The 60,917-nt window shown below is 38.5% G+C and overlaps 8 protein-coding genes and 1 long non-coding RNA gene across 13 annotated transcripts; 3 read left to right on the top strand and 6 right to left on the bottom strand.

Moving 5' to 3' along the window:
• Positions 1-2,174: 2,174 nt before the first annotated feature.
• On the bottom strand, positions 2,175-4,898 carry LOC130512348 (extensin-2-like). The gene has a single exon (XM_057010229.1). The coding sequence runs from the start codon at positions 4,851-4,853 to the stop codon at positions 2,463-2,465; it is 2,391 nt and encodes a 796-aa protein (XP_056866209.1). The 5' UTR covers positions 4,854-4,898; the 3' UTR covers positions 2,175-2,462.
• Positions 4,899-6,929: 2,031 nt separating this feature from the next.
• LOC130495179 (uncharacterized) lies at positions 6,930-10,039 on the top strand. Its single transcript, XR_008934454.1, has 3 exons — positions 6,930-7,506; positions 9,295-9,388; positions 9,507-10,039. It is a non-coding gene; the product is annotated as an uncharacterized LOC130495179 (long non-coding RNA).
• Positions 10,040-10,179: 140 nt separating this feature from the next.
• On the bottom strand, positions 10,180-12,460 carry LOC108805210 (basic leucine zipper 25). Of its 2 annotated transcripts, none has more exons than XM_018577191.2 (6): positions 11,939-12,458; positions 11,755-11,839; positions 11,204-11,411; positions 10,890-10,965; positions 10,677-10,802; positions 10,180-10,564 (listed from the first exon to the last, which is right to left on the bottom strand). In XM_018577191.2, exons 1-6 carry the CDS (start codon positions 12,356-12,358, stop codon positions 10,355-10,357), a joined length of 1,125 nt encoding a protein of 374 aa, XP_018432693.1. In that variant the 5' UTR covers positions 12,359-12,458; the 3' UTR covers positions 10,180-10,354. The 2 variants fall into 2 exon arrangements, 1 of the variants encoding a protein (XP_018432693.1); XR_008934453.1 differs by having other exon boundaries at positions 10,425-10,564; positions 10,677-10,818; positions 11,939-12,460.
• Positions 12,461-13,352: 892 nt separating this feature from the next.
• Positions 13,353-15,325, bottom strand: LOC108862361 (kinetochore protein NDC80 homolog). Its single transcript, XM_057010602.1, has one exon. The coding sequence runs from the start codon at positions 15,323-15,325 to the stop codon at positions 13,490-13,492; it is 1,836 nt and encodes a 611-aa protein (XP_056866582.1). The 3' UTR covers positions 13,353-13,489.
• Positions 15,326-15,363: 38 nt separating this feature from the next.
• Positions 15,364-17,286, bottom strand: LOC108862362 (tryptophan synthase alpha chain, chloroplastic). Its single transcript, XM_018636464.2, has 8 exons — positions 17,018-17,286; positions 16,794-16,940; positions 16,644-16,709; positions 16,356-16,541; positions 16,034-16,111; positions 15,871-15,948; positions 15,730-15,789; positions 15,364-15,634 (listed from the first exon to the last, which is right to left on the bottom strand). The coding sequence occupies exons 1-8, from the start codon at positions 17,201-17,203 to the stop codon at positions 15,500-15,502; spliced, it is 936 nt and encodes a 311-aa protein (XP_018491966.1). The 5' UTR covers positions 17,204-17,286; the 3' UTR covers positions 15,364-15,499.
• A 336-nt stretch (positions 17,287-17,622) lies between these two features.
• LOC108862360 (F-box/LRR-repeat protein 17) lies at positions 17,623-21,367 on the bottom strand. Its single transcript, XM_018636461.2, has 10 exons — positions 20,611-21,367; positions 20,346-20,447; positions 19,749-19,893; positions 19,464-19,648; positions 19,221-19,325; positions 19,007-19,104; positions 18,732-18,916; positions 18,501-18,653; positions 18,018-18,116; positions 17,623-17,932 (listed from the first exon to the last, which is right to left on the bottom strand). Exons 1-10 carry the CDS (start codon positions 21,198-21,200, stop codon positions 17,855-17,857), a joined length of 1,740 nt encoding a protein of 579 aa, XP_018491963.1. The 5' UTR covers positions 21,201-21,367; the 3' UTR covers positions 17,623-17,854.
• Positions 21,368-22,198: 831 nt separating this feature from the next.
• On the bottom strand, positions 22,199-25,619 carry LOC108863218 (glutathione reductase, chloroplastic). Its single transcript, XM_018637569.2, has 11 exons — positions 25,155-25,619; positions 24,628-24,853; positions 24,259-24,537; positions 24,006-24,182; positions 23,775-23,828; positions 23,523-23,671; positions 23,310-23,373; positions 23,042-23,212; positions 22,810-22,944; positions 22,624-22,710; positions 22,199-22,495 (listed from the first exon to the last, which is right to left on the bottom strand). The coding sequence occupies exons 1-10, from the start codon at positions 25,547-25,549 to the stop codon at positions 22,675-22,677; spliced, it is 1,686 nt and encodes a 561-aa protein (XP_018493071.2). The 5' UTR covers positions 25,550-25,619; the 3' UTR covers positions 22,199-22,495; positions 22,624-22,674.
• A 6,492-nt stretch (positions 25,620-32,111) lies between these two features.
• Positions 32,112-39,935, top strand: LOC108862302 (structural maintenance of chromosomes protein 1). The gene is made up of 19 exons (XM_018636391.2): positions 32,112-32,766; positions 32,843-33,079; positions 33,173-33,406; positions 33,488-33,726; positions 34,201-34,467; positions 34,712-34,982; positions 35,401-35,525; positions 35,732-35,841; positions 35,938-36,045; positions 36,121-36,260; positions 36,351-36,440; positions 36,522-36,730; positions 37,174-37,343; positions 37,973-38,082; positions 38,165-38,541; positions 38,787-39,038; positions 39,217-39,444; positions 39,537-39,628; positions 39,712-39,935. The coding sequence occupies exons 1-18, from the start codon at positions 32,326-32,328 to the stop codon at positions 39,583-39,585; spliced, it is 3,657 nt and encodes a 1,218-aa protein (XP_018491893.2). The 5' UTR covers positions 32,112-32,325; the 3' UTR covers positions 39,586-39,628; positions 39,712-39,935.
• Positions 39,936-43,323: 3,388 nt separating this feature from the next.
• Positions 43,324-44,981, top strand: LOC108849184 (uncharacterized). Of its 4 annotated transcripts, none has more exons than XR_001949147.2 (7): positions 43,324-43,738; positions 43,869-43,960; positions 44,012-44,125; positions 44,206-44,247; positions 44,339-44,392; positions 44,476-44,709; positions 44,833-44,981. XR_001949147.2 is itself a non-coding variant. In XM_018622703.2 (5 exons), exons 2-5 carry the CDS (start codon positions 44,064-44,066, stop codon positions 44,690-44,692), a joined length of 375 nt encoding a protein of 124 aa, XP_018478205.1. In that variant the 5' UTR covers positions 43,324-43,738; positions 43,869-44,063; the 3' UTR covers positions 44,693-44,826. The 4 variants fall into 4 exon arrangements, 1 of the variants encoding a protein (XP_018478205.1); XR_001949146.2 differs by having other exon boundaries at positions 43,326-43,738; positions 44,027-44,125; XR_001949145.2 differs by having other exon boundaries at positions 43,869-44,125.
• Positions 44,982-60,917: the final 15,936 nt, after the last annotated feature.

Below are 60,917 nucleotides of genomic sequence, written 5' to 3' on the forward strand. Positions count from 1 at the left end.
AAAACAATCTCATATTTTATAGGTGTAAGTATTTTTTTTATAGGTTTGTAGTTAAAATAAAAAATCACAGATTTTTAACAGTGTATAAGAATTTATTATTTTTTACTTTATCATTGTTTCGTTAAAAAAAATATTTTTAAAAACTGCTATAGGTTTTGATAATAGTTATCACTATAAAAACTTATTTTTATACTCCACCGATACCAACATAATGCTCGATTACATAATTGTATTAAGAAACTACTAAATCAAACTTACAAAGAAGAAAAAGATGAATATTTTGAAACATAAGAAATCACGTAAACATTTTCAAGACATTGGTTCTACTCATGTATATAAATTATATAATTTGAAGAACCATCATGATATAGATGATTCAATTATTTTGTGGCTACAAGTTAAGATGCTAATGAAGATGAAAGTTTTTCTAAACTTTAATACTTTCATCGCAAAGAAAAAATGCTTAATCAAATATATTGCTTGATGAAAAAGTGTTTGCTCTTGCAAGCCTTATTGGTAATTGTAATAATAGTTTTGTTTTTTGTAAACTGATGTTTTATGTTATTATATTATTAATAAAATTATATTAGATTATTACGATGATGGTGATCTTTTCCTACATATGTGATTATTTTGAAAATTTTATATGATTTGGTGAAAGAATTAGAAAATTTTGTAAGTACCAAGCTATTATTTATGTTGTGTTTCCACAAAGGAAAAATTAAGCTATTTCTTATTAAAATACCACTTACTTTACTATTATATCTTTTTACAACAAAAGTGAACATCATAAAATAAATTCTTAAATTATTTGAGAGATATCTAACATCTAACTTTTTCTAACATTATCTAAATAAAAATAACTCTAGAACCACTGAACTAAATTCAAAACAATAAAAATTAGATAAACATCATCGTTCTTCGATAAAAAATCGGTAAGAGAAATCTGTTAACTTACTAAACGAAAAATTATACATAAAAAAGAATTTAACATAGACAGTAAAATAAAATAAAACACTTAGCAAATAATTGGAATTTGGTTAAAGTAAAACAAATAAAAAGTCCAACAAAAATTTATAAATAATTTTGGTCTGAATACAAAAATTTACATAAAAAACAAAATTTGTTGGATATATAGTAGTCCCCACCTTGTGCAGACTCTTACCTAGTTAACCCTTTAATATCCACATATTGAATAGAATCAATAAAACGTGAATTAACTTTATAGAGTGTATATTCAATCCAGAATTTAAAAGTTTAAATTGATTTATTTTCAGTGACTTTTTAAATGATTTTAGTTGAATTTGAAAATTTTCTGTGATTTTAGTTAATTATACAATTTCAAAATCTTGTAAGACACCACAATTATCACTTTTTAACTGAAAACTACATTAAAACACTGTAATATCAAATAGACACTAATTCACAATTTAAAATATTTCACTAACATTAGATTTACATAATTTATCAAATAAAAACTTATAATAATTGTTTTTTTTTTGAAAATATGTGAATAACAACATAATGTCATTTTAATAATAATAACTTGAAAGTGCTGATTGATTTGAAACAATTAATTAAGTACATCTCCTACATATAGTCTGAAACAAATAGGTCTCATCAGCCTTTTGATAATTATGAAGTGGAACTCAAGGTACCTGTTTGGTTTTGCACATTATACCATGTTTCTTTCCAAAGCTCTGAAAAGTTCACTATGTAGATAAAGAACACTCACAGCTTGTCAGCATCCTTAGCACAAAAGGGACCTTGATGGTTCTTCTTTCCTTCCCATTTATCTGCTTCTTAATAATGTAGTGTATATAAATACATCCGTCATTGTCTAATTACTGTATATATGGAGTCAACAACCTCTTACCACAAGCTTACGTTTCCCATTTACATTTGTCATTATTGTATCTCAAAACATAATGGTGGATCATTTAAAGATCCACCGTATCTCTGCATTCACAACTTCGGGAGCTTGAAGCCAAGAAGCAATGTATTGTTAGTTTTCTGGCGCTAGGCTTTGTCGCATAATCATAATCATGTTTCCGAACAAGACTACAATAGATTTTAAACAATCTTTGCAATTTAGGTATGCAATTGCAAATTTTCAATTTAGGTATGTAGACTACAACAAATTTCAAACAATTTTTTCAATTTAGGTATGTAGATAAAAAAAATCATGTTACGAAAATTACATAGTTGTTTAAAAATACCATGTCAAGAATAAGCAATACATAACCGCAGTTTGCAAAGGACTGCAAATAGACCACACACAATCTTTGCAGAAATTTAATATGAGAAAACACACAAAACCATATGAAGGACTTGTATCCAAATTATTAAGACATTCCCAAGAAAATCGAAATTGATTGCATACATGTTATAACAAGAAAGGAAATGAAATATAAAATCAAATAACATTCAGTTGCTCATTTAAAGGTCACATTTACTGGTTTTCAGTAATATGTAGCCGGTGGTGGTGGAGATTTGTATTCAACTTTTGGAGAAGGAGAATAATAAGGTGGTGGTGGAGAATTGTAAACATATGGAGGTGGAGGAGACTTGTAGTCTACTTTAGGGGATGGAGAATAGTAAGGTGGTGGGGGTGGAGAGTTGTAGACATATGGTGGTGGAGGAGATTTGTAGTAAACCTTAGGGGAAGGTGAGTAGTATGGTGGTGGTGGAGAGTTGTAGACATATGGTGGTGGAGGAGACTTGTAATACACTTCAGGGGAAGGTGAGTAGTATGGTGGTGGTGGAGAGCTGTAAACATATGGAGGTGGAGGAGATTTGTAGTCTACTTTAGGGGATGGAGAGTAGTATGGTGGTGGAGGTGGAGAGTTGTAGACATATGGTGGTGGAGGAGACTTGTAATACACCTTAGGGGAAGGTGAGTAGTATGGTGGTGGTGGAGAGTTGTAGACATATGGTGGTGGAGGAGACTTGTAGTACACCTTAGGGGAAGGTGAGTAGTATGGTGGTGGTGGAGAGCTGTAAACATATGGAGGTGGAGGAGACTTGTAGTCTACTTTAGAGGATGGAGAGTAGTATGGTGGTGGAGGTGGAGAGTTGTAAACATATGGTGGTGGAGGAGACTTGTAGTACACTTTAGGGGAAGGTGAGTAATATGGTGGTGGTGGAGAGTTGTAGACATATGGTGGTGGAGGAGACTTGTATATTACTTTTGGTGAAGGAGCATAACATGGAGGAGGTGGTGGGCAGACACATACATGCGGGTGTGGTGGAGATTTGTAAAGAACTTTAGGGGATGGTGAATAGTATGGTGGCGGTGGAGAACTGTAAACATACGGTGGGGGAGGATACTTGTAGTGTACCTTAGGTGAAGGTGAATAATATGGTGGTGGTGGTGAGCTGTAAACATATGGTGGAGGGGGAGACTTGTATACAACCTTAGGAGATGGGGAATAGTATGGTGGTGGTGGCGAGCTGTAGACATATGGTGGAGGAGGAGACTTGTAGTAAACTTTAGGGGAAGGTGAGTAGTATGGTGGGGGTGGAGAGTTGTACACATATGGTGGTGGAGGAGACTTGTAGTACACCTTAGGGGAAGGTGAGTAGTATGGTGGTGGTGGAGAGCTGTAAACATATGGAGGTGGAGGAGACTTGTAGTCTACTTTAGGGGATGGAGAGTAGTATGGTGGTGGAGGTGGAGAGTTGTAAACATATGGTGGTGGAGGAGACTTGTAGTACACTTTAGGGGAAGGTGAGTAGTATGGTGGTGGTGGAGAGTTGTAGACATATGGTGGTGGAGGAGACTTGTAATACACCTTAGGAGAAGGTGAGTAGTATGGTGGTGGTGGAGAGTTGTAGACATATGGTGGTGGAGGAGACTTGTAGTACACCTTAGGGGAAGGTGAGTAGTATGGTGGTGGTGGAGAGCTGTAAACATATGGTGGTGGAGGAGACTTGTACTCAACTTTAGGAGATGGTGAGTAGTATGGTGGTGGTGGTGGGGAGCTGTAAACATATGGTGATGGAGGAGACTTGTATTCAACCTTAGGAGATGGTGAGTAGTATGGTGGTGGTGGAGAGCTGTAAACATATGGTGGTGGAGGAGACTTGTACTCGACTTTAGGAGATGGTGAGTAGTATGGTGGTGGTGGTGGGGAGCTGTAAACATATGGTGGTGGAGGAGACTTGTATTCAACCTTAGGAGATGGTGAGTAGTATGGTGGTGGTGGGGAACTGTATACATATGGTGGTGGTGGAGACTTGTACTCTACCTTTGGCGATGGAGAGTAGTATGGAGGTGGTGGTGGAGAACTGTATACATATGGTGGTGGGGGAGACTTGTATTCGACTTTAGGAGATGGTGAATAATATGGAGGTGGTGGTGGAGAACTGTAGACATATGGTGGTGGTGGAGAACTGTACTCTACCTTTGGCGATGGAGAGTAGTATGGAGGTGGTGGTGGAGAACTGTATACATATGGTGGTGGGGGAGACTTGTACTCGACTTTGGGAGATGGTGAGTAATATGGTGGTGGTGGTGGAGAACTGTAAACATATGGTGGTGGGGAAGATTTGTAGTCAATTTTAGGTGATGGGGAATAGTATGGCGGTGGTGGGGAACTGTATACATACGGTGGAGGAGGTGATTTGTAATCGACCTTTGGTGATGGAGAATAGTATACTGATGGAGGTGGTGAAGAACTGTGGATATATGGTAGCGGAGGAGTGTTGTATTCTACTTTCGGAGATGGCGAATATGAAGGGAGTGGTGGCAAGCTGTATGGTTCATATGCAGCAACCATTGTTGCCATGATGATAACGCCTAGAGCGAAAGTGAGATGGGCTGAAGGCCCCATCCTGGAGGAAGATCTCATTGCGATTTTCTTTTTTCTCTACCAACGCTTAGGTTGGTAATTGTTTTTCTTGTTTTGGTTTGTGTTGCAAGGATGGGCTAATGAGTTTATATAGCAAAGTGTTTGTCTAAATCCAGCTCTGAAATTTGTTTAATTTGGACTCCATCCAACTAAATCGTGGAGGCATGTCTACACGTTGCTAGTATGAGACGTGCAAGAACGTTTGGAGAATGTCAACTAGCCGCTTTCCATATTTTTAATGACAAGTCCACGAAGAGCTTTGTACAGCAACATGGATGCATGATTTAATTAGTTCATTGTTTTAGGTCCATCGTATGAACTCCCTCGTACCTTTTGGATATCAACCAAGATGTTTATGCTCAGCATTTTATCCACTAACATTATTTTACGTAACTCGAAGTCTTCTTTTTTTTTTTTTTGAAAAAAACTCGAAGTCTTCTTAATCCGAAATTAAAACTGATCGGCTTCATAGAACTTCGAGTTTTCATACGACGCAAGCTATTTAAAGATGATCAAACACATTCATGTGCATATCGAATGAGATACGAACCTGGGATGCAAGCGGGTACTTATCATCAATCACACAAAACCAATGATAAATTGATAATTCTTAATAAAGTGCGCTGAATCTCTCAAAAGTAAGCTAAAGTATAGAATAAATGAGTTGTAAAAAGCATAAAATAAACATACTGGCTCAATAAACAAAATGATGCATCCATATGATATACAAAATTATTTTTGAACTTATGATTTATGAATGGAAAGTGGATCGTTGACGTTCTCTTAACGTTCATGCACGTCTCATAGTAGCATCATTTAGACATGCATACACGATTTTGTTGGATGTAGAACAAAATAAACAGGAAAAAAAAAGTGTAAAGCTGGATCTAGAGGAAAGGTTTTCTATTTAAACCCATAACCCCATTTCTTACAACACACACGAAAACAAGAAAAACAAACTAACGTAATTAAAGATTGGGAGAGAGAAGGAAAATCACAATGAGAGATTTTATCTAGGATGGGGCCTTCGGCCCATTTCATTTACGGTCTGGGCACTTATGGCAACATGATTTGCTGCTGCGTATGAACCATACACGCATGGCGTACCACTAGGAATACATTCTTTGGAAAATAACACTCCCATTGCCAAAAATTGAGTTCTAAATTTGGAGGTAGCAGTTTTTGAAAAAAAAATATTGGAAAAAAATGCATACATCAGAAAACAGCTAACATGTTGATCAAATCTGCTACAACTAAAAAATTAAAGCATTGTTTGGATTGACTCCATGACGTTGCCCTTGCCCAATTCTATAAAGCAAAGGATGTTCCTCAGAAAAATAGATGAGATGAAGAATTTTCAAGAGATTTTTTGTTAAAGTAGCATTTGTTGATACTGGAAATGAATTAAATTTTAGTGTGTAAAGAATACATTAGTTGGACCTAACAGAAAAATATATAAGAAAGTTTTCGTAAATGGAAAACATTTTCAGTATATAATTTTTTCTATAAATCAAATTTTATTGCTTTTGTACTAATACGGATAAATTTTATGTATTATAAATTATGTATTCACACAATCAATATAAAAAAATTTAAACATTATTTACCTTAACCGAGTTTTGCTCTCAATTTTTTTTTGTTGGAATGTTTATTCACTTCTGTTCTAAATAAAGTCTCTAGAGCATTCTTAACGGTGTGTATACCACCGGTACTATAATTTTATTACAACTTAATTAATAAATAAAATTTAAAGCACCAGAAAATCTAAGTCAATTATAGAACAACAGCCATGCAGAGAGTATGTATGTCTTTTTTGTGGTTGAGGTCCTAGGCAGAGGACCATTCCTTTCCTTCTCTCCACCTTTTTCTGACACATTCATTTTTTACTGTTTAGAAAGTCTAGATATTCATCTAAGAAACTGATACGTTGTGCATACCATGATGATGAGCTGGTAAGTGAAGACGTTGTTAGTGCTGAGCTGGCAAACTGAACAGAGAGAAAGGAAGTGAGATGGCAGTTAGAGAGCAAAAGATCGATTGGAAGTATAAATAGGAGGCTTTACCTTTCTTGTTGCTTATCGATTGTTTAGAATCTGATCAATAGGCTTGTTGAGTTCATCTCTTCAAGAGGCAGTTTCAAGAGCTTGTTCTTGATTCTGAAGGATCGTTTTCACCAGTTTGGTGGATTCAATATTGTTCTTCCTTGTTAATCAATCATATATAGTTGATTGCTTATCAGAAACCTGCGTTCAGGTTGAGGATGCCGTTACACCACTATATCATGTTTACAATACGATTCACTATATGTAAAAGTTGAGTATAAATCTCTTCCTCCTATATGTTCACATTTCACCACCACCATTCATCATACTACTCAGTATCTCCTACATCATAGTACACATCTCTGCCTATCACCATATCTTTACAATTCTCCACCATTAACCTTTGATATCCGAATATTCGAATTGGATCTCGCTTCAATGGACTCTCACCTCAACGGCGCCAATCGTTCTCGCAGCTCTCGGACTCCCTCTTCGACGGCGGAAATGATGCTAGACCACCTGTAATCACCACCTCCATCTCCAAGGATGAATCTGCTGCTAAGCTAGTAACGACAGACAATTCGCCAGAGTAGCGGGGCCGCGTAGTTTAGGTAATGTTTTCTTGAGCCTTCAAAGTTCTACAGATTATGAAGCTTTTGTTTCACTTTCTATATGCTCGCTATTCAGCTCTGACGTTATTTAGCTCTAACGTTATGGATAATTCTGCTAAGACTAAAGAACAGAAGCAAAACAAACATCAGGGCTCGATTCAGTTTATGCTATCTTTTTTTTTTTTTTGCAACTGATTTTAAGTTATGCTATCTTAGTCAATGGAGATTTCTATACACAGCGTAAAAACACCACTAAAGAGTAAGTAGTTACATTCATCGCTATCTTAAATTGGTGTTGAAATAATTGCAAAGGTTTCAACCTGTAATACTTTTTCTTCACGCTAAGTAATTATAGTTCAACAATTGCTAATACATGAGTTATGTAAAACTATAACAGGGCACGCAGGTGGTAATAGATTCGGGTTTGTTATGGACTTCCAACTTAAAACCAATTGGTGATTAGTGGATTGGTCCTAACCTTTTATATATTAGTTAATGTTCCTTAGAATTCCCGATGTGGAATATAATATCCCTAATACCCTTTCTCGAGATGATGGCTCTTATCGGCCAGAAATCTCGGAACTTTAATATAGTTATACTCGTCGAGCGAGTTAATTACGACCTATAAACCCGATCGGGTAGAGTTAATATTAATTAGGGGTTTAGGGTATTTTAGGATCTGGGCTCTGATACCATGACAGATTCGGGTTTGTTATGGGTTTCCAACTTAAAACCAATTGGTGATTAGTGGATTGGCCCTAACCCTTTATATATTAGTTAATGTCCCTTAGAATTCCCGATGTGAGATATAATATCGCTAATAGGTTGTACCCCGGATCAGTGGGGGCACACTCACTCGTTACAAATTATTCAATGGTTCTATTGATAGTGTGACAGAGCAAAAGCAATTGAACGCACTTATTTGCGTGCTTTTAAAGGTTACTAGGTATTTTCCTGCACCATGTGCAGTAAAAAAAATTTAAAATATTTTTTAACAGATAATGTTTTATTAATATTATAAATTTTTTTTCTTATCAATATTTTAATATAAATTTGATTTAACTGAACATTAAAATTAAGATAAAAATAATTTTTTTTTATTTTGAATTATATTTAAGAATGTGCATGTATATATTTAAAATTATAATCTTAGGTAGATTTTTCTATATGTTTATTTTTAATTAAATATATTAAATAAATATGTAAAATTTCATAATTTTCAAAAAAATAAAATTAAACAATATTTATAAAATATGTAGATATATATAAGAAACTAATGATTTTACGATTTAATTTGATTTTATGATTTAGTTTGATTTTATGATTTAATTTTTATAATTTTCTAAAAATATGTATATATTTTTGAAATATTTTTAATTTAAATGATATTTCGAAATTTGAAATGCCATAATTGAATATATTTATTTTAATGATGATTTATGAGTTATTACCATATTTTAAAAATGTCCAAAAATATAAATCGACAATAAATGTAATATATGAGTTATTACCATATTTTAAAAAGTTTACCAAAAATATAAATCAACATTAAATATTATTTTTCATGTCATATTAATTTATAAGACATGTCATCAATTTTAGTAGCCATGTCATATTATTTTGTGAAAATAATTGTCGAAAAGACATGTGGCAAAATCACTTCTCAAATATAGTGTAGGGGATGATTAAATTTTCTTCGCTTATAATGCTTTCGTCACTGCATCATATTATATGTTATGGCAGTGACTCTGTGACATTTTGTTTGACAAGCTGAAGTAATTGCAACAGACAATGCAAGACCATGCTGATGCTTGGCCTTTCAAAGAGCCAGTTGATGCTATCGATGTCCCTGATTGCTATGACATCATTAAAGATCCCGTTGGTAAAGAGTACACTAAATTATCATGTCACTTCATTCGTTTTGTTTTGTGCTTTTACTATCCCTTGAAGCATTATACTCTGTATTATGTTAACTTGGGTTTAACCAACATGGTGTGAAGACAGATACGAAGACAATTACGAAGAGAGTAGAATCAGAATTCAGAAGAGTACTACGTCACGCTTGATATGTTTGTCGCTGATGCGAGACAGATGTTCAACAACTGTAGAACTTACAACCCTCCGGACACCATTTATTATTACAAATGTGCAACCAGGTAACAAGGCTTCCTTTATTTTCTTACCTTTCTTTTCTGCTCTTACGCGTTTAATTACCAGCAGCTCTCCAGTCTGGTGCTAAATCTCAACAGAAGGATGATAAAAAAGATGTTGATACTCGTTGGAACTGAGATATTTACCCCAAGTACAAAGTATATTCTACCTATTAGCATTGTTTGATCGTTTATGATGTAGACTTTTGCATATGAATATTTTTAGGGGTATATTGATATAATTTAGAAGACCCTTTTGAGTATGGTTGAATAAGTCTTAGATAGACCAACGCCAAGTTTTTTTATATTTTCTCGTTCGGTGCATCCATTCACTTTCTCGCTCTCTCTGTGATGTCACACTTATCCTGGTTAGGTAACCTGTCGCCCTCTGCCACTGCCATTTTTGTTTTGTTTTGGTTTGGTTTACGCTGATGTAAATGTGTACAACTCTGTTTTTGTGTTAAGACATTTTCAACGTCGGTTGCGTTAGAAACTTACAGCTTATTATTACCCAAGCAGGTAGTTAAAGTTAACATTCTTCCAATTATTTCCAAATATATATATAAATGGGTACAGTGTTACCCTTACACTTATACATAGCATAATCGTGGAGTCGCACAGTAAATAACACAGAAACAAAGAAGCAAGATAAAGAGTTACCTCAAAAATCACAAAACCAAATTACTCGAATCTTGTAGTTAATGCTTGTGGTTCCAATGGGGCATGGGTTCATACAGATTCGGCGTGCCTTCACGGTTCACCTCTACTCTCTGGTTTGGTGCTAAACCGGCACCAGTAGTACTTGGGATTCTCGGTGTGTTGTTCACTGGCATGCCCATGTTTGGTCCTGCCCACTGCAGAGGGTTCACTCCTGTCACTCTTTTCACTGTTTCTTCTGCCATCTTAACCTGCACAAGATTGCAACAATGCAATAAACTTAGTTAAAACATTAGAGACAGAATCATATTCTTGGGTGTTGTAAGATTTTTTGAAACACTCATGGCTCGTAACAGTATGTACCTTTGTTCTCAGAGTTTCGATGTCAGCTCTGAGAATTCTGTTGTCGACAGCAGCTGCATCATACTTCTGATTCATGTCAGTAAGACGACCAAGCAAAGTTGAATGCTCAGTCCTTAATTGGTTCACCTACAAAACATGGAAACTTTTTCCTAAAATCAATGGAAGCCTGTTGAATAGGGAATATGAGCAAACAATCACAAGACAAAGAGCAACCTGTGTATCAAATTCATTCATTTGTTCTTGCTTTCTTCTCCTGGAGCGCCTAGCAGATTCTCGGTTTGAGAGCATCCTAACCAGTTACCAAATACCGATTTAGAAAACCCCCCCAACATGAAAGATATAAACAGAGTCGGAATTGGTCTGAGTGACCATTTCTTCACTTTCAGATGTAGAAAAAGATGTTACTAAGAACAAGATAAAACATTCCCCTTCTAAACTCAAACCATTTCCCCATAAGGTTTCCAAGTGTAAAGTATTATCTAAATATATTAACCTCGAAATTCAGAAGGATTCTAGATAGAACTGACCTCCTAGCACGCTTAACGTCAGTAGGATCTCCATTATCAGCAGTTTCTGTGTCTCCATCAAGATCATCGTCATCAGAATCATCTCGTGAAGAAATACTGGTGGTTTGCCTTGCTGGAACAACAACATCAGGTTTCTTTTTAACGCTTGTTGAGGGAACAGATCTAACAGATGAAGCACCAGGTGAGGTTTGTGCCACAACAACAGAACCTAGAATAGTAAAAAAAAAAACCCCATTATCCACACTATCTAATAATTAAAAAACATTTCACCCAGAGAGTATACACCATAAGCAAAGGAACGTAAGTAGATACTGCAAAAAGGATGATTCTCATCTAAACTGCTTAAATTGGAAACTTATAATAGCCAAAACATGCGTATAGTAAATGCTTAGATCATCACATTCTCTCAAAGTATTGAGTTATATACCATGTTCTAACTTCTAAACAAAACTCATGAAATGTTTTTAACTTACTAATTTATCTTAAACATGGGCGTCAAATAAACATATATAGAGAAGGCCAAGCAAGAACCAAAAAACAATAATGATAACCTTGAGCTTGAGATCCCACTGGAGGAGGAGATAGCTTTTGATTCACACCTGAGGCACTCGAATCTTCCGGCTTCACAGCTCCCACCTGCGTTAGATAAAAAAAAAACAAATCTATCAATCAAAATCAAACATCAAATCAATCAATCAAAACAAATCAAAGAGACGGATCTAAAGACAGACGTACACGACGCGCAACAGCAGCGCAGGCGATCTCGAGCTTGCTCTGGAGAATCGCACGGAACTGATTAGGATCAACGCAATCAGAAACCAACGGATCAGAAGAAGATCGCGCACGGTTCCGATCATCAACCGCCGGATTCCGAGGCGGCGGAGGCTTCTGTATTTCGACGACGTCGGCGGTTTCGTCGACGGTGGAAAGAGACTGCTCGGAGTGAACAGGCGGAGGAGGCGACCTGACGCTGATCGTGGTGGGGCTTTCGTCGGAGGCTGACATCTCCCGGAGAAGTCTCTGGAACGCCCACTCCGATTGACTTCGAGTCATCCCGTCGGGCGGCATGTTCTGCTGCTGCGACGGTGAGGGTTCGGGAGGGGGAGGTGGCCAGAAGGAGTCGGTCAAATCATCGACAGAGAAGACGATGTGCATCGCTTACCCAATCGCCTTCTTCAGATTGCTTTCTCTCTCTCTTTTTTTATTTTGTTTTTTTTTTGTCTTTTTCTCTCTCTTTGGTGTGTTGTCTTACGTGGAGACGCCATTTTAGATTAGAGGATGGTTTAACGCGTCACTGCGTCTAATTGGACGCTTTTCAACTTTTTTTTATTCTTCTTTGTAAAATCCTCAAATGGGGATGCTTCATGTGAACAATCATTCCGCTGCTTCCTCCTTTTTATTAAAAACAACAATGATACGGCTGCTTCATCTTTTAGCTTAAAAGTATCCTTTAAACCAACGTTGTTTGCATTTACTAAAATCGAATGGTTCTTGTTTAAGTTTTTGATTTTTGATTTTTTGGTTCCAAAGATACATGAACCATCAGTTATTTATGAAATTTATTTTGGTTTGGTTATTTCAGTTCTCTGTTCAGTTTAGATAATAATATTAAAAAATGGATAACATCTGATAAAATTCATTTTCATTTCTGGTTTTTCAGATAATTTTGGTTAAAAATCACATATTAGTTTTTATATTATATATCATATATATTCGAATAAATTTTAATATTTTGGATTTATATACTTCAATTCTTTTGTTTTTAGGTAGTTTGATTTATAAATATTATTTAGAAAATATTTGATAATCTTAAAACTTAATTATTATTTATAAGTATATAAATTGTATTTTAGATATTTAAATACCTATTCAGTTTTCCATCTGGTTTTGGTTTGTTTTCTAATTCTGAAAAGTGAAAACATAGGAACATGCAGGTTTTGCTGAACATCAGTTTTTTTAAATTTGGTTCGGATCCAGCTTTCGGATTATATGGCCAGGGCCTATCCCACACTGACCAAAAAAGATAAAAGTTTCTTGTAGGGCTGACAAAAATACTTGAATCCGAATACAAATCTGACCAGAAACATGATCTCTATCTGATTCACTTTTACTCAAATAGGATATGAGTTCAGATGTTTCGGGTGTCGGATGATAAATCATAAATTTATAATACATAATCTGAAGATTTCTGAACATCACGAGGATTATAACAAATACATACCATTGTAAACGCTAATACTCAAAGCAACCACGTTTTCCATGTGTCTCATTTAATCTCTAGCTAAGCTACTTAACCACCAAGGTGGTTTTAAGGCTCCCTTTATATATCTCTGAAACAGCACTGGCGGTATCAGCAACACCAGCTTTCACCTCTAAGATCTTCGAATCCATATACTCTTTATGTTTCGATATCGAATCGATAAGCGCAAAGAGTTGACCGGCAACAGCTTGGACCTCCTCTTCACTCTGCTTAACTGCTTCTTCCACTCTAACCTCCGAACCTTTCAACATCTCCGCAGCTTCTTTCTCCACAGCCTCCAGATTCGTCTCCTCCGTTTTCACACTCCCCGCCATTGTTTTCGCCTCCAAGTCGCAGTTTGAAGCCAAGTCCTGAGTTTCCTTCTTCGCTAGCTTCATCTTTTCTTCAGCTTCGTTGATCTGCAACTGATTCGACCTCAAAAGACTCTTTCTTGACTCGATCTTCGACTCCATTTCAGACACCTGTTGCTGTAAGTAAACAAGCTCCTCCGCCTTCTTCGTCGACCCTTCTTTGATACCATCATACAACGAACACAGAGCTGGCTTCACCAGAACTTTATACTCCACACCCATCACCTCTTCAGGTACCTTCCCACTCTCGCTCACAGCGAACTGAACATCAACCTTCAACCTCCTCAGAGCTTGGTTACAATCAACAGCAAGCCTCTGAATCTGATGAAACTGATTCCCAATCCTCGAATTAACCTCCCAAACTCTCTGCTCCCAACCATCTCTCCCAACCTCACCTCCCTCAACATCTCTCTCCACAGCTCGCAACTCTCTCTTCATCCTCTCAACGTCCCTCACATTAAAACACTGAACCTCAACTCTCTTCTTCACCTCCTCATTCTCCTCCAAAATCCTTCCCCTCTCTTCTTCCTTAGCCGCCACCACCTTCTCCTTCTCCTCCACCACCTTCTCCATCCCTCGATTCCTCTCGCCGCGCTCCACAACCATCGTCCGAAACTTGTTCACGTCTTTCTCCAAATCAGCCTTAGCTTTCTCCAACGCCTCTTTCCTCGAGGGACCTCTCCTCATCGCATCGAGCCTCGCCTCCAATTCGCCAGCGATCTTCTCAGAGCCAGAGATCGTCTCGGCGATGCTAGCCTTCTCCGCTTCGAGCTTCCCCAAGAACTCCGAATCGAGATCGTTAACCAGATCGTCTTCCCCGCGGATGAAGTAACAGTAGCTTCTGATCCCGAACGTGGACATGGAGTTAGCATCCAGGTCCGATGTTGGATGATCCGACGACAAGTGGTGACGGAAACGAGCGTACTGAACCAGCCACTCGATCGCGGCGAGGACGTTAGGCCAGTTGTGAGGCGAGTTCGGAGCGCGGAGGGTGGATTTGGTGAGCTTGAAGGGGCAGTTGAGCGATCTGAGGAAGAAGACGAGGTCCTCGTCCCACCTGCGCGCGTCGTCGCAGTGGAAATCGACGGTGGAGAGGGTGAAGACTAGGGTTTCGGAGATGTCTTTGGCGGGAGGGACGGGGTGGGCGCGGAGCGAGATCGGTGAGCCGTGAGATGCGAGGAAGGCGTTGATGGAGCGGATCGTATCGGATTGGTGAGATCTGTTATTGGTGCTTATACCGATGGATGACTGATGGCTGCTGGCGAAACTGGCGTCGGAGTCTCTTGACTTGAAGAGTTGACGCTGGTAATCTAGAGAAGGTGATGGTGCTCCAGCGAAACCTCCTGTCGGTTTTCTCTTCCCGGCGGCTCCTCCTCTCATCTCTCTCTCTCTCTCTCTCTCTCTCTCTCTCTCTCTCTCTCTCTCTCTCTCTCTCTCTGTGTATTTTGAATTTTTGAATTTAGGGAAGTTAAACCTAGGAAACTGTTTTTTATCGTTCACATTCAAAAACATTTGTATGTTGGTCCCTATATTTTGACATTATTTTGAAATCAAACCGAAAGTTTTTAATTATCATTATACTTGAAATGTCTCAACAGTTTGGAACATCATTTTCATACATTACTGAAGTAAAATAAAACACAATCAATGAAGCGGTCTGCAAATGTTATTTTTTTCTTTGTGTTTTCAAAGAAGAGCAGATTTGAGAGACTTTGTGAGACGCTCAAGCTCCTTGAGCCCTTCAGTTGGTGACTTGGCATCTCCCAAAAGCCTCACCATTGCACTTCCTACGATCACTCCATCAGCTCCCCAACCAGCTATCTGTTACACACAATTAAACAAACCAGTTTGTCAAAACAACAAACATGAATGCCAACTTAAGAGACCTTAGGAATCTTTTTTTTAAGGTGTAGGACCTGTTTCACATGCTCAGGCTTTGATATTCCAAAACCAACCGCCACTGGCTTGTCTGTTGCCTGCATTGAATTACAAACGGCCAAACACTTTAACATCATTTCAATATAATGAAGAAACAGTTAACAAATGTGTTATTGTACCTCTTTGATATCCTTCAAGAGCGACTCAACCTTTCCGCTGACAGATGAACGTGCACCGGTCACTCCTATTGAGCTCACCTGTCAAACCCAATACATTTTCAGTTACAAAGAAACACATTTCAATATCCTGGAGAAAGAGAGATACACCTAGAGGGATTCTTACAAGGTAAATAAACCCTTCTGATGCTTCAACAATTCGCTTCATCCTCTCTGTTGGTGTGGTTGGTGTCGTGAGTAGGACCTTGATTACAAAAACATGAATGAACATTACGTTACTAACCAGCCAAAAAAAACATGTACAGTTTCAGTGCCTCTGCTAAGAACAATGCTTCTACTATTTCTATCAGCTTAGCTAAGAAAATAAATTAGATTTATATAGACATAAATCGGAATTTTCACTGATATCTTGTGACATGCTGCTATTGGCAAGACTGACAATCTTGAAATTTCAAAACATGAATAGATCAAAGCATATGATTGATTACCAGTTCAATGCCGTTGCTAAGTGCTCCTTCTCTCAGCAACTCAGTTTCCTCAAGAGGAACATCAGGAACCACAAGCCCCTGTACACCAACATCTCTTATACTGGACATGAACTTCCCCAACCCACGTTTGAGAATCGGGTTGTAATAAGTAAACAGCGAAACTGGACACGATAACTCTGGAAGAACCTGCACAACCAGGTCCAACAAACAAGAACACACACATACACAATCAGAAACACATACAAAGAACTTCGGATGAATCTTTGCTTCAGAAACTAAAAACTTCACCTTATCCAACATGTCAAGTATGTTATCAAGGTTGGTTCCTTTCTCCAAAGACCTTGTCGCCGCAGCCTAAAATTGAATAGAGCCAAACGATCAAATACAGTAACAGCATAAAGGTTGCATTTTTATTTGATGGGTTTTTGTTGTAGTAACCTGAATAACAGGTCCATCGGCTAAAGGGTCGGAGTAAGGAACACCCAGTTCGATAATGTCGGAACCACAAGCGTCAAGAACTTTCAATGCTTCAGCAGTAGTAGCGAGATCTGGGTCACCAGCTGTGATGTACGGTATGAATGCTACCTTCACACACATTTATATATTACAGACGGTTATACAATATGCTAATCAATTTCAGACAGGAAAAAAAAGTGTCTTACTTTGCCCTGTTTTTTGAGCTGGGTGAACGTATCGGCGAGACCGAGGGTGGGAGAAGAGGTGGAGAGGGCGGCGATGGGAGTTAATCTCTTGAAAGAGAGGGAGGAGTCGGGAGAAGAGTGGCGGATTCCGATTTGGGGTTTTGGGGAGTTGAGGAAGCAGACGCCGGATTTGAAAGCAATCGCCATATTGTTTTTTAGAAAAGATAAATGGATACGACTGATTGGGCTTTGAGGAAGGAAGGGAGGAAAGAAGAGAGTGTTGTTATTATATAAAAACGCAGTCGCAGCGATTACACGTTGGGATTTATGGAAAGAGGTTGGTGAAATCTACCTGCCACGAGTTGTTGTTCACTTCCTCACCCGCCGTCACGTTACATTCTGAATTAAGAATACTAAGACTCGTATTAGTCTATTTTAGATCAAGAGAAAAGTATAATTATACTCTAGTTATTGGTAGACGAATTCTAGTCCTAAAGAGTAGACTATAATAGTGCAGAATAGGAATAGACTAGTTTATGCAAATGATTACAATGTAACACAAAATGCAGAATAAAAAACTTGAAAATGAAAGAATTTCTCCGCAGACGAAAGATGCACAAAAACAATAGAACAGAGAAAATTCTCTTTAACATAGTATTAAATAACAAAATCCAATACAAAATGTTACTTGTACAATTTATTCAAAGCTAATTGGAAGACCAAAAATAAAAACATGTAACCTTCATAGGTGAGAAACAACAACAGACGTAATCCAACATAATCACAGTAACATATAGCTGGTAGAAGAAAAAATGCGACGAGTCCAAGAGAGTATTATTAATACATAGTATTATTAATTTAATGTATAATGGCACACACTTCCCTCTCAATCTTCCTTTTCTTCTTCGCTGGATAATACTCATCATCTTCTCTTGTCTGCAAACAACAAACTCTCTCAGCTTACATATGTTATTTCATACTTCCTTTATCAAATTCTTTATAAAAAAAAAAAAATAGTCACCTCTTGATATAACGAAGGTAGAGCCTGAATCCTTTTCGACCCATCAGCCAAGCGTTTCCGAAGCATATGGTTTTCACCAGCTGCGGAGTTCTCAGAAACCTATCCAACAAGTACAAGAAGACGCTTTAATTAAGAGGCCTTAGTTTGAATGTGAAATTCATTCTATGACAACAGAACACATCTAGGTGTGGACATTAAATTAAATCGAACCAAACCAAATATAATCCTAGCCAAAATGTTTTAAACCGAAGTCTGAAACACAATTCTACTACTTTTATGATTCAAAAATCCAAAAATTTGAAACAAAAAAAGGCTAAATTTGATCAAGTGCAGCCAATCAAATAATTATTTATACACATACTGTTTAAATGTTTCTAACCTAAAACTGCATCAGAGTGAACTGCAAATTGTTCTATTCAATTTTAATTTGTCTGAAACCGAGACCAAACCCTATCAAAGTTGTAACTTTGTTCAAGGGATTACCTGTTTTCGGATAGCTACTGTTAATAGGTTTTGACACTCTGATGCATACACAAATTCTAACTTTGGACACTGGATCACCAAACTCTCAGGTTGCAAATTGCTGCATGAGTTCAAATTCAAGTCTTTGAGCTCTGGGCAGTTTAGGAACAAAGCCTGCATCAAAAGATCAAAACCATGAGAAGATGGATTTGACAGAGAACTTTTATCGAGGGCATTAATAAGGAATCTCACATCCAAACTGGAGCATCCCCACAAACTGAGTTTCTTCAACCGTTTATGTTTAATAAACATCTTCTGATTGTAGCCTGATGTCTTTTGTGGAGTCGACGGATTATCTGAATTGGGATCAGATACAGTCATGCCACAGTCCATCAGCTCAAGAAGTGGCAGTTGAGCAGTAGCAAACTGAATGCCACCTGCAAGAATATTCATCGTAGAAGAAATGAGAAACCAAAGAATAAACACACTAATTAAGATATATAGCAAACCAAAGATCAAGAATTTACTTGATGTAATGTTGGGACAAAGAGCAACAAGTAATTTTGAGAGTGTATCAGGTAAAACATCGCAGATCATCCCGAGGCCAGTATCAGTAATGCTGGAACTAAAAACCAACAAACAAAACAAAAACATGCCTTAAACATACACTCTTCCTGTGAGCAAGCACAAAGAAACCACTAGAGATATAGATATGATATATTGAGCAAGAACAAAACATACCCACTCAAATCAAGCAGCTCAAGGTTTGTGTAACTAGAGGAAATGGCATCTACAGACGCATCGGTGATATCTATTCCAAGAACTAGCGACAGCATTCTCAAACACCTGTACGAATACGGAAACTGACATTAATCTTAAGAAACAACTGTTATCTCAATGGAACACTGGACTAAGAGTCCCCGAGAGCGAAAACATGATTTTTACAAACAAAACCAAGACTGGAGACAGAGAAATTAGACAAACCTGAAATTCACAGCAGTAAGAGCAAGTACAACAGTATGTGAAAGCTTCATAGAGGCAATGTGAATGTTCTGCAATCTAGTGCAAGTCCTTCCCAAACCATCAACCATTGTTACGAGATCAGTTGAATCGTCTTCTTGGAGAGAAAACGCAAGTGATATTTCTATCAGATTTGGACAGTTGAAGATCTGACAAAACATAGAACAGAGAATTTTTGCGGTTTAGAGATATACGAATCATCTTCCCAATACTTTGGACGAGTGGTAAAAAAAAGGAAATTCAAATTACCATCTTCGAGAGAGAATGAAGATCTGCAAGCCAGAGAGTAGAGAGGCTTGTTGAAGTAAGGGAAAATCCTCCCAAGTTGGAACACCCTTCCATCTTAAGGCTTGTAAGTCCACGTTTATTAGAAACAAAGCGACCCAGCTCATCCCTATAAACACAACAACAACAACAAAAAAAGAACAATTAAAAACATATCCAGAGAAGAGCAAACAACTACTATAAATAAATCAAAACAATAAATTTTCTAAGAAGCAAGTCTATGATGCATCACATGCGAAATGACTGCTTAATACAAATGAAATTATATCAAACACCACCAAAATCTCATGAATACGGTTTCCATTTTCTGAACGCAGCATAAAGATTAAGTAGCCCAGTCCTAGTGTAGCATAACAAATAAGAAATAAGACAACTAAAGACAGATTCATAGAAGAGCAAACAACTGTCTTTATCGATTAAAACATGTGAATATCAAATGGCCTAAACAGTTTCACATAGCGAAAAAAAAAACATTTAAAGACTCGATTGTCATTGTTTTCTTATTGAAATTACTCAGATTTGTCACTTTCATGTCGTCACTACTTAGTGTGAAGATCTTACCCAGAAATCCTATTGACAGCTGCACCACAAGTTAAAATCTCCAAAACCTCCAGATTGGGACAAGAGAAAGCAATGCATGCCAGAGTTGTCGCGTCAAAATCACTGCAGACAACAATAAGAAACTCATGTCTTAAAAACTTTTTTGTGTCTCGATCATTAATGATTTTATCAAGAGCTTCTTAACTATTCATTATATTAACAAATTAATAATCAAATTATCAAATTAGCAAAACCATATGTCAGATCTAAAGTTAGATCCAATCACCTCTCGAGTCTAAGAGTCAGCGTAACAAGTCCAGGACACTTCTGCAGCAACGATCCAACGTAACCAATCTGAGCCCTCTTCGGAACCCTAATCCTCAGCTCCTCCGCCGCTCTCCACATCTTCCTCGCGGTCTCTCTCCACCCTCTACAAACCCTAGCCGCCATCATCAGCCCAGACGGAGGCAGCCTCTTGAGCACCTCCCACAGCCCCGCCGCGTGAAACCTCCCCGGCTGGACGATCTCCGCGTCCAGATCGTCCAGATCCGTCGGATCGGGCGCGTCCGCAGCGTCATCGTCGAAAGACAGCGCGCGGCGGAGGTTGGGGAAGGACTGGCGCAGCGGCGCGGAGGACAGGGAGACGACGGTGGATCGGGTGGAGGAAGCCGCGGCGGCGACGGAGGTCACCGGCTCTGGAGCCGCCGGGGTGCTGGGGACGTCGAGAGGGGGGAGATTGCAGACGTGGCCTTTCTTCGGTTGGCCGCATCGCCCGCAGCTGTAACTCCCGCGGTTTTTTCTCGCTCGTTGGGATTTGAGCGCGGCTGAGATCGCTGCGTTGGCGGTTGCGGGAGGGATGTGCGGCTGAGGCTGCATCTTTGTGTGTGTGAGAGAGAGGAAGAGAGATTGAGATCTTGGAGTGTGATTTAGATGAGTGAGATAAAATAAGGAGGGAAGGGTGCGGCGGGAGATGAAATGGTGTTTTCGCGCGAGTACACAGTAGCAAAAGAAAATGCTAAAACTTATAAAAAACTTTTTAACTTAGCCGCTCAGCTAGAGAGGGAAGGGAGCGTGAAGGCTATGGTTGTTAAGTGACGGATTTGCCCCCTTCGGGTTAAGGCACGTGACGCGATGTCCTTTTGTAGACGTTGGGTTGGATCCACTGTGTACAAATAGTTGACTATTTATTTGTTTTTGTTATAAGGAGAAGATTCTGTCTGTAAAAACGAATTAATTACTAGTTCTAGTGAAAGTAAAGACAAGATTTGTTGTATCAGTCGTGTCGTGATATGCTAATAAATATGTTTAGATTGCATTAGTTCAATGTTATTTGGACAATTTTCTATTACGGTAAGAAATCGGATTCCTAGTTGATTTTTGACTATTTTTAATTGTGATTTTTAACTATTTTTAGTTACGAATACATATAGCAACATGTTAATCTTATAAGGTTTGTATTTTGTCTAGATATTTAACTTCAAATTTGTAAACAAGATATTTATCTGTAGATAACTGTAATTGTTTATTTGTATTACAATTAATTAAAAAGAAAAGGTTTTATACATTTTTTATTAAAAATATGATGAAACGAGACCCCACAAGTTTAGAGACGGCTTGAAATCGTATATTTTATTCAGATAGGATTAGTTAGCTGTTAGGAGGAATCCCTCATTACAATGCACAAGAACTCCAAGTCATCGGTTTTAGAGCTTACCAAAATCACCTTTCAAAATAGTTATAAACTACTCTCCTAGGGGCACTGATCGTGTGAGCTAAACGATGAAACAGTGTTGCATGACGCGATTAAAAGATCTCCAATATTTGTAAGAAAAAAACGTTGGCTAAGAACTCAAATTTTTAATCATCACTCGACATACGAAACTGTTTCACTTATTCAAGCACGAACATGCGATACTGGAAGCGTATACAGCAAACACTACAACGAAAAAAAAAGGGAAGAAGAATTGAAAACCTTCAGTTTTGGAACTCTCGTAAAATTCACTGCCCAAATATAGTTAAAAACCTTTCATCAGAATTTGGTCATGTGGGTTAAAAGATTAAACAGTATGAACGATGGTTATGACATCTCCACGCGACATAAATAATTAAAAGCGTTGGCTAGAGAACTCGATGACCAAAAAAGCTTCTTCTTCTTCACGAATAATGTTCTCCTGCAGACATGGAAGGGTATTAGCTGGACAAGCACTGCTCAACCAAGTTGGTCTAAATACGGTATGAGCTAATGCACTGCATGTCTTTACTAGGTTCAGAAAGAATACAGAGAGGAAACTGTGTATACCTTGACAAGGAGCTCCAATGTCGTAAAATCCAAATTACTTTGCAACCTTCTCTAGACAGCTGTTTTAGCTTCAAGACTTGCCTTTCCCTGAAATGAAATTGGGAATATGCATCTTTCATCCATGTTGCAAAACAGTGAAACTAGATGGAAAAGATTTTTTTTTTATTTTTTAGTTCAAAAACAAACCTCAGAGGAGTCTCTGCGGATTTTCCTGGTTGGAGTCCTCATAGTAACAAACTCCTCAGCTGCTGTGGGGTGAACACCCACTGTAGCGTCAAAATCAGCCTTAGTTAACCCAGCCTTTACTGCAACTCCAAATCCCTGCCAAATTGAAATAAAAAAGAAAATCATCTTAAATCATATATATGTTTCCGTGTTTATTTATCGGAAAATGATGAACAATGTTTGATAGTGAAACCTGGATGATTTCGGGTGAATCATCTCCACACATGTGAACGCCTACAACTTTATTGGTATTTGCACAGACGATGAGCTTCATAAACACACGGTCTGGAAGTCCTGAAAGCGTCGCCTTTAACGGCTTAAAGTTTGATGTGAAAACATCGATGTCTCCATACTGTTCTATGGCCTGGCAATGCAAACACGTCTCTTTAACATTTTATGAGCAGTGACGTATATATAATACCACCATAGACCATGTTTTACACAAAAGTATTCTGCTTTACCTGCTCTTCGGTTAGACCAACTGTTCCAATAGGTGGCTGGGAGAAAACGGCGCAGGGGACAGCTCTAGTTGAAATAGAGAGAACACATAAAAGATTAAAAAGCCATCAGAGACCACAACAGACTACAGAAGAGAACAGTTGTTTAGTGTTCTCACTGATCACCAGAAACTAAAAAAGTTTTTAACACTGGTCAAGATTGTAATATGTTGTTACCTATAATCAGGCTTTGTTGGATCATTTTGGAACAAGGTTTTCGCCAATGCCATTCCCTCCATCAAGGCGACTGGAGTCAGATTGATACGGTCAGTGACGTCCCCAACAGCATAGATGGAAGGAACAGATGTCCTTGAATATTCATCAACCTTACCAAAACAAAGTTGGCAAACAAGGAGCACAAAATACACATTAATATAACCAGACATAAAATTGAGAACTTTGCACAATATGTAACCATTAGAGCTATACCTCTATTGCTCCATTTTTCGCCAGTTTTACGCCAACATTCTCCAAACCTAAGTTCTGTTGTAGCAACCAACATTATACTCTATGATCAATGTAGTAGCTTACAATTTAAATCATAAAGAACGGGCTGAAGTATTTAGTTTTGTCTTTAAAGTTTATAAAAAGTAATGAACTTTTGCTAACAGTTTTTCATTTTATAAACATCCATCAAATTAAAAAAAAATCATGTTATACCTTTGTATTAGGCTTGCGACCAGTTGCAAACATAACATGCGAAAACCCATCGACAGTTCCCTTGGTGGTCTTCAGAGAAAACGAGCCATCACCAGCTTTGATGATGGCTTCAGGGGATTCCTCTGTGTGGAACTCAATGCCTCTTAAAGACATCTGCTCTCCAACAAAATCCCTAACCTATGAAAAAACAAAAAAACAAATATAATTAGAAGATAAACGAACAAGCAGACAGAGTTATTCTGAAGCTACTCACGTCTTCATCAAACCCCCTCAGAACCTTCTTTTGCCTTATAAACACATGAACTTCACTGTTCAGCCCATTAAAGATGCCTGCAAACTCCAGGGCAATGTAGCCACCACCAACGATTGCAATCTTCTCGGGCTTGGAAGGCAGATCAAGAGCTGCATCCGAATCAATAGCAAACTCTCTTCCCGGAATGTCGGGAATGAAGGGACGCCCACCAACTGCAATCAGAATATTCCTCGAAGTGTAGATTTTCCCATCTACATCAACAGTGTGTGGGTCTATAACCTACACACACAACAAAAAGACACAAAATCAAAGCTCAGAAGTATGCTGACGTTTTGATTCGCTTTGAGTTGAGCCTCTCTCTCTCTCTACCTTTCCACGACCTTCGATCAACTTGACATTAGCATTGTTGAGTATATTCTGGTAAATACCAGTCAGACGCTGCAGCTCGGCGTTCTTGTTGGCAATCAATGTGCTCCAATCATGAGAAGGCTCGGTGTCGTACTTCCAACCAAAGCCGTGACTGTCTTCGAACTCGTGAGTGTATTTGGATGCGTACACTAGTAACTTCTTTGGTACACATCCTCTAAGCACACATCTGTAGAATATAAACCAAACAGATAAAAAAAGGAGATGACTTTATGATCTAACAGCTTAGAATGAGATCTCTCCACAAAGCCACTGCCTAAAGCTTGAGCTTTGAAGGTTTAATAAGGCTTGTAAGTAAGTAGCTCTGCCGAGACAAGATGATAGTGCTGTGTCTCAGAAACATTATTAAGTTACTATTTAAAAAAAAAACAATTTTTTAATAGAGTTCCGACACATCTATCACACTGGTGCGTTTCGCACTGAAGTTGTGTTATTAAAACAATCCAAGGGGGGAGAGACAGTAGACTTACGTTCCTCCGACGCCTCCGGCAGTATCGGAAGAGATGGTGGAGAAAGGAAGCTCGCAGACGGCGGCGGAAGCTCCGTAGCTCGTGGCGAAGCGGGAGGCGCGGACGCCGCCGCTTCCGGCGCCGATAGTGAAGAGATCGAAGTCGTAGTGGCGGTCCGAGTCTGCTCCGTTGTCGTTCTGGGAACGGACGGAGAACCGGCGGGAAGGTGAATACCGGTGGTTTGAGACTAAGGCGAGACGGGGACGGAGAGAGGAGAGATAGGATAAGGTTTTAGGGAGGGAACGAGAGGTTGAAGATGGTGGTAGGTTGCTGATTGAGATCGGGAGTTTTCTGCAGAGAATTTGAAGGGATGGGGAAGATGAGATTGTAGTAGTCAGCTTCGGAGTCGAAGCCATCTTCGCGGCGTCTCTGCCTCTCTTTGTTTTTTTTTTCTTTCTTTTTGAGTTTTTGTGCGTATGATTTTTTCGACAAGTCTACTTTGTGGTCTAATTGATTATAGAACATGTGTTTTTTTTTTTTTTTTTGTCAACTATAGAACATGTGTTTTGTGGTCGTAAGTGTCTACCAAACTGCGAATCAATTTTCCGGTATTTTATTCTCTGGTTACTAGTCACATACCCACCACCAGGCTTTTAATTCGATTTCATTTTTTTTTTCGGAATTTTAATTCGATTTCATGATAGACCACTAAAACTTGTAGGCTATTTTAGAGTTCATTTGGTAAATGATTATGGAACACTAGGATTGGCCCGCCCTACGGGCGGGATGTAAATTAGAAAATAATTTAAATAGTTAGATATAATATTTAATCTTATCTATTATTATTCTAAAATATAGATTTGTTGTTAAATTTTGTCGACATTATTGTTTGTAAAGACTAAATAAACCATACTATCTAGAAGATTAGATGATTTTCCTTTAGGTAATTGATGCGCTAATTATAGTTGAGAGTTGGTTGTGGTATTACATTGTTTTGTAATTTTTTAGAATTGGATGAATATAAATAAAATTGCGAGGAAAGAAAGAATTTGTAAATATAGATTAGTAAAATACAGAGGTGGAAAAATTCTTATTAGGACAGTTAATTATTAGTCATGTAAACCGAAAATAATAACATTAAAATATTGTATATCGACATGTTGGATAGCTTAAATTTGATATAAACTGATTAACGATGCACTTTTGGTGAAAAAGATGTATCATGGCAATGAGTTGATAATTTTAATGTAAGAGTAAAATGTCAGAAATAATCTTAGGGGTTTTAATTTTTTTTCCGTATATTTTATATTTGGAACTTTAAAACTGATTATAAACTGATAACTGATATATTTCTGATTAAAATTTAGTAGTTGAAATATAAATATTGATAACATAATCAAAATGACTACAAAAACATATGGAAAATATAGTTTTATTGAATGTTTTAGAAAAAAAAAATATATCATTTACAATAATTATTTGCGTTACTAATAATGTTAGAATAATTTATGCTGACTGGATTATAGATTTTATGAGGTTATGTCATGCAGCGGTTGCGTTGATTTATTTGGAATATATTTATTTTGTTTTATGGGTGAATAAAGTAGTACGATATATTCCATGGAAATATTTAACCACTGAAACATAGTAAATACATATTAGAGGCTCTGTATTTGTAACCAATAATTGGGCTTATGTGTAAGTTTTACTATGATGGTTCCATCAGAACCGGAAATGCAAAACTCTAAGATAAGACAGTTGTCTGTTAACTAAATTTAAAATCAAAACAGAGTCAAGAGTCTCAAAAAATCAGAATTTGTATTTTTAGAAAACGATGTCTTCGTCGAAGCATAAAAGATTAAAAGTGTTCAATAACACATTGGCTGCTGTTCCTGCAATGAAACTGATGAGATCAGTAAGTTAAAATCGGTTCAGAGGTAGCAGAAGAATAACGCTAGAAGAAAAACCACTCTAGTTGACCCAAGCATCTTTCCTATCAATCCCAAGTTAAAGAGCTAACATATATACTGGATTTCTATGTTTAATGGATGACTTTATTCATTCATAAAACGACCATCTGCAGTGACTTTTCACATTGGACATTTATTTTGGATTGAACGCTAGAAGAGTAACCACTCTAGTTGACCCAAGCATCTTTCCGTGAAGCGTCCAAGCATAAAAGTGTTAATCACTGATTACTACAAACTTACGTACACATTAAAAAAGTGTCAACGGAGTCATCAATCTCTTTCGATGATATCGCTGTCTTGGCACGTCGTCCAGCCAATATGGTAGCCTCATTCAACAGATTAGCAAGATCTGCTCCACTAAATCCAGGTGTTCTCATCGCTATCACTTCAAGTGAGACATCATTTTCAAACTTCTTAATACCAGCATGAACCTTGAGAATATCTGTTATCCCCTTGATGTCTGGAACATCAACACTTACCTGCATCACAAACTCATAGCTTAGCACCAGCTTTTACTAAAAGATAATATAATATCAATGTTGCATGAATCAGATAGTACTGGTCGGTCAAACCGTCCCGGCCTCAGCAAAAGCAGAGTCAAGATGTCTGCTCTATTGGTTGCAGCACCAATGATAATACCAGTGTTACCTTCAAACCCATCCATCTCAGTTAGCAGCTGATTCAAAGTCTGCTCTCTTTCATCATTACCTCCACCAATTCCTGTTCCTCTTTGCCTACCAACAACATCAATCTCATCTACAAAGACAATGCAAGACGCGTTCTCCTTGGCCTTCTGAAAAAAAAAAGATCACGGACCCTCGAGGCACCAACACCTACAAACATCTCAATAAACTCAGATCCGGAGACGGAGAAGAAAGGCACACCAGCTTCCCCGGCAATAGCTTTCGCCGAGAGCGTCTTCCCAGCACCAGCCAAGAGTAAAATAAACTAATCAACAACACAGTAAGAATACAACTACCACGCATGGAACTGAATCCACCTTTTAAAGATTTATCTTCTGCTAAAACACTACACAAAGAGTAAAAACATCTGAAAAATCTATTATAAAAAAGAAACGAATTACACAAAAGTACAACATTTTCAGAGTTCAAAAAAAAAGGAAACGAATAGAAGATCTGTTCGAGGAGAAGAATTTTAACATATATTTATACTGAACTCTCAGATCCAAAAAGCTTTGAAAACAGATCGTGGAAGAGGAATCAATGGGAGTTAAGACGATAACGTTTTAGGCTGTGGGAAGAAGCAGCGTAAACGTCACCGCCTCGCCACCGTGAGAAGGGGAATGACGAATCTCGTTTCTTCTCTTCCGACGTTCTAGGGTTAGAGGGTATCCGGGCCGAATAACACGCCCAACCGCACAAAGCCCAATCGCAGGACACGCAGACGAAGCCCATGATAACATGGAGTAATTGATACGGTGCGTCTAGAGAATTGGACACGTGTCAGATGCTGGGTAACCAAATTTCTGACGTGGACGCTGATGTGTCAGCAGATGGGATACATCTTTTCTTTATAGATATAGATGTGTTTGTCTGAAAAAACATGTCCCAAACACACAACTTTTTCACAGACTGTTTATCAGCATGAAATCTAGAGCATTTTAAACCCAAATGGACATTCACCCTCGAAACGTAATTCATTCGATGCTTTTGTAACAAAACATTCCAATAATTAACAAGCTAACCAGTAATCTATAATCATAAGATCAAACTAGAATCACTGACCCAATATTTTAAATTTTGTAGAATACTTCATGTTTACAATATATCTCCTACAACCTTAGCACCAACAAATGAACCGGACTTCTTTTTTTTTGTTACATAATTTCATACAAAAATATTTTCTCTTTACCTAAAAATGGTTGTGAACCAAAACAATCATCTGCTCAATTTAGGGATGATAAATCATTATTTGGATTCGACCCTGTTTAACAGGAAAAAAAAATTCTAGCTACACATGGTTTACAATAATATGGTGAAAACCATCCCGATGTATTAGAATGTGTCAACAACAACATGAAATTTATATTAATACGTGCCACATGTACGAAGTAAATGATTATATGGTGGTAATATCACAGTCGGTGGAGTTTAATTGATTAAAATATACGTTAATGGAGTCAATTTGTAATTTATTAAACTTAATAAATTTGATATTTTTCAGAAAACTTATCTATTAAAATTAATAAAACTAATTGATTTTATTAATAAACTTAATTTAATTCAATATAATTAATTAAAATTAATAATTTACTAAACTTAACAAATTTAATAAATCTGTCAATGTTACTAACATTATTTAACTTATTACACCTATTAATAAAATTAATAAACTTAATAATCAATTAAAATTAAATAAAATTAATAAACTTAATTATTTATAAAATTTAGTAAATTATTAAATTTAATAAATTCAATAAATTATTGAGTTTATTATGTTTATTAAGTTTATTAATAAAATCAATTAGGTTTATTAATCTTAAAAAAATCATTTTAAAAAAATCATTAAATTTATTAAGTTTATTAAGTTTACTAAATTACGGATTGACTCTATTAACTTAGATTAAATCAATTAAACTCGGTCTTGATGTTGCCACCATATAATCATTTACTTCGTACATATGACATGTATTAATATAAACTTCGTGTAGTTATTGACATATTTTTATACATCAGATGGATTCCATCATATCAGTGTAAACTTCGTTTAGCTAGGAAATTTTTTTCTTGTTTAATACTACAAGATTAGTCTTTTGAACTCTGACCAACTTTAGCTATCTAACTCAGAAAAAATAATTAAACCAGGTTAATCCATCCATGTAATATTTTTCAAACAAGCAAATCAACGAATTAAATCGTGGTTTAGAAAGAAAAAAACCGTGTTTTATATTAATCTTTTTAATTTACGCAAACATGAATCTTCTTATATAATAAAGTTGAGTTTTTTTCTCCTTGGGGGGAAAAATGCCATGTGGCATTCTCCTTTTAATAATTAATTTTTTTTCTCAACTTTATTTAATGTGTTTTGGTGTTAATTATTATCAGGTGTGAGTTTATTTTTGTTATTGACAATTTATTACAATGATGTTTTAGTTTTGGATTAAAAGTTTAATTTATTATTAATTTTATGTCTTGATTTTCTTTAGATTTCATAACTCTTATTTTACATATTTTTAAAAATACTTTTAAACTATTTCTTAATATTTTGTATGTCAGATAAAAATACAAAAATAAAAACTAAAGTGAAGTATTTCAAAAAAAATTAAACATAAAATAGATACATATCCAAACTATTACTTTATGTTTGAAACCCTTTAAAATATTTACTTTAGTTTTTATATATTTATTTTCATAGCTGCTAATATATTATCTTATAATAAAACTAATTCATTTACTAAACCGCGGTTCACCCACGGTTGATCCAGAGACCCGGTAAATCGTACAGTTCAGTGTCCGGGTCGGGTGAATTTCTTTATATTTGATGTTGACGATGGAAAATGGAGCCTCTACGATTCTCCTTCTTTAAAGCAATCGACGTAACCGTCATATAATCAATCTAAAAATTCCACTCATCCCACTCTAATAATGTTTAGTAATTGATGGCGATTCAAGTCCAAAAGACTAACATTTGATCTATTGGTATTGGCACATAAACTCTATGGTATCTTTCCATGTTACACTGTGCAAGGAAACCAATAACTTCTGTGTTGCATGCTATCCGTGTTTACATTTTAAAAACCGTGAACATGATTAATATACTCTTAAAACTTAACTAAACAAAAAAAAGAAACATTACTTCCAATTTGAGAGAAATTTTTAAACGTTGCGTGGTTGCTAAAGTTATTTAAAATTGATGTAAACCACACACCACCCTCACCATTAATCCTTTGCACCACACTAACCATCTATTGTCAAAACCATTACTAAATGCAGCAAGTCAGCAAGCCCGAATGTCACAGATAGTTAGAAATTGTCTTTCTCATGATCATTATAGATGCTAACATTTCATTTACTAATTAACAAATTGATTTTTTACTAGGAAGATTTGGTGAAATTGTTCCATTCCGGTTAAAATAGAAGTTGTCCATTAAATAGAGGAGTTTAGGAACCATTTATAGTTTTTAGCTAAAAAACATATTTAGATTCATATTAAAATTTGTTGATATTTTTAAATAAGGGTGGACAAACAAGAATTTTGTTATGAACACACACAAAATCTTCCATTATAACAAAACTAATATAGAAAATAATTTTATGTTTCTTATTTTAAGATACATATTTTTGAGAGACCTTAAAACTAAAGTAACACATACAACTCGCACTCTATATTTTAAAAGTCAACATGGTAATTAAAAAAATATATATTAGATACTCACCAATTATTTTATCAAAAATTGACACTTCACCCTTATTTTTTATAAAATTTATAAAATTTGAAACGTATTCCATCTTTCTATTATTTGAACTAAATATATTAGTAAAAGTTTTATAGTTCATATATAGTTATTTTAATAATTAATAATATAAGTATGTTCTCTATATAAAACACCAACTTTGTTTTATTTTTAAATTCCAACTAAATTAATTTTGTTATGACTATCAGCTTTTTATTCTATTTTTATTAAATTGATTAGTAACAACCACTTATGCTATTCCACTTTGAACTAAACAACTTCAAACAAATAATGCACTACACTAACCACTATAAAAAAAATCAGAAAATATCATTTTTAATATATTTTGATTTTATATTTAACATATTTTATTTGTTAAAACTATATAATAATTTATAAATTTATGTAAAAATATAACATATGAATCCGGCGCCACGCGCCGGAATATCCCTAGTTTTGTAATATCAAATGGTCGCATCCGCTTGAGAATTGGGAAAAAATGTACATTATCCATTAAACCCGCGCGTGGCTTACACCTTACAGAGGAGAACATCTTAGAACGACGCCGTATTACTCGACTCACTGTCTCTCATCTCCTCTCGGCTCTTCGACTTCCGGATTTAGGGGAAAATCGATTTCTGAAATCCATCGAGAGAGAGATTTCGCGTCTAAAATATTTTCGATTCCCGCCATTTTCCCTTGCTCTTTCTTTTTTTTTACCTCTCCAAGAATAACCCCATCCTTCCAGAAACCCTAACTCGACTAAACTCCATTTCTCTCCGAAACAAACGAGATCTCCAAAAAAACCATGCCGGCCATCCAATCCCCACCGGGGAGGATCCTGCAGCTCGAGATGGAGAATTTCAAGTCCTACAAGGGCCACCAGCTAGTAGGTCCGTTCAAGGACTTCACGGCGATCATCGGTCCCAACGGCGCCGGCAAATCAAACCTGATGGACGCGATTAGCTTCGTCCTCGGAGTTCGCACCGGTCAGCTCCGTGGATCTCAGCTCAAGGATCTGATCTACGCCTTCGACGACCGAGAGAAGGAGCAGAGAGGGAGGAGAGCGTTCGTCCGCCTCGTCTATCTCCTCGACGACGGAGTGGAGCTTCGTTTCACTCGTACGATTACCAGCTCTGGTGGGAGCGAGTATCGTATTGATAATAGGGTTGTGAATTTGGAAGAGTATAATGGGAAGCTGAAGTCTATAGGGATACTTGTTAAGGCTCGTAACTTCTTAGTGTTTCAGGTGCTTTGATTCATAACTTGATTCGTTTTTGGTTTTGTTTCTATGAATGGTCGTTTATGATGTTGATTTCGTGTAGGGTGATGTTGAGTCTGTTGCTTCCAAGAATTCAAAAGAACTCACTGGACTTATCGAGCAGATTTCTGGCTCTGATGAGCTTAAGAAAGAGTACGAGGAGTTGGAAGAGAAGAAGGCCAGCGCTGAAGAGAAAGCAGCTCTTATATATCAGAAGAAGAAAACTATTGGGGCTGAGAAGAAGCTGAAGAAAGCACAGAAGGAAGAAGCTGAGAAGCATCTGAAGCTGCAAGACGAACTGGTAGTTGTTTCTCTAGTGGACTAGTGTACTATTCACTTAGTTTGTGAAACCATCCTCCTTGATTTGTACTGAATATGTTTTCACGCCATGCAGAAAGCTCTGAAGAGAGAACACTTCCTGTGGCAATTATATAACATTGAGAATGATATCGAGAAGGCAAATGAAGATGTTGATGCTGAAAAGAACAATCGTAAAGATGTCATGGCAAAGCTGGAGAAGTTTGAGCATGAAGCTCGTAAGAGAAAGGTAGAACAAGCCAAGTATTTAAAAGAAATTGCTCAACGTGAAAAGAAGATTGCTGAGAGAAGCTCGAAGCTTGGAAAATACGTGAGTACACTACATTGGAGTCTTTAAATAACAGTTTTTTCTACTTGAGTAACTTATAAATTCGGTTTCTTCTGTCTGTAGCAACCTGAGCTTCTGAGATTGAAGGAGGAGATAGCTCGCATAAAATCTAAAATTGAGAGCAGTCGAAAGGAAGTGGATAAGAGGAAAAAAGAAAAAGGGAAGCATTCCAAAGAAATTGAACAGATGCAGAAAAGCATTAAGGATCTGAATGAGAAGATGAACGAATTAAACGAGAGGAGACAAGATAGCAGCGGAAAACTCCCAATGCTTGACAGTCAACTGCAAGAGTATTTTCGAATGTGAGTTGAAAAAATAAGGATCCTTCCCTCTCTTTTAGTCATTGCCATTTTCCAACGTTCTTGAGGTTATCAGTACTCACCAACTTGCATCCTCTATATTTCCTATTTATGATCTTCTAGCTTGATTCTCGTGGCGACATGACTACTACATGTGTTTACTTGTTTTTTTTCCATGTGTTTACTGGTTGCTTCACACTCCCGTCTTCTTAGTTTAATGAAATAAGTTTTGGTACGCAGTTTTGATACGTATGTTTCTCTGCTTTGAATAATGGTGAAATAACAAATACTTGAGCGGTTTTTTACAGTCTGGCATGTATATAGTTGCTTTCAGTCTAGTCTTGGTGATGTCCTTGTGATTTGTGTAATATTCTTCTGGATTCGCCATCTACATGCATATTCTTCCATCTTTTTGAGTTCTTATCAACCGCTTTGTTTTCTTATCGGTTTTTCCTTCATCATGTTTATCAATCTCAGAAAAGAAGAAGCTGGGATGAAAACCATTAAGCTCAGAGATGAGAAAGAGGTGCTAGATAGGCAATATCATACTGATCTCGAAGCATTGAGAAATCTGGAAGAAAATTACCAGCAACTGATAAATAGGGAGAATGATCTTGATGAACAGATTGAGCGAATGAAATCCAGGCAAAAAGAGATTGAAGATTCATCCTCGGAATATAAGAACGAAACAGCTAGTCTAAAAAAGCAGTTACGAGCACTGCAAGAAAAGCACCGAGATGCCAGGTTAGTATGGTCCTATTCACTAGATTCTTTATATGGTGGCTTCATCTTTTGAAATATGCCTTGAGAGATATTGGTAATTCACTTATCAATATATATATATATATATATATATATTTTTTTTTTTTTTTTAAGTTTCTTATTTTGACAAAAACCCTTCTTGAGCTAGGCGGCATGCATTCTGCATACCCTCGTACTCCGTCTTTATTTTAGTCTGATAGTTTCTATCCCACTTCTACGCGCACAGGAATGCATCTGAGAAATTGAAGACTAGAATCGCAGAATTGGAAGACCAGTTAAGTGATCTAACGGCTGAAAGATATGAAAATGAGAGAGATAGCAGGCTAACGCAGGCTGTTGAGTCTCTCAAGCGTCTATTTCAAGGAGTTCATGGTCGAATGACTGATCTGTGTCGACCTAATCGGAAGAAGTACAACCTTGCAGTTACTGTTGCTATGGGGAGATTTATGGATGCAGTTGTTGTAGAAGATGAAAACACAGGAAAGGACTGCATCAAGGTATTTCTGTTATGCTTGTTGTGCTGTTCTGATTCCATGCAAGTTAATATTTTTTCATAGTTTTATCTCGTCTCTACTGACCGTTACAGTTTCGTTAACAGTTGAGTAAGATATGCTTTACCGTAATACTAGTACTACACCTCTTGCTTATGCCAACAAATTGATGATGCTTTAAACTCTACCACCTCTTATATGATGATCAATTATTTACCAAATAGGGGAAATGTTCTATAAACGGGTATGTAACATATATATGATGCAATCTTCGGGCAACTAATCCCTATTCTGTGTTACTTGGCTTCCAACTTAACTTTGCGGATCTTGTTTTACCTTGCTTTTAAGTTATATGAAGTACATGTTGAAAAGCATTTTGTACCACTCTAGGTATGGGATTAAATGAGTTTCTTTGTTCATGCAGTACTTGAAAGAGCAAAGGCTTCCTCCTATGACATTTATTCCTCTTCAGTCAGTACGTGTCAAGCCAGTGCTTGAAAGATTGAGAAATTTGGACGGCACAGCAAAGCTGGCGTTCGATGTTATCCAATATCCTTTGCAAATAAGTGAATGATCTGCCTTTTGGTTTACTCAAGATTGCCTGTTTTAATATTTTTTTTGTTCTTTGGCTTCTTTGCTTGCATGGTTGTGGGTAGCTTGAGAATGTTTCGATGTATTAAATAAGGATTGACAAACGTAGAAAGGTTAATATGAGCAGGTTTCCAGTTTATGTTTTTGGACCTTAACCGTTTCACGTTCGATCCTGAGTTAGAGAAGGCAGTCCTCTTTGCTGTTGGAAATACTCTTGTCTGTGACGACCTTGATGAAGCCAAACGTCTTAGTTGGACTGGAGAGAGATTTAAAGGTTATGTTCATGTTTCCTTGTTTAGATGTAACATACTCATATTCTTGCACTAACGTTGGGTTGATTTCTACCTATCCTGATTTCTATTATTTCCAGTTGTTACTGTTGATGGAATATTACTCACAAAAGCGGGAACAATGACTGGTGGTACCAGTGGTGGAATGGAAGCAAAGTCTAACAAATGGGATGACAAGAAAATTGAAGGTTTTACTTGTCATAAGCTGCTTTGAAGTGTCTTCACTTTCAATTTGTCTTAGAGTCAACATTTCGGTTGTGCAGGACTGATGAAAAAGAAAGAAGAATATGAACTGGAACTGGAAAAGGTTGGATCTATTCGAGATATGCAGATAAAGGAGTCCGAAATATCGGGTAAAATAAGTGGACTTGAAAAAAAGATTCAGTATGCCGAGATTGAGAAGGTAACAGCCAATCATATGTCTAAGTTATTGTTACAACTTACTTCACTGTGCACTGTTCAGGAATTACTAATTGGTGGTTTTGTTTTATAGAAAAGCATCCAAGATAAACTTCCACATCTTGAGCAAGAGAAACGGAATATTACTGACGAAAGTAGGCGCATCAATGTTGAACTTTCTAAGGTAATTTAATATCTATTTTTGATATTTGGTAAAGTTAAAACCCGATTAGAATAATATGACTGAATGCCGGTGGTCTTGTAGTCAAGAGCTGAGGTTGATAAGAGGAATACAGAAATCAGGAAGTTGGAGAAAAGAATCAATGAGATTGTGGACCGTATCTATAGGGATTTTAGCCAGTCTGTTGGTGTTGCCAATATACGTGAATATGAAGAAAAACAGCTCAAGGAGGCTCAAGAAGTGGCGGAAGAAAGGCTGAATCTGAGTAACCAGCTTGCTAAGTTAAAGTACCAGTATGTTTCCTTTGCTCTGTGTTTCTTGCTACACATAAGATTTATTCTAACTTCTCATATACAGCTTTAGTCTCTATGGGTTTTTATTGCATCATTTCTGTGCTAATAGATACCCCTGATTCCGAAGTCAACATTCAGCTGATTTTTTTTTTCGTATCCGGTTAAAAACGAACATCTTGTTGTGCATCATACTGTTCTTGCATTTTGACTGTGATCTTCCTCATAAAAAGAAGGCACTACAGCTCTGTGAGATTTATATGATTAGTAGGCAGCTGTTGTCTACATTGGCCAGTGTGTAGGGGTCAGTATACGTAACCTGTAAAAAACCTAGGTGTCCACAAACTCTCAGTACGCTAACTAGTTGTCTGAGTTGACGTACTGCTCTCTAGGAAACTGAAACTTTTCTTATTGGTCTATGAAAATAACTTTCTTATCGATTTCAGGGTGGAATATGAGCAAAACCGAGATGTGGGGTCACGAATTCGAAAGCTAGAATCTTCTATCAGTTCGTTGGAAACTGATTTGGAGAACATACAGAAGAGGAAGTCCGAACTTAAGGAGTTAACAGAAAAAGCTACTAATGAAATCAACAATTGGAAAAAGGAAATGGGAGGTATTTTGATTCTATCTCTACATAAATCTGATGGCCTCAGTTCTATTCTTTTTTCAATTATTAGTGCCATTATGAGTTGTCAGTTTGATGATTTTATTCATAGCACAAATCAACATGATCTACATTGTCCGTATATGAGTTTGCTTCAATATTGATGACTTTATGTTGGAACCCTGTTACTGGAGTAACGCATTGAAATATGAAAATTTCTTTTATTTTCTTGGGGGTTGTCCGTATATGAAAATATGTAAGGATCTTTCGTCGCCCCCTAACCAATTGATTGTTTCATTACTGATAATTGATGTTTGTATTGCTCTGACTTGGGTTTGAACAAATTTCATATGCGCATCATCTGCGCGACCTCTTGCATTAATTGTAACTTACACTACATCTTAAAGGAAAGCGATCATATTAAGATAAAATTCTAGTCTGTCAATTGGTTAATGTGAAGATACAGTAATATAGATTCTCTTCCCCTGTTATCCTCTTTACCTTTGCTTGTATAACCATAACTTAGACAACCGTATACTTTGTTTATCACCATCCCTGTTTAATGTTCTTTGCGTAGCATAAATCTGCTGTGTTTCCTCCTTTCATAGAGGTGCGAAATCTAATACTCTTGCTTGCAGAATGCAAACAAAAAGCAGAAGAGTATGAAAAAGAAATTCTGGATTGGAAAAAGCAGGCTTCTCAAGCGACAACAAGCATAACCAAACTCAATCGTCAGATAAACTCTAAGGTACAATGGAGACTCATGAAATCCTTTCCCAAAGATTTGTATGTCTGTGTATAGGTGAACTAAAGCTACCTTTTTCTATCAGGAAACGCAAATTGAGCAGCTGATCTCGCAAAAACAGGAAATAGTTGAGCAGTGTGAGCTTGAACGTATTGCGCTTCCTGTTTTATCAGATGCTGCGGAGGAAGACGACTCAGATGGGCCACAGTTTGACTTTAGTGAGTTGGATAGAGCTCATCTCCAAGAACGGAGACCATCTGCTCGTGACAAGATGGATGCGGAATTTAGGCAGAAAATAGAATCGAAATCATCAGAGATCGAAAGAACGGCCCCAAACTTGAGAGCTCTTGACCAGTATGAGGCTATACAAGAGAAAGAAAAACAAGTTAGCCAAGAGTTTGAAGCTGCCAGGAAAGAGGAGAAACAAGTAGCGGATGCATACAATGCTGTTAAGCAGAAGAGGTAACTCGAAATTTCTCCTGTGAAATGATCTTTGGAACTTTGAAGAATATGGCTAACATATATCAACGACTTTATGGTAGAACAAAAACTGGAAAAGTAACAGTGAGAATTCTAGGTCCATGGAAATTACCTGACAGATATACCTGTTTGGATAGAATGCTCACACAAGTGCATCTCAGTTTTTATAGACGAGATTCATATATTCGATTAGAGATTTTGCTGCTGACTACAAAACTGTGGTGCAGGTATGAGCTATTTATGGAAGCGTTCAACCACATTTCTAATATCATTGATAAGATCTACAAGCAGCTAACCAAGAGTAATACGCATCAATTGGGTGGGACTGCTTATCTAAACTTGGAGAATGAGGATGATCCGTTTCTACATGGTATAAAGTATACTACAATGCCCCCGACAAAGCGTTTCCGTGACATGGAACAGCTCTCTGGAGGAGAGAAAACAGTTGCGGCTTTGGCTTTGCTCTTCTCCATCCATAGGTATCCCCCAACGACCTAGTTATACCATAGTTTTCAAAATATTAAAAGTAATTTTGTAGTGTAGTCTTGGATTTATCTCCAATCTAGTCTTTGATGTTGCCATGTGAACTTTGTTATTTTCCCAAAACGTAAAAAAAAATGGTTATGATGAGGTTTTTTTTGCTTTCCATCTTTTCAGCTATAGGCCTTCGCCTTTCTTCATACTGGATGAAGTGGATGCTGCGCTCGATAATTTAAACGTTGCAAAAGTCGCTCAGTTTATACGTAGCAAATCCTGCCAAGCCGCACGTGACAACCAGGATGCAGAGGACGGGCATGCCTTCCAAAGCATTGTAATATCTCTCAAGGACAGCTTCTATGACAAGGCTGAAGCTCTGGTTGGAGTTTACAGAGACGTCGATAAGAGGTATACCCACATCTCAACTTTTTTACTTGTATCTATTTGTCCATGTGTAGTTGCTTGTATCTGACAACTCGTTCATTATTCATTTGCTGCAGTTGCTCGAGTACGATGTCTTTTGACCTTAGGAACTACGCAGAGTCGTGATTGGTTCAACGACCCCCCCACCTAGGGGTTGTTTAGGGTTTAGGTAAGCATTATAAACCCTCTCTCTCTCTCTCAATATATATAGTAAGTACTGAATGGTGTTTAATTTCTGGGCTATTTTCAAAGGCATGCAACTGCTGTATGGTGCCTTTAAATGGGGTTCATCCAAGCATAGAAGCTTTGTAAGATGTGACGCTGTAGAAGATGTGAAAACTTTTTTAATGTTGTATCAGAAACTCAGGATGCTAGTTTTATGAATCTGGTTGGTGTCTTATACTAGATTAAGGTGGAAAGTACGATGACAGTTTGTGTATACATGTTTTAAGTTTCTATTGAATGTTTTTAGCTTAGTGAGTTCGATACAGGTGAAGTTGATATTGAACTGAGTGCAGAATGTAGACGCTGGACGGCTTTAGTTACATCAGATTGAAGTAACGAAAGTAACAGAAATCGAAAGAAATTGTAAATTGGCATAATCATACTTTCCAATTATCTATTATCCATTTGTAAACTTTAAAATCACATCAAACTTTTTTCACATCAATATAGTCGTAGATTAGGTATAAATAGATATAATTTCAGCATAAAATAAAATTATATCTTAAAAAGGGATGGATACGTGTCATGGGTCTAATCTGAACGACACAAGACTTGCGTCCTCCTTAATCTTTCTCACCTTCGCAATCACTAAAGTACATCGCAATATAATGGATTGAATCAAGAATCAGTTTTGTCTCTATGAATGGATTGAAGATGAAAAAGCTTGATTTAACTTGAAAACTAAGCTAGTGTTTGAAAGGTTAAGCTAATCAGAAGAAACACAACATTACATTGTATATAAAATGCTACTCGGGTATGTACAAATACTATGGAGGAAAGAAAAGTATATAATAAGAGATTTCATATAATCTATCTATCTATACTATTATTTGCGAATTGATTTTTCGCAACGGAGCTCTCACGTTAAAAGTTAGACTGGTTAATATCGTTTATACCCTTAATGAATAAACATATAAATTATCCATAAACAAAAACGAATTTTAATCTTTATGATTAAGTAACTGATTAAAATTGATAATATAAGAATTATCCAAAATTTAAAAATATATTTTAAAATAAAAAATTAAAGTAATTAATATTGTTTATATTCTTAAATGATATATATAAATTACCTAAAAATAAAAAGAATTTATTTTTTTGATTACATAAGTAAATAAAATTAATAATGATAAGAATTATCCAAAATCTAGAAATATATTGTAAAATAAAAAATTTAGAGTGGTCCATATCATTTATACCCCAAATGAATAAAATATAAATTAACCACAAAATAAAAAACGAATTTTAATATTTTTGATTAGATAAATTATTAAAATTAATATTAATAATAATTATCTAAAATCTCAAAAAATATATTAAAATAAAATGAACTTATATTAATCATATTATTTTAATTAAAATATATATTGTTTTTATTTCAATCTAACAATAAATATATTGATCCAACTATTACTTTTTGTAAGTAAATTTTTTTTAGTGTTTATGTTTAAATAGTATAGATAAGCAAAATATATATAATGGAAAATATAAATAATGAAAAAATGGAAAATATGAGCAAAATATAAGTAAAAATAAGTGATAACAAAAATATAAGATTTCAAAATCAAAAATATTTTTAATATATTAGTGTTTTCAAAAATTTAATACAATAATAAGCATATTTATTTTAATAGAATATATAAATTAATAAATATTCGTATGCCAGCACATGCGAGAGAGAGAGAAACACACATAATTAACACATAATAATATGATTGCTTGTAGTATCATTCGAGAGAAACACACAAACCACACATAATAATGATTGCTTGTAGTATCATAATCAGTGCTCATGTATCATTCAACACACAAAATGGCACCGAGATCAAGACCGTCAGGAATAAGTTTAGAGATAATTAAAAAGAGATTAAATAGTTAAGAGTTTAATTAAGAGAGAGAGTAAATAATCTTTCTTTTGGCTCTATCTGTCCTTTAACAAAAAAAAAATTGTTAGAGAGAAAGAAAATAACCACAACCACAACCTTTAACAAGTTATTATATAATGTAGTAATTTTTGATGAAAAAGAAAACATAATATCCATATATATATCTAACTTAAACATGATTTTTTTTTCAAAGTACAAAAAAAAGGAAAAATAAAACCTCGTGTCCAGAAAGCAATGTTGTTGCGAATTAGCAACTCAATAACAGAAAGTTCCAGTAGAAAGTAAATAACCACAACCACAACCTTTAACAAGTTATTATATAAAAGAAAATAACAGAAAGTTCCAGTAGAAATGTAGCAATTTTTTATGAAAAAGAAAAAAAACATAATATCCATATATATATATATATATATATATATCTAACTTTTAAACATGATTTTTTTTTTCAAAGTACAAAAAAGGAAAAATAAAAGCTCGTGTCCATGAAACCAGAGAAAAAGGTTGGAAAAAGGTTCGAAAGCAAAGTAAAAGCTCGTCGTGTCCATGAAACTAGAGAAAAAAGTTTGAGAAAACAAACGAAAAGAAAGGTTAAGATCATTACAGAGCGCGTCGGTAGAGTTTTCAAACTGAACATTGTCCCGAATGAGCAACGCAATGGCCGCAACGTTGTCTCTTACGGCTTTGGTTCTGTCATTGACATCAGTTGTCCGGGGAGGATCCAAAAAATAATTTAATATGTGGTACAATATATAAATTTATATTGTATTAAATATAATTTAATAAATTAAATTAAATTATATTATATTATATTTTAAAAATACACTAGTCATTAATTTTTCTCAAAATGAATAAAATATAAGAATAAAGTAATTTCGTAATTTTAAATATTTGTTTTCAATAATATCATAAATTTATATATGCACATAGTAATTTCATTATAAAATCTATTCCTTTTAGTTTTTATTTTTTAACTATTGAAAATAAACTTAATAAAAATAACTGTCAAATTTAAATATTAATAAATTATGAGTCTTTATTTTGAAAATGTAATATTAAAATGATTAAAATACTATAAGTTGAATACCATTTTCAAGAAAAAAATAAATAAAAATACTTTAACATTTAAGTTTATTATAGATTATTGTTTAAAATTTAATATTTAAGAGATAATGTTAGATTTATAAATTTTATAAATAATTTAAAGAGTTAGTTTATCCATTTTTCATCACAAAAGAAAGTATTTATGAATATACTCTCTCTGTTTCATTTTAATTGTCGTTCTAGGTTTATACACACAAATTAAGAAAACATATGATTTTGTATATTTTCAAGATAAATACACAATTACCTATACATTTAACCATATTTCAACCAATAGAAAAATAAAATGGAGAATCTTTTTAATAAATTTTGCATTGAAACTCTACAATGACAATTAAATCGAAACGGAGGGAGTATTCATCTTTAAATACAAATTTAGAAAGTGACATCAAATTTGTAGTGAAATTAGATTTTTTCTATTAAAAAGAAAATAAAACAGTTATTAAAAATATTTTGGGTTGTAAAATCAAAATAAAACATTTGAATGGAATCTAACTATATTAAAAGGAGAATAAGATCAAAGGGGAGCCTGTCCACGTCGACAAAAAAAATCAGCCAATAAAAAACAGTTCCGTGTCCACGTCATACACCCAATCGATATAATTTTTGGTCTAGGCTTCACCTTTTATGTATGGGCTTCAATACATTGTCTTTTGGGCTTGACGGCTTGAAACCATTTAGGGCTGTAGACGTCGACGACATTCACCTTCCTCTTACGTTCGTCTTCTCCGATCGAAAGACAAAGAAACTGAGCCACTCTCATCAATCAATACGGTTCTTTACTACCATGAATTCATTCATAATGACTTCGTTTCGCCTCCCTCTTCTCCTCCTTCTTTATATACAGATCCTCTTTCGTTTTAACAAACCAAAACCCTAGATCTCCTCCAACCTCAATCGATGGCGATGAAACCAAATGAGAAGTCCCCTGTCTCCTCCGCTTCTGATGAAAAGGTCATATTCTTCAGAGATGTCTCACTAAATCCCCCACGAAACCCAGTTGCGCTTCCGTCAGAGTATCAAAGAAGAAGCGACAAGAACGACAAGAACGAGAAGCTCAAAGACAGGTGACTAAACGATTTCCCTGTGACTAAACGATCTCTGAACGAATCTGATTTTTCATCTTTGTCATAATTCATATCACCAACTGTTTGTGTTAATTGTGTTTTTCTCAAATTTTTATTATCTTTATATCAGAGGGAAAAAATGAACAGTGTTTTGGCAAGAAACTTAGAGTTCTCGCAGCTGATCATGCAGCAGAAGGGATTTCTAGAAAATTATCTATGGAGGTAGTATATCAATCACACTTTATGATATTATATGTGCTTTCATACGAACAGTCATCTGTGTTATAGGTATCGGTGCTAAAACAAGAAAAAGAGGTGTTATCAAATGCTGAGAAAAGAGCCTCTGACGAAGTTTTTGTTTTATCTCAGAGAGTTTATCGTCTTCAGGTTGGAAACATGAGAGTAGTGAAAATTCTGTCTTAAGTTGTGCATACACTTTTTCTTTTGGCTAACCTGATGTTCTGCAGGCTATCTTGGATACTCTCCAGAGTACAGAGGAAGCTCGTGAGGTAACAAAACCACCTTTGATTTTAGTTTACTAATTCTTTACGGGGAGATAATAATGATTTAAAAATTTGACATCCTTACCAAATATCTCAGGAAGCAAGAGCTGCCGAGAGAAGGAAACAAGAGGAGCATATCAAGCAACTTGAGGTGTATATCATCATATTTAATAATTCGTTTGTTGGCACATTCCTTAGCTTTCTTATATAGACTTTTGGATTGTATTTACTCAGAGAATGGGCTGAAGCTAAAGAAATTGGAAGAAGAAGCATCATTTTGGAAGTGAAGAGTGCGACCAATGCTTCTGAACAGACCTTTATTAAAGCCCAAAAGGTCAACGGAAGCCAAAGCATGAGAAAATCTCAGGTGGTAAGAATGTTCCATTGGTTCATATCAAATAGAACACAGGTGCAGATGCTAAATTGTCACCTTCAAATGGTGATACCATAGCAGCCCAGGTCATGGAGGTAATCATCCCTCGCAATTTTCTTATAGGTTTCCTCGTTATCACGTATGCATTTCTGAAAGGAATCTTTTGTTTGCTTTTCTGGCTGTTGATTACTTTCTGATTTCTTCTTTTTTCATCTCAGAATATTAAACAAGACCCTGCACGAGCTGATAGTGCCGCCGGCTACTCAGTCCTTTCCTTTTGAAATCTGAGTTTCTTTTTGTATTATCTTGAAGACTTAAGTTTATCCATCTAGAGATAATGGTGCTAAGTGTTACTATTAATCTTTTATTCACTGATAAATTGTTGAAACTAGAGATTTTTCTTTCTTAAATACATGGAAAAGGTGAAACCAAATCCTCAAAAGAAACAAGTCCGTCCGCCATCTGAAGATGATACTTAATCTTCTAAGTATTTGTCCGTGAAATCTTTGACGAGGCTCGACAGTCTGCTCCATGCGTTCTCTTCTTTGATGAGCTCGACTCCATTGCGACTCAGAGAGGAGGTGGAGGCGGAGGTGATGCTGGCGTGGCAGCGGATAGAGTCCTGAACCAGCTTTTGACGGAGATGGACGGAATGAACGCCAAGAAGACTGTCTTCATCATTGGAGCAACCAACAGACCTGACATTGTAAGAGTATAGTTTAGGCAACTGCGATTGTGTCGTAGAGTTAAAAAGGAAAATCATGTACCACTTTGTAACTTCGACCCTCCCTTACTTGCTCAGATGCAGAGTTCGGTCTCACTCCTTTCCGTTGCATACATTTGGTAGGCCATTTAACAGAGACGGTTTTAATATAATATTCCATACATGATACAACACCTTCTGCTTTGATTGACTATACGTAACGATACAATTTCTCACAGTAAGCCGTTACTCCATAGCACCATTACTTTTCACTTCTATTTGATATCAAAAGTACTAATAAAAATAGATTTATTGTTTAAATTTATGATTTGGGGTATAAAGTCTAGGTTTAGAGTGTAAGAGTCTGAATATAATAACTGGAGTTCAGCTTAATTTTTTTTAATATCAAAATAGAAAAAAAACAATGACAAATGCGGGGATGTCGTTATGAGGAAACTTACCACTATACTCTTTGAAAATTTATTTTTGAATATCGACATTATACATGATACATGATACATGATACATGATACATGATACATGTTACATATAAAGGACAAGTCACTCAATCGACCGCTTAAGACATATGTTAGAGAGAATTCTATTTATTTTTTTGTTAGTGTTAATATGTAAATATAATTATAATTATTTTTAATAATATATTTGTAAAGTTTTACTTTATTTTACAGAACTCTTACAAATAATATATTGAATAAGTATATTTTTAAATAATAATTTTTTAACATATGATTTTTATTAATTAATAATGAAGTGTTTATGATAATAAAGATTAATATTGATATATATATTAACTTGACTAAATTATGTTTACCAATCAGTAATGGACTGAATTAGTTTATAAAGTTTTAGTGATATCAGATAAAATATAAAAATACATATTGTTGTATTAGATAAACCGGTTTCTGTTTTCATATTGTCCGATCTGGAAACCGGGTTGTTGTTTAACATTTTTGTTAATTTTATTTATTTTCGAGTAATAGCAACTTATTCAAACAATAGGGGATTTACATTATTAATCAATATATCTTATGCACCATTCAACATCTTTTCATCGACTTTTTACTTTATGTTTTCAGTTCAATTGTATTTACGGAACTAACAGTTATTTATTCTATTTTATTACATTAATCTATGAAAACTATTTATGCTATTCTTCTTTGACCTAAACAACTACAAAATAAAATAAAACACTACTATCATTAGTCATTATCAAATGAAGAAAAAAAAACATTTTGAATTCATTATAAAACAAAACATGTAAACCCGGATAAGTGTTGAAATTGTTAAGTTTAAATAATAGTATATATACTTTTGTTGCTTATTTTGTTGAAGGAAGATGAATTCAAATTTATCAAATTCGATAAATATACCAACTTGTGTTATGCAATGGCAATCAACAAAAGTCAATGCCAAATTTTAAAAGAGGTCATCTTATATCTGCCTAAACATGTGTTCTCTCATGGTCAACTTTATGTCGCTCTCTCACTTATCACAAGTAAAGCGGGATTAACGATCATTAAAGGCGAAGATTCACACCAGCTCAAGGTGAAAACATTGTCTACAAAGAGATCTTCAAAGGTCTTCTCCCCCATACATGTATTGTAATTTAAATTATAATGCCTCGATCCCAACAATTTTAAAATGTCTTCTCCTAAAAAAAAAACTTCAACAGATTTATAAAGCACAATGGGGCATTCACTTGAAGACTTACAAAGAGTTCTTATTCAACTATATCAAGTATGTATCTTTAACCTCTAAAGCAATTGTTTCGTATCTATTTAAATAAAGTTAACTAACTTAATTTTTATCCCAGGCTATTTATATTATGGACCACCAGACTTTATTCTTCAGAATAATTAAACTATTTCTTACATTATTTACGTTATTATAAACAACCCTTTTACTCTTTTTTAATTGGTTACATGTACTTAATAACTATCAGATTTCAAATAATTGTGCGAAATAGAATACTCCAATCCCAGACAAAATCCAAAACTTATGATCTTAAACTTAACAATTTCAACATTTATCCGCGCGTAGCGCGGAGATCGAATCTAGTAGTAACTAAAACTACAGAAACAAAGCACAGTGTGTTCAGAAAAGAAAGAAAAAAAGAAAAAAAAACAATGCACAACATTCGCACTTGAGCTGGGTGGGGCACAGAAACCTTAATTACCGAATTAGCATCACCGTTGCGTTGTACTCTTAGTTGCATTATAAATCTTTTAAAGTAGTATGTGGCACGTGCCATAGGTGCTTCATGTGTGGGTCCGCCCCTGTCGGTTGTTGCCTTTGAAACGACGGTCTCATCCGCCGTAGTAGAGGCTGAACCGCCGCAACGTAGAATCTTGGAGAAGAAAGACATGATGACAAGGAAGGGAGATAAGGTGAGGTTTGTAGGAGAGAGAAAGTTGAAACAAAACAGAGAGTGAAACTGTTTATAATAAAAGATGATGCGGAGCTGCGAAAACGAAAGTGCCGAGAAGGTTTGGTATGATTATTTTCAAAAATATTTTACATAATTAAATATTATGGTCAAACAAAAGTAAGGTTGCTGATCGTCTGCGTGAAGAAGAAGTAAGTATGATTATTTTCAACAATAATTTTTTGAAAAATCTTAACTATATAAGATATCCCCTTTTCAAAAGTATTTCGTTTATTCTGAAAATATAACTAGCATCAAAGAAATAAGTATCAGAGCTCAAACTTCTCTCTAGAAAGAAACTTTTTATCATAATCGGTGTTCGTGGCTCTCTTTCTTTTTGTTTTTGATGTAAATATTCTCTTCCGGTACGCGGATCTCTCTTTCACTAGGTGATTAAAAGTTTCGCGGTGGCGATTTTGTCGTGGTTTCGATCTTAGTCGAAGCCAATCTTCATGGTTTATTCCCTTGTTTATTCGCTGGAGATTGATGTTATATATAATCCTCCTCTTTCGCAGTTCTTTAAATCAGATCCCGTTTGTCTAAGTTGAGTCTCCTCTGCTCTCTCGGATTCACACATACTCCTTGCTTAAAGGAATCAACCTTCACTTGCCCAAGAAGTGGCGCCGGTGAATCAGCTTAGAGGTGAAGTCTTTTTGATAGAAAGGAGGAATTGGTGTTGGATTGATTTTGGCTGAGACTAATAACGATTTAGATGAATCGGCATAAATTATGTACACATAAACTATGTGAACTAAATTGAACATAAAACTGAAACAAAAACTAAAAAAGTCACAATATATATAAGAATAAAACAGATGAAAGCTAAATAAAGTAAAAAAAAATCAACATCATTAGTATGTTTTTCATAAAAGTTAACTATTAAAAAAAAAGAAATGTAAAAAAAATATACAGGAAAAAGTAACGTATTAAAAGAAAATGTGATAAAAATCTCATAGGTATCACAATCTCATAGAAACCTGCAAAGAAAATGTGGATAAAAATTTAAATATAATCCATAAGTAATATAAAATAATAAGAACAATTATGAATTAAGAAAATTCCATAGAAACCTGCAAAAAATTGTCAAAATTTGTTAGCAATTGTTAGACATGTCAAAATGGGTAAACCAACCCAAACCAAACCATATCCAAATGAATCCATTTTGCTATTGGTTATGGTTCAACCCAAACCATTTACCTAATGGTTTGGTTCAGTTCCTAACTCATTTAGATTAATGAATTAATGGCTTTAATGAGTTGACCCATAGTAATATAAACCAATAATACCATAACTCATATAACTTTTTTTTTGTTCTATAATTTATAAACTAGGTGTTTGGTCCACACATGCGGGCATAAATTTCTTATAAATACTTATTAGTTTATGTCTTATTAATCTTAAACCAGCATAATAAATTATTATTTATGTTTTTAAATAGTTAAATCAAACATCAAAATATTTATATATGTCAAATACTTTTAATCAAAATATGTACTTATTATTGTGTTAAGTTTTTTTAAAACACTCATATCTTAGAGATAGTTTAGAAAATATATTTATATTTTTTGGTTGACTAATATTTAATAACAAATTGTTTTGTATCTTAATTTTTTTAACTTTTATAATAAAAATATTGTTTTCAGATACGCACAAAAAAAGAATATATATAGAAGAATTATCTTTTTTTTTGATAATTCTAAAATATTATTTTGTAATCAATTATTTAATATAGCATATAACATATAAACTTTATATCATTAAAATAAATTAGTGAATAGTTAGAAACTAATAATAAATTAATAACCTATCTAAAAGTCTAAAACCTAACAAAAATATGACAAATAAGAAAAGCTAATATAACATATAAATTTAATATTAATAAAATAAAATTCGTTTTTATTTATATAGAATATTCATCAAGGCTATTATTTTAAATTAATGATTTAGTGATTCAGCTCAAAACAAATAATACATCAATGATAATTTAGTTTAAACTTAATAAAAATATGACAAATAAGTAAAATTAGCTAAATCACTTCATAAATAATAGTATAGATTAAAAATCACAAAATTTAATACAATAGAGGGAAATGTATAAAAATGCAAGTTTCACAATATTGTTTTTCATATTCTTAGAGTTTTATGAAATTAAAAACTTTGACATAGATTTAAACATAACTCTCAGCTTCTTCGTACTTGAACTCTCTCAAGGTTCTCCTCTTTGTACTCCTGCTCACCTCTTTCCCGTACTCAATTTCCTTGAGATAACATAACAATTTTACATCAGAAAAAAGCAAATGATCATAAAGCAAAAGATCATCCAAAACATAGACTTTAAACATACAAGCTACAAGCCTGTTGGTATTCATACTGACAGAACCAATCACACTCTAGTCAACAAAAGCATCAACTTTAAAAGCAAAAGCCCATACAAAACGAAGTTTTCAAGGCTTCATCTCCCCTTATCGTGTAGCAAAATACGAAGTCGTGATAAAACCCCCAAACAAATAAACCTAAGCAATGAAAAGCTGTGGTCATCTGTGTATACTTTTTTCTTTTTTTTTTAATCTTAAAACTATTCCCAGCAGAACTATATATTTCTTAAACTTCCTCTTGAATTCTAACTTGGTATCTTGTAATGCACAGCATTACAAGTTTGTCAATAGAACTACTGAAGTCAATAGTTACAAAAATGGACTAAGGAGAGGAAGAACGCTTACAAACCTAAACAAGCTTGTTGGCTCTATCTGATCGCTCTGCTCAGCTAAAGGCCTACATACAAAACAAGAACAAGCAATAACTCAGAACAAACCTAACATACAGCAATCAACATACACATGAAGAGAATCAAAGCTTTCTCTGAAACCCCACAACGAAGCTCTGATTGAATTTCATAATCCAAAAACCCATAACGAAAGCTCACATAATCCATGGATCTAGAAGAGAGAGAGACCTGATGATGATGAGATGAAATCTAAAGGTGATTGATGGTGAAATCGCCGAAAGGAGTGTTGGGGATGGATTGTCACCACCCACAAGGCCCAGCGAACAGGAGGCCCATTACCATCAAGGAGGGAGCGGTCGGCTCGGCGTCGGCTCCTCGACTGACCCCGACTCGGCTCGTGACTACTTTAGCTAGAGGACGAGCAGCCGAAGCGAGCAACCAAACAGCTCGGGCCGAGCAGTCATCCCGATTGGGCCTGTACATCGAAAAGCCCATGACCAAAGGGAAGCGAATTAGGTCGAGACTAACCGACCTAGGAGACTATATAAGGAGTTGAGGACAAGAAGGAAGGGTATCACCACATAGACAGACAGACTTGCGGCCAGATTAGGGTTTCCTTTATTCTCTTTGTATCTCGCCGTTCTCTTGTACTTCCGGCTAGGAGCTCGCCGAGCATCGACTAGCCGGCTTTCCTACTCTTGTACCCTCGTTATTCCGACTCTAATAAAACGTCTCTGTTCATCCCACTCTTGAGTTCTTCTATTTTCTGTTGACCAAACTCACCTTAAACAATTGGCGCCCACCGTGGGGCCGATCAGAGTAACGTTTCCTAGACCGATATGACGATTGGTGACTCGAACCCCGGCACTTCCGGCGAAGCGTCCGAGCTTACGCCTCCGCCTCCTCCTCCCTTTCTCTCATCGGACTTCATGAGCTCCGTGATGGCTCGTCTCGCACATCAAGAAGAAGTTCAGAAGACAACAAACGAGCAGCTCGCTGCCCTTGTAGCTGCTCTCACCGCTCCTGCTGGGCCTACAAACCGTTCCCAGCCCGTCTGCCGGCATCTCTTCCCTCCAACGCCGGCGGAGGACCGCGCCGTCGACGACGCTGACCCAAACGGGCCCCCTGCAGTCTACCCTACTTCGACGACAGCAGATCCGACGACGATTCGCGAGATCGCTGAGCTCAAACTCAGCCTTCAACAAATGAGCTCGCAGATCCACCAAGCGACGAGTGCAGCCCCTCAGATCGACAGCGTCATCGCCTCTACTTCGCGCTCGCCCTTCGCTAGCGAGCTAACCAGGGTCCAGCTCCGCAAAATAGAGAAGCTCCGACTCCCCGAGTACAAGCCCGGTGGCGACCCCGTCGAGCACCTGACAGCCTTCAACATAGCTATGGCCAGAGCTCGCCTTTCCGACGAAGAGAAGGACGCGGGATACTGTCAGCTCTTCGTCGAAACCCTCAACGAACAAGCGCTAACCTGGTTCTCGCAGCTCAGCGAGAACTTGATTCGTAGTTTCCGAGACCTCTCAGCTGTATTCCTCAAGACTTACATCATGTTTACCAAGCGAGCAGCGACCGCTTCCAGCCTGTGGAATATGGCGCAAACGAAGGACCAAAGCCTCAAGGACTACATGGAAAAGTTCAAGACGATCGTTTCCCGAGTCGACGTCCCTGATCACATCGCTATCGACGCTTTGATGAACACTCTCCTCGTCAACTCGAAGTTTCGTAAGGACCTGTATTCCAACCCCACGACTTCGCTTCCCGATGCTATTGCCCGGTCTCACTATTTCATCTGAATGGAAGAAGACACCAAGGCAATAATTCGGAAGCAGAACGCTGCCAAGCCGGTCGCAGCCAAAAGTGCGGGTGCTCGGCCAGAGCCACGCCAGCACGCGCCAGCTGATAACGGCGGCAAAAAAGGAGGTCTCCTCTACGTCGTGGACGAGAACAACGCCCCTGTCTCAACCATGGTCATGCACGATAAAAAGTGGAATGTTTACCAGCGAGAGACCGACTCTCCAGATGCATCTCCCAGTACCCCGAGTGCTGGTGTCGTGGCTAAAGTCGATTCGGCTCCAGGACCGACCAGAACTCCCATCGATCTCACGAAGCATTGCAAGTATCACGACGTGAAGGGACACGACACGACCGAGTGCAAATCCCTCTACGCCCAGTTCCTCTCCTCGATCGAAAGCGGGGATTACAAGATCCAGCCGCCTAAACCCAAGCCAAAAGGAGAAAACAGCTGGAGCAGGAACAAAGACAAGAAGGCTCAGCGTAAATCGCAGGGCAAGAACCGTAAAAACGACAAACAGTCGAAGGATACGGAGAAAGCTGCCCGAGAGACCGATGATGACGACGACTCGGCAGATGACGATCAGCCGACCAATCGCCAGCGCATCGAAGTGATCCGCGCCCAACCGCAAGGAGAGAACGAATCCGGGTCCTCGTCCGAAGAAGACGACGACACGAAAAACCTAGACAACACTGCGGATCTCCGATCCCTCCTCGAGCGAAAGCTCCGACCGACTACCGTAGAAACACCGGTCTCCACCGATCTCCGCCTGCAGATCGACTCAAATCGAGCCGCGAGAGCTTCGGCGCGAGAGTCCTCTCACCAGCAGTCCGCTGAGAAGCCAAACTGCGATTTGCGAGACAAACTCAACGCGAAGATCGGCGATCTGCGGACAACCCTCAACCGCAAGAAAAGGGATACTGCCGAAACGAGTAACGACCTTCGCGATGTGCTCCGCGCAAAGCGAGCACAAACTCGTCCCTGGATAAACGTCATTATGGGTGGATCGCCTCCCTGCGGCGATTCAGTTAGAGCAGTCAAAGACCACCGAAGGCAAGCTACTACTTCCCAACGATGGCCCCAGAAGCAAGTAGACGATCAGCCGATTACCTTTTCGTCTGACGATACACTCGGCGTGCACCTCCCTCACAACGATCCTTTGCTCGTCGTGCTCGGTGTCGACAAGTACGACGTCACAAAAGTACTTATCGATACCGGGAGCTCGGTCGATATCATCTTTCGCGAAACCCTCGTAAAGATGGGAATTGACCTCAATGACGTCAAGCCTTCTACTCGGACCCTGACAGGGTTCAACGGCTCGTCAGAAGTAATCGCGGGCACGATCCGCCTCTCGGTTCACGCCTGCGGAGTTACTCGGACGGTCAAATTTTCTGTGGTCGGCTCCAAAGCCCCTTACCACGTTATACTCGGCACCCCATGGCTGCATTCAATGCGAGCAATCGCATCAACGTATCATCAGTGTGTTAAGTTCCCAAGATCAGACGGGTCGATCAAAACTCTGAAGGGTGATCAGCAAGCCGCGCGGGACCTCCTGATCGCCACGGTTAAAATCCAGCGCTCCCAATCACTTGTCAACTCGGTCTCTCCTCCCACGAGCAAAGTCTGCCCGCAAAAGGAAGAGGTTCTCGAAGTACCAGTTGACGAGTCGGACCCGAGCAAATCAGTCCGAGTAGGCGCATTTCTACCCGACGAAATGCAGCAGAAGATTCTCGAGTTCCTTAAGCAAAACCTGTCCACGTTCGCCTGGACGATGTCTGATATGAAGGGAATCGATCCGGCTATCACAACCCACGAACTCAATGTTGATCCCAACTTCAAACCCATCCGGCAGAAAAAAAGAAAGTTGGGACCAGAGCGATCCAAAGCAGTCGCAGAGGAAGTCGAGCGTCTACTCGGTGCCGGTTCAATCACTGAAGTTCGTTACCCGGAATGGCTAGCCAACCCGGTGGTCGTCAAGAAGAAGAACGGTAAATGGCGCGTCTGCGTCGACTTTACCGACCTCAACAAAGCATGTCCCAAGGACAGCTACCCGTTGCCTAGCATCGATCGCTTAGTCGAATCGACGGCCGGTAACGAGATGTTGACGTTTATGGATGCCTTTTCGGGCTACAACCAGATCCTAATGCACCCGGACGACCGGGAGAAAACTGCTTTCATCACCGATCGGGGAACCTACTGCTATAAGGTGATGCCATTCGGATTGAAAAATGCTGGAGCAACCTACCAACGGCTTGTCAACCGAATGTTCGCCGAGCAGCTTGGGAAGACAATGGAAGTCTATATCGACGACATGCTCGTCAAATCGCTCCGAGCCGACGACCACTTAGCACACTTAAAGGAATGCTTCGCCATCCTAAACAAGTACGGGATGAAGTTGAATCCCGCAAAGTGCACCTTTGGCGTCTCCTTGGGTGAATTCCTTGGTTACATTGTCACGCAACGAGGAATCGAAGCTAACCCGAAACAGATCTCAGCAGTCCTGAATCTCCCCAGTCCGAGAAACTGCCGGGAGGTGCAGAGATCTCAGCAGTCCTGAATCTCCCGATCCACCGATAAGTGTCTCCCCTTCTATGATCTCCTCCGAGGGAACAAGAAGTTCATTTGGGACGACAAGTGCGAGGACGCGTTCGTTCAACTCAAGCAATACCTGACAACTCCTCCCGTCTTGGCCAAGCCGGACGTAGGAGACGTTTTGTCTCTCTATATCGCTGTCTCCTCGGCAGCCGTCAGCAGTGTCTTGATCAAGGAGGATCGCGGCGAGCAGCGTCCGATTTTTTACACGAGCAGACGCATGACCGGCCCGGAGATCAGATACCCAACCCTTGAGAAGCTGGCTCTGGCCGTCGTCGACTCCGCGAGGAAATTACGACCCTACTTCCAGTCACACTCTATCGAAGTTCTGACCGACCAACCGCTCCGCACCGTCCTGCAAAATCCCAACAGAGCCGGCCGGCTGACCAAGTGGGCAATCGAACTGAGTGAGCTTGACATTACGTACAAATGTCGAACAGCCGCCAAATCTCAAGTCCTCGCCGACTTCCTTGTCGAGCTCACGCCAGATCTTGCACAAGACCTCGACGTCCCGAGTCCCAGTTGGATTCTTCATGTCGATGGATCATCGACGAGTAAAGGATCCGGTGCTGGGGTCCAGCTTCAATCGCCAACAGGAGAACTCATCCGCCAGTCTTTCAGTTTCGGCTTCCCGGCTTCTAACAACGAGGCAGAATATGAATCGTTGATCGCCGGTCTTCGTCTCGCCCGAGCCATCAAAGTCAAACGCTTGAGTGCTTATTGCGACTCGCAGCTCGTCGCTAGCCAGTTTAGCGGTGACTACGATGCTCGCAATGATAGAATGGATGCGTATCTCCGAGTAGTTCAGCAGCTTGCTAGGGAATTCGATTTCTTCGAACTCACCAAGGTTCCTCGCGGAGAGAACGTTTGCGCCGATGCCTTAGCCGCACTCGGGAGCAAACTCAACGACCAGGTCAAAAGGACGATACCCATACATCGGATTGATCGACCAAGCATCAATTCTTCCTCCGACGAAAGCTCTCCCATCGCCCCAATCTTTGCAACAACTCGACGATCCACCACCGATCAAACCGAAACCGAGATGCCGGATCAAGCCGACACCGAGATGCCCGATCGTGACGATACCCCAGTCGATTGGCGAGCCGAGTTCCTAGATTATCTCGTACGAGAAGAACTGCCGAACGATAAGTGGGCAGCGAGACGCCTGAAGAGACGCAGCGCCCACTACGTCGTCATGAACGACGAACTCCACCGAGTGACCGCGAATAAGGTTCTCTTAAAGTGCATCCAGGGCGATGAAGTACGCCGAGTAATGGCTGAAACTCACGACGGAGCAGGAGGAAACCACTCGGGAGGCCGAGCACTCGCCCTCAAGGTTCGAAGCTTGGGATTCTTTTGGCCGTCTATGAACACTGACTGCGAGGCATACGCTCGTCGGTGCGACAAATGCCAGCGTCATGCTCCGAGCATCCACAGTCCCACTGAGCTGTTGCGGACATCTGCTGCCCCTTATCCGTTCATGAGGTGGGGGATGGACATCATCGGGCCAATGCCGAACTCACGCCAACGTCGTTTCATCCTGGTCCTCACCGATTACTTCACTAAATGGATTGAAGCTGAAGCATTCTCTCAGGTAACGGACAAGGAAGTCCGCACTTTCGTCTGGAAGAACATCATTTGCCGTCATGGTTTGCCATACGAGATCATAACGGACAATGGCTCTCAGTTCATGTCCGGAAACTTCAAAGAGTTCTGCAACAAGTGGAATATCCGCCTAAGCCCTTCGACTCCTCGCTACCCGCAAGGAAACGGACAGGCGGAATCCTCAAACAAAATTATCATCGATGGAATCAAGAAAGGCCATTGGGCCGACGAGCTGGACGGCGTCCTCTGGTCGCACCGAACGACTCCCCGCGGTGCGACCAAATCCACCCCTTTCTCTCTTGCTTACGGGATGGAAGCAATGGCCCCCGCCGAAGTTAACGTGACAAGTCTTCGGCGCGCCAAGATTCCGCAGTTCGTCGAGCTTAATCAAGATATGCTCCTCGATGCCCTTGATGAACTCGAGGAAAAACGCGACCAGGCGCTTCTTCGGATCCAAAACTACCAGAACCAAATCGAGAGCTATTATAATAAGAAGGTGAAAGCGCGCCCTCTCGACCTCGGCGACCTCGTGCTCCGTAAAGTTTTCGACAACACGAAGGAGCTCAACGCTGGAAAGTTAGGGACCAACTGGGAAGGACCTTATAAGATCACTCGAGTCGTTCGACCAGGCGTCTACCGACTCGAGACTTCCCGCGGAGAGGCAGTCCCACGAGCCTGGAACTCGATGCATCTTCGCCTCTTCTACCAATAGAAGCGCCTCATCTTTTTCTCCCAGCGAACGACCAGCAGGTCACTGTTCGCTAAAAAAAAAAAAAAAAAAAAAAAAACCGAGTAGATGCACCTAACCGTCACTTCTACTCGTCCGAGTGAATGCGCTACTACAGCCACTTTCACTCGGTCAAACGAACTACGAAAGGCTTGATCCTCATCCGAGGTACGTAGGCATCCCTTCACAGGGTCCAGCCCCAACCAAAACAAAGTCCAAACTTTTTTTTAGAATGACCAACAGTCACCTTTCCCCGAACAAACGATGCCAGCCCCTTCATCAAGCGGAGCACGAGCACTCGCCCAGCTAAATCGGCTGAGCCTTGATCAGGTATCAGCCGAAGGGAATAACAGCCTTGCGTCACCTGTGCGTCGTGCATTGACCGGCTATCCAATGGAAATTTCAGACCAAGTCTGATCGAAGGACGACGGTTTGGCCGACCAATAGTTCTCTCGATCACTGCACTGCGTCTTGAAACCTTTTCCTCGGCAATTCAGTAGAACGATTAGAGTCTCTTTGTATTTACTTGAACGTTAGACTTGTAAAAGCTTCGTTGGATAAATAAGAATGCGAACGAACGACCATCTCTAATCACTCTTCTATCTGAAAAGGAGGGAACTCGCTGGCAAATGCGAGCAACCATCCGGACTATTCCGTTTCTCGGTTATAGACAAGTGAAAAATGATTTATATATTTCTAAGTTAAGCGACTTACGGAAATATATAAAGAAACACTTAAGTCTGATAAAAACCAAAAGAAATAATTCATACATCAAAGGCTTAACGCCGAGAAACAAGGTCTTAAACAAACAAGGCCAAACGGCCGAACAACGAGTACAACAAACATGTATAATCATCCCTCAGCAGGGGGATCTTTCTTCTCAGAGGACCCGAGCTGGAGACGTTGCCGGTGCTTTGACCCTTACTTGATGGAGAGGCAAGCCTGATCTCACGGTTCGGATCCGAAAAGCCTTCACTCGCGTCAGGATCAGAAGTCCCAAGGGACGAACTGTCGGAGATCATAACCAACTTCTCCGGGACACCGGCATCAGGCGCCTTCGGGTCCGCTTCAACGGCGTTCTTGTCTGAAACTGGCGCAGCCTCTTTGATAGGAAGAGTGGCGTCGGGACGAGCAGGAGACTGTACCGTGTCGAGGAGGTCCCTAATAAATCCGTCACTCGGAGATCGGAGCGCTGCCGCGGCTTCAGAATCGATCAGCTCAAGGTTCGACCCATGCTTGTCGACCTTCTCGAGGATTTCTCGATCACGAACCGAGACTTCAGCACCAAAGGAGACAAGGTTAGATCCGAGTCCAATCACGCCTACCTCCAGACGAGTCGTCTCCCCATCATAGTACTTCTCCAAGTCGGCGTACGTATCGATGGTCTCCTGAGGGATATCCTTCCCCGATTCCTTCAAAGCCTCAAGGCAGTCTCGCATCCCGCGCGCTTGACCAAGCATACACCGCGAGTCCTCGAATCATCACGGCGCTTCTCTCGGTCCTGAATATTTTTGAAGCGTCGGGAGCATTTTCCGGTCATTGCCGCCATCACGCGGATTCGCTCATGAGTGACCTCAAGTTTGCGAGATTCCCTCAGGCGATCCATCTCCCGGGAGAAATCCAAAGCAGAGCCACCACCTCCTTCTCGAGAGTCGCGTTCTTGCCTTGCAAGTCGGCGTTTCTCTTCCGCAACTCGGCTTTCTCTTCCTCCGCCTTTTTTACCAGGTCCCGAGCAGACGCCAATTCGGTCGCCATGATTCCCCTCTGCTCGTCGAGCTCCTTCCTCAGCGCTTCTTCTTGGAGCAACCGCTTCGTCCTTTGCACGGACTGCATCCTTCAAAGCCCGAGTCGCGCGTTTTTGGCTCCTCTTCTGCTTGTCAACCAACTCAAACGCTCCTCTCAGCTCCTCATCGTACTTCCTCACTAAGACGTTCCAGTCTCCGAGGCTCTACACGACAAACCACGTAGCGTCAGCAAACGATAAGAGAAAAAGAGATAAAGTCAGAAACCCGACTTACCATGATGGAGGTACGGGAGGCGAACTTGTACTCCTCCTTGAAGATCAAGTCCTTGACCGGCGGCAGCGCGCCCCGATCTCCCCTGAACTGACGAACCAGGCGACCGCACTCCTGTTCGTCATGCGCTAGCGGGACCTCGCGGTCGTAAGAGAAAGAAACCCTGTCTGGACAACTCTTCTTTGTCTTCTTCCTCTTCTTTGAGACAGCAACGGTCCCTTCAGCAACCTGAGGAGCGGGTTCCTCCGGCACGACTTCACGCCCCGGGCCCAGCGACTCCCCGGAACGGGTGGCATCCACCTCCTCGTCGTTCAGCTCCTCAGAAGAGCCTCGAGGAACCATTTCGGCGGCTCTCTTCTTCCTCTTCCTCTTCTTGTCCTTCTTCTTGGCCTTTGGAGAGACCACCGGAAGATTCTCGTCGCGGCTGCCCGCAGGCTGTGATTCGGGGACCACCTCATCTTTGGAACCACCGCTCGGTTCCAGGTCCTTGAGCTCGCCTTCCTCAACAGACGAGGATCGGATCGCAGAAGAATTCCCCTTGCCTTCTTCCTTCTCCCCTCTGATCAGAATGCCCTTGGGGAGAGGAAGCCCCAACGTTCGCTTCCTCGACAGCCGCGCCCTCCTCTTCGCGCTGTCTCTTCTTGTTGGTTTTTCTAACCAACTGAGCCTCAGCGTCCGACTCAGTCGCGCTCGGATCTCCTAAATGGGCGGCCCGCGGTATCGGGCTGAGATTTCTTTGCGGAGCCGACTTTCTTCGCAACCACCAAACTCAAATTTGGGTTAGTCCTCATCGCTCTTGCTCGGTTTATCTCCCTCTGCTCGGCCGAATTGAACAAATTGACCCTCTTCGTCTTATTCGTGACAATGGGGATCGTGTCTGAACGCCAAACCTCTGCGATGAGTAAAAGCGAATTAGATTCCATATCAAAGGAACGCGTCGAGCAAAGGAAAGCGTGAAAGGAAGGACTTACGTTGGCTAATCCACCCAATCGATCGACGGATCCTCTGATAGGAGAACTTATCCCAATGATCCTGCTTCTGCAATGCGATCAAACGAGCACTCTCCAAAAAGTCCTCCTCGTACTCGGTGGTGTTCGGAAGAGCAACTGCAAAGAAAGACAAACGGGAGTTAGACCACAAGAAACGGAAAATAAAACTGACGGGTGGTTTATACCCATCTCTCGGGCCCATAAAACACGATAGCCGGTCCTCAGCGGCTCCTCGAACGCAGCCCTGTCAGATTTGACGTAGAAGTAGGACCGCTGCCAGTTGTTCGTCTTATTTGGGGTAGCCGGTCACCACGTTATAGTTGGGGCGGATCTTCAGCGAAATCAGTCCGCCCTTTATCTTCGCTGACACTAATTCCTCGAAAGCTCGGACGTTGAGAGGAACACCGGCTTCGCTCCGATAATCGTCAGTGCGACGGCCAGCCGCCACGCACCATTCAGAAATTGACTAAGGGCGGCTCCTCGGCGCATCGCACGCAGTGACGATTCGAGGAATCGGAAACCACAGCTTCGTGTCGCCCTCAAAGTACGACTCGTAGACGCATTGGTAGCCTTTCGGAGGAGACCAGGGCCGCTGGTCGTCTCTTCGGGTATTATAAACGTAACCCCCGCTGCGTCGCGAGCCCGTAGGTTCTTGTCACCGACTCGACGGTCGACCTCGTCTTCTCGACACCCCGCCAGT

Source organism: Raphanus sativus, chromosome 5 (assembly GCF_000801105.2).
Source record: "Raphanus sativus cultivar WK10039 chromosome 5, ASM80110v3, whole genome shotgun sequence".
Taxonomy (NCBI): domain Eukaryota; kingdom Viridiplantae; phylum Streptophyta; class Magnoliopsida; order Brassicales; family Brassicaceae; genus Raphanus; species Raphanus sativus.

Excerpts from the sequence above, each read along its gene's own strand:
- LOC130512348 (XM_057010229.1), bottom strand. The coding sequence starts at position 4,853 with ATGAGATCTTCCTCCAGGATGGGGCCTTCAGCCCATCTCACTTTCGCT.
- LOC108805210 (XM_018577191.2), bottom strand. The coding sequence starts at position 12,358 with ATGCACATCGTCTTCTCTGTCGATGATTTGACCGACTCCTTCTGGCCA. Across the intron at positions 11,840-11,938 it reads GCGCTGCTGTTGCGCGTCGT|GTGGGAGCTGTGAAGCCGGA; the intron begins GTACGTCTGTCT and ends TATCTAACGCAG. Across the intron at positions 11,412-11,754 it reads AGTGGGATCTCAAGCTCAAG|GTTCTGTTGTTGTGGCACAA; the intron begins GTTATCATTATT and ends TTACTATTCTAG.
- LOC108862361 (XM_057010602.1), bottom strand. The coding sequence starts at position 15,325 with ATGTTTTTGAATGTGAACGATAAAAAACAGTTTCCTAGGTTTAACTTC.
- LOC108862362 (XM_018636464.2), bottom strand. The coding sequence starts at position 17,203 with ATGGCGATTGCTTTCAAATCCGGCGTCTGCTTCCTCAACTCCCCAAAA. Across the intron at positions 16,542-16,643 it reads TACTTGACATGTTGGATAAG|GTTCTTCCAGAGTTATCGTG; the intron begins GTGAAGTTTTTA and ends CTGGTTGTGCAG. Across the intron at positions 16,112-16,355 it reads TTAGCAACGGCATTGAACTG|GTCCTACTCACGACACCAAC; the intron begins GTAATCAATCAT and ends TTTGTAATCAAG.
- LOC108862360 (XM_018636461.2), bottom strand. The coding sequence starts at position 21,200 with ATGCAGCCTCAGCCGCACATCCCTCCCGCAACCGCCAACGCAGCGATC. Across the intron at positions 20,448-20,610 it reads CTGACTCTTAGACTCGAGAG|TGATTTTGACGCGACAACTC; the intron begins GTGATTGGATCT and ends TGTTGTCTGCAG. Across the intron at positions 18,117-18,500 it reads CAGTAGCTATCCGAAAACAG|GTTTCTGAGAACTCCGCAGC; the intron begins GTAATCCCTTGA and ends CTTGTTGGATAG.
- LOC108863218 (XM_018637569.2), bottom strand. The coding sequence starts at position 25,549 with ATGGCTTCGACTCCGAAGCTGACTACTACAATCTCATCTTCCCCATCC. Across the intron at positions 23,374-23,522 it reads CCAACAAAGCCTGATTATAG|AGCTGTCCCCTGCGCCGTTT; the intron begins GTAACAACATAT and ends TATTTCAACTAG. Across the intron at positions 23,213-23,309 it reads TTGGTCTAACCGAAGAGCAG|GCCATAGAACAGTATGGAGA; the intron begins GTAAAGCAGAAT and ends TTGCATTGCCAG.
- LOC108862302 (XM_018636391.2), top strand. The coding sequence starts at position 32,326 with ATGCCGGCCATCCAATCCCCACCGGGGAGGATCCTGCAGCTCGAGATG. Across the intron at positions 33,727-34,200 it reads CTGCAAGAGTATTTTCGAAT|AAAAGAAGAAGCTGGGATGA; the intron begins GTGAGTTGAAAA and ends TATCAATCTCAG. Across the intron at positions 35,526-35,731 it reads CTGGCGTTCGATGTTATCCA|GTTCGATCCTGAGTTAGAGA; the intron begins ATATCCTTTGCA and ends TAACCGTTTCAC.
- LOC108849184 (XM_018622703.2), top strand. The coding sequence starts at position 44,064 with ATGCTGAGAAAAGAGCCTCTGACGAAGTTTTTGTTTTATCTCAGAGAG. Across the intron at positions 44,126-44,205 it reads AGAGAGTTTATCGTCTTCAG|GCTATCTTGGATACTCTCCA; the intron begins GTTGGAAACATG and ends GATGTTCTGCAG. Across the intron at positions 44,393-44,475 it reads AGCATATCAAGCAACTTGAG|AGAATGGGCTGAAGCTAAAG; the intron begins GTGTATATCATC and ends GTATTTACTCAG.